This window comes from Spea bombifrons, chromosome 2 (genome assembly GCF_027358695.1).
Source record: "Spea bombifrons isolate aSpeBom1 chromosome 2, aSpeBom1.2.pri, whole genome shotgun sequence".
NCBI lineage: Eukaryota > Metazoa > Chordata > Amphibia > Anura > Pelobatidae > Spea > Spea bombifrons.
Genome location: NC_071088.1, coordinates 67,208,090 through 67,280,178, shown reverse-complemented (window position 1 = coordinate 67,280,178; position 72,089 = coordinate 67,208,090). Strand labels below are relative to the sequence as shown.

The 72,089-nt window shown below is 39.1% G+C and overlaps 1 protein-coding gene across 7 annotated transcripts; it reads left to right on the top strand.

The window, feature by feature from the left end:
- Positions 1 to 17,552: 17,552 nt before the first annotated feature.
- Positions 17,553 to 69,519, top strand: PTPRU (protein tyrosine phosphatase receptor type U). 7 transcript variants are annotated; one of them, XM_053454598.1, is made up of 32 exons: positions 17,553 to 17,737; positions 35,934 to 36,053; positions 36,330 to 36,601; positions 37,311 to 37,392; positions 38,850 to 38,965; positions 41,184 to 41,358; positions 41,747 to 42,040; positions 42,268 to 42,561; positions 42,677 to 42,786; positions 43,230 to 43,431; positions 44,314 to 44,416; positions 44,534 to 44,828; positions 45,226 to 45,262; positions 45,530 to 45,668; positions 45,982 to 46,011; positions 46,230 to 46,381; positions 47,040 to 47,230; positions 48,375 to 48,444; positions 48,558 to 48,634; positions 53,266 to 53,283; positions 54,314 to 54,350; positions 54,712 to 54,809; positions 63,938 to 64,054; positions 65,290 to 65,444; positions 65,543 to 65,678; positions 65,763 to 65,912; positions 66,326 to 66,502; positions 66,787 to 66,927; positions 67,285 to 67,410; positions 67,626 to 67,777; positions 68,270 to 68,405; positions 68,566 to 69,519. In XM_053454598.1, exons 1-32 carry the CDS (start codon positions 17,665 to 17,667, stop codon positions 68,626 to 68,628), a joined length of 4,338 nt encoding a protein of 1,445 aa, XP_053310573.1. In that variant the 5' UTR covers positions 17,553 to 17,664; the 3' UTR covers positions 68,629 to 69,519. The 7 variants fall into 7 exon arrangements, with proteins under 7 accessions (XP_053310573.1, XP_053310575.1, XP_053310574.1 ...); XM_053454600.1 differs by having other exon boundaries at positions 17,554 to 17,737; positions 44,534 to 44,807; XM_053454599.1 differs by lacking the exon at positions 53,266 to 53,283 and having other exon boundaries at positions 17,554 to 17,737.
- The last annotated feature ends 2,570 nt before the right edge of the window (positions 69,520 to 72,089 follow it).

Here is a 72,089-nt window from a genome sequence, read left to right as displayed (position 1 = left end):
TATAGGCCTGTTAGTTTAACTTCTGTTGTATGTAAACTGTTCGAGGGTTTCCTAAGAGATGCTATTTTGGAGAATCTCAATGAAAATAAATGTATGACTCCATATCAGCATGGGTTTACAAGGGATCGGTCCTGTCAAACTAACCTGATCAGCTTTTATGAGGAGGTGAGCTCAAGACTGGATCGGGGAGAATCGCTGGATGTCGTATATCTTGATTTTTCCAAAGCAGTTGATACGGTGCCACATAAAAGGCTGGTACATAAAATGAGAATGCTTGGGCTGGGGGAGAATGTGTGTATGTGGGTAAGTAATTGGCTCAGTGATAGGAAACAGAGGGTGGTTATTAATGGTACATACTCTGAGTGGGTGACTGTTACTAGTGGGGTACCACAGGGGTCAGTTTTGGGTCCTATTCTTTTTAATATATTTATTAATGACCTTGTAGAGGGATTGTATAGTAAAGTATCAATCTTTGCAGACGATACTAAGCTCTGTAACGTGGTTAACACAATAGAGGACAGTGCACGATTACAAATGGATCTGCATAGGTTGGAGGCTTGGGCTGGGATGTGACAGATGAGGTTCAACACAGATAAATGTAAGGTTATGCACATGGGGAAGAAAAATCCAGGCTGGGAATATGTATTAAATGGGAAAACACTGGGGACGACTGACATGGAAAAGGTTAACAGTAAATTTACCTGTAGCGACCAGTGTCGGGCAGCTGCTGCTAAGGCAAATAAAATCATGGGGTGCATCAAAAGGGGCATGGATGCCCACGGCAAGGAAATAATTCTACCATTGTACAAGTCACTAGTCAGACCACACATGGAATACTGTGTACAGTACTGGGCACCAGTGTACAAGAAAGATATAGTGGAGCTGGAGAGGGTTCAAAGACGGGCAACCAGAGTAATAAAGGGAATGGAAGGACTACAGTACCCAGAAAGATTATCAGAATTAGGGTTATTTAGTTTGGAAAAAAGACGGTTTAGGGGGGACTTAATAACTATGTATAAATATATAAGGGGGCAGTACAGAGATCACTCCCAGGACCTATTTATACCCAGGACTGTCTCTATAACAAGGGGACATCCTCTACGGCTGGAGGAAAGAAGGTTTCTACACCAGCACAGACGGGGGTTCTTTACAGTAAGAGCGGTGAGACTATGGAACTCTCTGCCAGAGGAAGTGGTAATGGTAAACTCAATAAAAGAGTTTAAAAGGAGCCTGGACGTGTTTCTTGAAAGCAATAATATCACAAGTTATGGATATTAGATTAATAGGGACAGAATGTTGATCCAGGGATTTATTCTGATTGCCATATTTGGAGTCGGGAAGGAATTTTCCCCCTGGTATGGGGCAACTGGCATCTGCTTCATAAGGGTTTTTTGCCTTCCTCTGGATCAACACAGTAGGGACACAATATGTATATAGGTTGAACTTGATGGACTTTGGTCTTTTTTCAACCTTATGAACTATGTTACTATGTTACTATGTTACTATGTTACAAGTTTATTTGCAATGTTAATTACCTACATTGAAAGCAACTTCTCTGTTTTAAATAACTCTGTTTTCAGTAATTTATTTATATTTGACAACGATCAAATATTAAGATGGTTTTTTTTTCCGCATTATATGAACTGTACCAGTGCTCTCTCGTCTGGTCCCAGCCCATTGGATGATGTCCTATTATGAAGTAGGAACAATGTATTTTCATGTGTATCTTTGTCCCTATTCTATACAAAAAATATCGGGGCCAGAACTCAACATGTGTGGTGTAACCAAAGATGGCAATATGAAATATGGGGATAGTATTCCATTATTTCCTTGGCTGATATTCAATTATTTCCATGCCTGGTTTTAACTCCCTGTCCGACCCTGCTGCTTTCTGACTATTTTATGTTTCTACCTCCCCAACAAAGAGATATGAAGACTGTTATGGTCCCATGTAAGTAATGAATTAAGCACTCCTCCTTCACAAAGTGATCATAATAATTTTCTAATTGTAACTACGTGTGAGATGGTACAGAACGGATGATATCATCATCATCAATACCGTTTTTCCAGTTTCCGTTTAAACTAATAACAGATTATTTTTCACTTTTTTAACTAGATTAGCCTTCAGATATTACAAACGAAATCCAGAATCACTAGAAGATTTTTTTCAGCCATGCTTGCCAAATATAAACAATTTTTTTAAATTTTGATTTTCCCCAGGACTGGCTTTTAGTTTGATGGAAATTGATTGGGGACACACGTGGACTGTCAGCATTGGTACATAAAGCAGACTAAGGCTGGTCTCTGGCAGTTATTTTCTCCCATGAGGGCTGGAGGAGAAGCTGCTGGATTGCATTGCAAAGTGTTAGCTAGTGCTCAGACGCCCAATTATTTTGATTGCTTATATTGTGTTTCTTTGCTGTACCTGTTACACTACTCTTGGACTGCAATAAACAGACCCAAGCCTTTTAGGCTAACAACATGACTGAGAGTTTTTTCCTAACCATAGAAAGTGTGTGGATGAAGTAACGTACACTCTCTTTGAATTCTATGGTTTTACATGTCAGGACATAATAACAATTATCTGTTCCTTAACAGGTAAAAAAATTAGGTAAATACAACCTCATATGAACAACAACACTTGTCATATTACAAGGTGTCATGATTTATTCAACAAAAATAAAGCCAAAATTGAGAAGCCATGTGTGAAAAACAAAGTAAACCTTATGATTCAATAGCTTGCAGAACCACCGTTAGCAGCAATAACTTGAAGTAATAATTTTCTGTATGACTTTATCAGTCTCTCATATGGTTGTGGAGAAATATTGACCCACTCTTCTTTACGTTGCTTCAGTTCAATCAGGCTTTGCGGGCATTTGTTTATACACTACTCTCTTAAGGTCCTGCCACAGCATTTCAATCAGGTTGAGGTCTGGACCGGGTCAATTGCAACACCTTGATTCTTTTCTTTTTCAGATATTCTATTGTAGATTTGCTGATGTGCTTGGGATCATTGCCCTGTTCAATGATGTTTCGGCCAAGCTTTAGCTGTCGGACAGATGGCCTCACATTTGACTCTAGAATAGCTTGGTGCGTAGAGAAGTTCATGGCCGACTCAATGACTGCAAGGTTCCCAGGTCCTGTGGCTGAAAAACAAGCCCAAATCATCACCCCTTCACCACTGTGCTTGACAGTTGGTATGAGGTGTTTGTGCTGAAATGCTGTGTTTGTCTTTTTGCCAAATGTGACACTGTGCATTATTGCCAAACATATCTACTTTGGTCTCCTCTGTCCAAAGGACATTGTCCCAGAAGTATTGCGGTTTGTTCAGGGGCAACTTTGCAAACCTAAGCCATGCTGCCATGTTCTTTTAAGAGAGACGATGCTTTCACCTGGCAATACCTCCAAACAAACCATACCTTTTCAGTCTTTTTCTGAATGTACTGTCATGAACATTAACACTGTTCAGGCTGAGATGTTGGGTTTTTTGCAATTTCTCTGAGCATTGCATGGTCTGACCTTGGGGTGAATTTGCTCGGATGTGGAAACTGTTGCGAATGTTTTACACTTTTGAATAATCTTCCTCACTGTAGAATGATGGACTTTAAATTGTTTGAAAATGACCTTATACGCCTTCCCAGATTGATGTGCAGCAACAATTGCTTCTCTAAGATCATTGCTGATGTATTTCCTTGGCATTGTGTTAACACCTGAATGCTCCAGACCAGCAAACTACTAAAACATTGGTTTTATAAAGCTTGTCACACTTGCTGATGATCAATGAATCAAGGGTTAAGATGTGCTAAGGAACAGATGAATGCTATAATGTCCTGATATGAAAAATCATAGAATTCCATTATCATTGTAATATACCACCCTGGTCTAAAAGGAAAGGCATTGAAGGATGAAAAGTGTAGAGTTTATTACTCCTACCACGTTTAGGTTTTATTTGGTCAAGCAGGAAACATTGCACAAAAGTTTCAACTCATAGACTTATAAATGCCCATTCTGTTATTGAATGCTGGGTGCAAACAGTGCCGTCTTAGTGCATTGGCACACTGGGCATGCAGGGGATGGCTAACTGCTTTGAATCTTGCAGGCAATGATATGATGTCACACAGTGGATGCCCATACACACACATATAGACACTGTCTTTTCAAACGCCTGCCCACACAAATACATATACACATACACTGCCCTGACACACACATATACACATACACTATCCTTACAAACACCTGGCCACACACACACACACACACATGTGCACAGCCCATATACACTGCCCTTACATACACATATACACATACACTGCCCTGACACACACATATACACATACACTATCCTTACAAACACCTGGCCACACACACACACACATGTGCACAGCCCATATACACTGCCCTTACATACACATATACACTGCCCTTACACATGCCTGCCCCCACACACATATACACATAAAAGCTTAGAAAGTGACGGCAGATAAGAACCATTCGGCGCATCTGGTCTGCCCAGCCTCTGAATACTTATCACAGCCTTATGCCTATCCTATGCTTCTTTAAACTCCTTAACTGCATTAATTGTTTTGAGGCTATGTCCTCTTGTTGTGGTAGTATTTTAAATAAACTCTTTATCATGTTGATTCCCTTTAAGTGATTAAATGTTTCTATCATATCTCCCATATAACATCTTTCTTCCAGGCTAAATATGCTGGTAAGTTTTATCCTGTAATTCATAAACCATTTTAATAGCCCTTCTCTGAACTCTCTCCAAAGTATCTATATCATTCTGGAGATACAGTCTCTAGTACTGTATACAGTACTCATCTGAGTTCTCACTGGTGGTCTGAAGAACGGCATGATCACTTCCCTCTTTCTACTGCTAATATCTCTCCCTATCTGTTCCCTCTTTCTACTTCTAATCCCTATGTAATCCATTCAACAATATTGGGATCTAAACTCAGAGATTGCAGTGGAATCTATGGAAATTACGGACATAAAGACACAAATTTAGGACTCAGGCTTCACTTCTTTATTCCAGGACTCTCACAATTCATGGAGAAAGCAATTGCCTCTTTCCCTTCATAGGATCTGTCCATGGTCCTGGCAACAAGCTTAAATGGTACCTGGGGCTTTTAAAGAGGTGCGCTATGCAGTGGAACATGGGGGCATTATATGGAGTTGCCATTCCATTTTATTTTTTTATTAACATTGCTTTGTATCGGAGTGCAGGGCACATTGTATAGATATTCCCTTTGGAGTTTTCTATGACCCCTGGGATTTTTATTGGCACAGGGGAACGCCTGTGATGCCACTAATGACATCATCAGTAAGGTTCACCTGTACAGCAATCAGAGGTTTCCTCTGGACACTAGGGGGCTCACATGTGCAGCAATCAGGGGATCCTATAGTGAATCATGTGATTGCTGTTTGCAGCCCCATGCCAGCTCTGTCATTGGGGCTGCAGCATATACACATACACACACTGCATATAGTGGCAGGAGACTGGATCAGGGGCTCCACAGAACCTGCAAGTTCCCCAGTGACATCAACGTTGACATCACTAGCGGGGAATGTCCAAATTTCTTCTTAGAACCGTCTAACAGTGCTCAGTTTTTTTTTATCCCTGCTGCCAGAGGGGAGACCAGGTTGCCATTTGAGAGCCTGATCTTCTGTTCACTGGCAGGGATTTAGCCCTGCTGGTGCAAAAAAGCCATGATATATATGCACATAATTGGCCTTGCAGCTTGTCTTCTGTGGTTTGCGTATCGTACTGCAGTACTATCAGGGATTTAAAATGTTCAGTATGATGGTAAATGTTAAATAGAGAGACATTTAAGTACTTACAGTGGTAAAAAAAGCATTACATCAATCATTAGTTGTCATTTCTCTAAGATTTAGATCTTAAATGCTCTTGGTGACTTTGCGTGTAGGTAGGACTATGACTAATATGCCATTTATTTTGTAATTGAGGTTTAAAATAAAAGACATAAGTCATCAAGTTTAGCTTTTAAAACAGTTTACTGCATCCAGGACAAGAGGGAAAAACAAAATAATGACAGCAATTAGATTTTTAAAAGGAATTCTCGTAAACTCTGCATATACAGTTTTACACAAAACCAAACAAATAAGAAAAATATTTCCAGTCTGTTTTTCACTCAGGAAATACCATGAAACATTTTTATCTTGTTAAACAATAATTAGAGTACAGTATGCAGTAGTATAGTGTGGTATGATGGAAAATGTGTTGTTTTGTTACACTAAGAAAGATTTATTTTTTCACAACACAATTTTTGTGTTTCGAGTTTACTTTTCCTTTTCCCAATTTCTCCAACTTTTTAAAGGAGCAGCTTCCTGCTATCACTCATCCCGCTGGATTTGGCTAAGCCATCTGTGTCAAGACTGCGCCGGTTTATCCAGATACAACCAATCTAATATATGTAATAGCTTTATCACATTGAGAATTGTCTGAATTGCTCTGAATTGCCCCCTCAAAACATGCCACTGCTCTGACAAGCCATCCCTAGCTGTTCTCTGATCCTCATAGCCCCTGCCTTGTCTAGGACCCAAGCAGAACATTGCTCAAAGCATCACACTGCCTCCGCTGGCTTGCCTTCTTCCTATAGTGCATCCTGGTGCCATGTGTTCTCTAGGTAAGCGATGCACATGCACCAGGCCATCCACGTGATGTAAAACATGATTCTTCAGACAAAGCCACCTTCTTCCACTGCTCCTTGGTCCAGTTCTTATGCTCACGTGCCCATAGTAGGTGCTTTCGGCAGTGGACAGAAAAAAGCACTCACTTTTGTTGCCAAGGTTTAGACATTAATGGCTGTGTGTTTAGTTATTTTGAGGGGACAGTGTTGTCATATGGAAAGATATAATAACATATTTACAAAAATGTGAGGGGTGTACTCACTTTTGTCAGATACTGTATGTGTGTATATATTTACACACACACATGCACACACACATACTGACACTCTCTGTCAACTCATCAACCTGTTTATTCCCCTTTCTCTTAGCTTAAGCAGAACTAGCTTGAGCCGTTATTATGCACATGGCACATATGTAGGATCACAGGCAAAATATTTTTTTTTGGTTCAGAATAGGGACAAATCATCCATTTTTAACACTTTCACTCAAACGTTGCTTCAATGCCTCAACATTGAGACACTCAGCATCACAAAAAATGTAGGGAACCCATTTGATTACTCCCTGAAGGTAGAATTAGTGCATGGAAATTACCACCATTTTTCTAGTTTCTAGTTTTCAAAAATATATGGTTTGATGTGGGTAAATTAAGACATGGTCCCAAATGTGGTCTTTTGGCTCCCAAACAACCCGACAAACCTATGCAAGAGTGGTATCCCTGTACTCAGGAGATGTTGCTGAACACTTATTTGTTACATTATGGTTGTTGTTTGTGGTGGAGCTCAAATACTCCCCCTACTGTCCCCTTCACCAAGACATTTTTGACAATGCCATGCTTCCAACTTTGTGGGAACAGTTTGAGGAAGGCCCTTTTCTATCCCAGCATGCCTGTGCTCCAGTGCAAAAAGCAAGGTCTATAAAGACATGGTTGAATGAGTTTGGTGAGGAAGAACTTGACTGGCCCACACAGAGCCCTGACCTCAACCCCATCGAACACTTTTGGGATGAACTAGAACGGAGATTGCGAGCTAGGCCTCCTTGTCCAACATCAGTGCTTGACCTCACACATGCTACTGGATAAAAGGGTAAAAATTTAAACGGAAACACTCCAGAATCTTGTGGAAATCCTTCACAGGAGAATGGAAGCTGTTTTAGTTGCAAAAACGGGACCAATTACATATTGATGTCTATGTATTTAGAATGCAATGTCATAAAAATTCATGTTGGTATTATGGTCAGGTGTCCCAATACGTTTGTCTATATAGCAGTGGCGTCGGCAGGGCTGGGCCAGAGGGGGCCATGGCCCCCCTACATCATGCTGTGCCCCGCCAATTGAACATTCAGCAACCGTTCGGCGCCTCTCACTCCCCTCTGCGAGGCTTCTGGCGTGGTCGCGTTGCGGGTGACATATGACGTCATTTTCCGGCGCTCAGCAGTGATACAGCGCGCAACGCTGCAGATCAGGGAGACAGAGGCCTCTCGATCCCACCGCACGACTTCTACAAGGTAAGTGAACTTCAAAGGTGGGGGTAGATAGGCAGAAGGGAGTAGATAGGGAGAAGGGAGTGAGATAGGGTAGATAGGGAGAAGGGGTAGATGGGGCAGAAGGGAGTGAGAAGGGGTAGATACTGCCGAAGGGAGTGAGAAGGGGTAGATAGGGCAGAATGGAGGGAGAAGGGGGTAGACAGGGAGAAGGGAGGGAGAAGGGGTAGATAGGGAGAAGGGAGGGAGAGAGAGTAGGTAGGGAGAAAGGAGGGTAGGAAGAATATTGAAGTCAGAATGAGAGAGAGTGAATGGATTAATGTGTGGATGAATTGTGTGAATGAGTGAGAGAAGTAATGAATTTGTGAGAATGCATTAATGAATTAATGAATATGTGTAAATAATTTGTGAAAGAGTGAAAGAATAAGTGATTGTGTGAATGAAAGTGAATTAGTGAGTGACTGTAAAAGTGTTTGTGTGAATCATAGGTGTATAATTGATTTGTCAAAAAGGCAAATATGGTATAAGCAGGGTGTTTATGGGAAAAGATGGCGTACGCTCGGCTGTTTAGGGACAATGTTGACTCATTCTGGGCTGTTTGGGGACAAAGATGGAACATCCTATGTGTGTGTAATTTGGGTGCTGGTCAGGTTCTATGTGGGCAGCGTGGATGCCAGGGCTGGCTTTGGGGTGTGCAACCTGTGATCTATGTCTGTAATTTAGGGGGTTTATATCTATACCTTTAATGCTGAGTTTTTATGTGAATTCCAATTGATCTATACCTGCAAAGCTGGGTTTTTGTGTTATTCCGTAGATCCATATCTGCTATGCTATGTTTCCATACATTATTTATGTTTACCTGCAAATACAGGATTTGTATGTCTTATTCAGTTGATCAATACCTGGAGTGCTTTTCTTCCATGTGTTGTTTAGTTGATCTATACCGCCAGTGCTAAGTTTACATGTGATTTGCAGTTGATCTATACCTGCAATGCTGGATTTGAGCATTCTGTTGATTTATACCTGCAATACTACGTTTCCATACATTATTTACGTATACCTGCAAATACAGGGTTTCTTGTCTTATTCAGTTGCATGTGCTGTTTCAATGTGTTGTTTATTTGATCTATACCTGAACTACAGGGAGTAAGTAAAAGATAGGTGTGGTTTAGTGAATGAGGGGACAAAGGGACTCTGGGGATGATTACTGGGGGAGAGGACCTCTCAATGTCACGGTGCGTCAGAAGGAGGGAAGACTGCACTGACTCTCACAGTCTTCCCCTGATCTGCAGTCAGTGTGGCAAATATTTATCTAATATTTATATATATTGGCAGCAGGGTATAATATTAATATATATTGGCAGCAGGGTCTAATATTAAAGAATGAAAAATAACTGCCAGTTCAGCCAGGGGCGTAACTAGACGCCTCAGGGCCCGGGTGCGAGAATCTGTTAAGGGACCCCCCCACCCCCTTCATCCCCCCAAAAAAAAATGATTTTTACCCAACAATTTTTTTTCAACAAATTCAACAAATTCAATTTACATATTGAATCATATCTGTAAAAAAATCAAAGAAAAAGGGGCGCATATACAAAGGGCATAATCCAGGGGTGCCCAAGTTTTTTCTGCAGTGGGCCACTTCATCAGAATTGTATACGTGCGCGGGCCGCACTCATTTTTCACTGTGACAAAAAATATGGCCTTTAATAAAATATGCAGATTAAAATAAAGTAAAATGACACAAAACCTTTACTCTTCCTCTCACTGATTTCTGGGCCTAGAAAGTTTTGCGACTACAAATTCAGGATTCCCTAGATTTATTCTAGGGATGAACTAAAATGAAAATTCTGGACCAAAACATTCAGGGTTCACTTAGCCAAAACCGAAAATGACCCCCACCTTTAAAAATAATAATAAAAACTCACATTTTTAATAAAAGTAGGTAACACACAATTGGACAAAATTAGCAATATGACTTGGCATGATAGGAGTGTGATTTCTAACTGCAATCACACTCCTATCATACCCAGGCAACCAGTAAATGCTGGTACCTAGGCATGATGGGACTGTGCTCGCTGTGATTGCTGTTAGCAATCACACTCCTATCATGCCAAGTCAGCCAATACACGCTGGTACAGGGTGGCTGTAAGTGATGTGCAGACCCCATACTGCTGGCAGCCTCAATACACAAGGGGGGCAGCTAGCCAGGTTTCAGCATGTACTGGCTGACTTGGCATGATAGGAGTGTGATTGCTAACAGAAATCACAGTCCCATCATGCCTAGGTTCCAGCACTTACACATCCATCCAGTAAATGCTGGAACCTAGGCATTATAGGACTGTGATTGCTGTTAGCAATCACACTCCTATCATGCCAAGTCAGCCAGTACATGCTGGTACAGGGTGGCTGTAAGTGCAGACCCCATACTGCTGGCAGCATCACTACACAAGGGGGGCAGCTGGCCGGTTTCAGCATGTACTGGCTGACTTGGCATGATAGGAGTGTGATTGCTAACAGCAATCACAGTCCCATCATGCCTAGGTTCCAGCACTTACACATCCATGCTATCACACACACACACACACACTCATTTATTCATATAATCATTCATTCACAGATTCATTCCCTCAATCACACACACTCATTCAAACACCCTCCCCACCCCCTTACCTGCACTGCAGCTCCTCGATGCCGCTCACAGACTTCAGCAGGGGGCGCGGCCTCCCTCTGCCTTCTCTGCTAAAGCACAGAGGAAGTAGGATGTCACGTGAACTCCGCTTCCTCTGTAAAGTCCAGAAGACCCTCCCACAAGTAAGTAGCAGGGCTTGAAGTGCGGCTCGCATAAGATCGGTTGCCCTGGCTGCCGATCTTACGCGGGCCGCACCTCGAGGTCTCGGCCCGCGGGCCGCATGTTGGACGCCCCTGCCCGATTTCGGGCGGCCCCTTGGCTTGGGCCCCCCTGCCGCCGGGGCCCGGTCGCAGTCGCGACCCCTGCGACCCCGGTAGTTCCGCCACTGAGTTCAGCTGTTATTTTGAAATTATATTTCAATCACAGTCTTTCCTTCAAAGAGATAAGTACATACTATGAATATCTAATGCATATATATATATATATATATATATATATATATACAGGCCCGGACTGGGACAAAAAATAGGCCCGGGCATTTAAGACTGAGCAGCCCATTTTTATTTATTTATTTATTTATTTTTAAAACCCACCCTTCATGTACCATCTTTGCATTTCCCCAAATCACTTAAACATTCATGATAGACACAAACACTCATTCACACAAATCAATAACACATATTCATTAATGCAGTCTCACAAATCATTCAAGCAATTTATCCACACATGAATTCATTAATTCTCATACGCATTCACACAATTCATCCACACATTTATTCATTCATTCTTGTACGCATTCACACTACCCCCTCTCCCCATCCCCTTTTTATCTGCCCCTTCTATGTTCCCCCTTATCACTATGTACCCCCTTCCCCATTTCTCAATATGTACCCCCTCTCACTATCTATCCCCTCTATCTACCCCTTTCTATCTAACCCCTCTCCCTGCACCCCCCTCCCTTACCCTACTTACCTTGTTGCCGGAGTAAGCAGCAACTGCGACCGGGTCCGCCACTCTAGGAGGCCAGGCAGCCCCCACCAGGCTTAAATTAAAACATCGGGTTTTTTTTTTTTTAACTTTATTTAACATCTTCCATGTTAAATAAAGTTAAAAAAAAAACCCCGATGTTTTAATTTATGTCCTGTGCGGCCGTGCACCCCTAAGGCCGGCCCTGGTGGGGGCTGCCCGGCCTCCTAGAGAGGCGGACACGGTTGCAGTATGCCCTGCGTTAATGCGGCCGCCTCGGCCCAGTCAGTCCGGTCCTGACTGAGCCTATTTTAAGGTAGGTGCCTGGAGCTACAGCTCCATCAGCCCCTACGTCAATCCGGCCCTGGGCCGCCCGGCCCACCGGGAAAATGCCCGGTGTGCCCGATGGCCTGTCTGGGCCTGTATATATATATATATAGTGTATATGTAGCGTTTTATAATCCCCCCCCTACTTTGGTCCCTGTCCCCCCATGTGCCCCCCTAAATATGAAAGCTGGAGACGCCACTGCTATATAGTGTATAAAGTTTGAAACTTGATGAAGGATAAAAACAAGACTCAAGTTTACTATACAGGACACTCTTATTTATGCACACTGAACTAGGTGAAATACAATATCATCTATTCCCCCGTCACACCCAGGGTAAATATTCTGGCCGTCTGCCTGGCGCAGAAAAAAATTACATGTTTGCAAAGATTGGTGGAAAACATAAAACGTTTCAAAATACCCCTAGTTCAATACATTCTACATTTGAAAAATATGTGCATGTGGGGGGTGAATCAAGGATTCATGACAGATATCAGTGTTACAATGTCATCACTAATTTTGAAAAAAAATTGAAATAGCAAGATGCTCCTTGTACTTACTGTACAATAGCTTGCAAAAGCAAAAACCATTGGATATTTCTAAACTAAGGAGAAATATTAGAAGCTCATTAGTAATTTTTTCATTAGCTTTCTTAAATGAGTAAAAGATTTTTCAAATACAAATCAGAACATTTTTTAAAATTCTTTTTTTGGTATTTAATTAGATGATATGATCAAAATAATGGTATCTAAAGAAAGCTCTTCTTGTCCTGAAAAAATATATATAATATGCGTGGGTACACTAAATTACAGCTAAACACAAACATTGCAGAAAGATTTGTTCACCATATTTTTAAAATATATTTAATTAGATGGTATGTCAAAATAGTGGTATCTAATGAACTACATGGATAATGAGAGAGAGTGAATATGTGTATGTATGTATATACAGTGGATAGAAAAAGTATATTAACCCTTTGGAATCATCTGGAATTTTACATATTTTGGTCATCATGTTTGATCTGATCTTCAACAAAGCCACAGCAGCAGTCAAACACACTCTGTGTCAACTAATAGCACGCAATTATACATTTCCATGTCATTATTGAACACACTGTGAAAACATGCACAGTGTAGGTTGGGAAAAGTATGTGAACCCTTTTATTTAAAAACTGGTTGACCCTCCTTTGGCAGCAACAACCTCAACCAAACGTTTCTTGTAGTTGTGAATCAGACATGCGCAATGGTCAAGAGTAATTTACAAAACTGTTTTAGTTCACCAATATTCTTGGAAAGTCTCTCTCTTGAGGTTTTGCCACATAATATCAATCAGTTAAAAGGCATGACTTTGACTAGGTCACCCGAGAAGGTATATATATATATATATATATATATATATATATATATATATATATCCCCCACTTTAGGTCTTTAAAGTGGGGGTGAGGCCTATATTTCGGGTTTAGCGCAGGTATACGGAGTTCGTATCGCCTGACGCCCGAGCGTTTTTTCTTTTACATTTAGCCTTGCTGCAGGTGAGAAGCAGGGTTAGGATCCAGATCCCCCGCAGCCCTGGACGTCTGCGCATGGACAACCTCCGCTGCCGGCACTTCCGCCGGGGCTTCTATGGTGGAGCACCGGCGTGACATAACCTCCGGTGCTCCACCATAGAAGCCCTGGAAGAAGTGCCGGCAGCAGAGATTGTCTGGGCGCATCGCACAGACGTCCACCGGCCGGCCCCACTAGACACTAGGGAATCTGAGGGTGTATTGGTAAGTCGGAGGTGGGTGTCACCTCTGCTATGCTGCAGATAAGCTTCAGGACATGTAACAGTGAAGCTTTTTCCAACAACAATAAATTATGCAAACTTATGTGAAATGTGCGACTGTATGCTTTTGTGCTAATGACTAGCTCACTTTTACACAGTTGAAGTCGATGAGGAATGGAAGATGGAATACCTGCAAAATAAGAGTACTTTCATATACATTGTGCAAATTGAAAAAAGGAAGAAAAAAACCCACGTACCTTAGGTAGAATCTGCAGCCCTGCAGCTGCCCTCCTCTTCTTTTTTGAACTGGCTATTGCCAGTGACTGCTTGGAGTACACTTCATTTGGCAGTTGGGATGGATTGCCAGCAGCAAACCCACACAAGTTGGACAAGTGCACTTTTGTGTCTGAAAGATGCAGTTTATCCTTCAGCCACAAGATGCTGCTGGTTACAGCAACCATTTTTTTTATATAATTCATCTGTTTTTCTTTTATTATTCTTGGATGACCTCTTTCAATAGAACAAAGATTACTGTAAGAATTGATGTCCTTAGATAACAGTGCTGGATAAAAGGCCACTTGGTCTACACGGGCTACAACGGTTGGTTGAAATATTTTGAGTTTATTTATATATCGTAGTTCTTTCTGAGGAATAGTAATGCTGGAATAGTGCCCCCTCTTCAGATATGGGGTGTGCTGGTAGCTCAAGAGCTGCTTAGCAGTAACCAGAAAACAGACAGAAAATCTCGATGGAGAATCAAGATTTAATATTTTACCCATTAATCTTAATCTGTTATTTAGACCAGTTAATTAGATCTAGTCTTGTGAAAGCAGCTTTTTTTTTAATAGATCTTCTTTGTTAGCAAGGGATTTTTAAATTTAAATCATTTTAAAGGGCTATGATTATTATATGAGTGAAAAGCATCACATATGGTAACCAAGTTGTTTACTTAATTGAATATATTTTTTTACACATTCTGTCATTTATCTGTTCTTTGCATGCATAATATTCCAAAAATAGCACATGTTTTGTTATATCCATGATGTCCTATCAAATATACTCATATTTCCATACTTTTGTTTCAATTTGATGACCAACTTACTGTGTTTGGGTGCCACATGAACATTTTGTCATTTGCTATTTTCACATTCCTTTCTAAATAGAATCATGTTCGTTTACCATTTTTATTTATGTATTTTTTTTCGTTTGCTAGGCTACAATGACCTTGTATAAGATATTACCAACACAACAAATTAGAGCCCTTCACAATTGCTTTTTTAATGGATTTCACCGTTGAATCATCATGAATCACTGTGCTGTAATGTGTGCTTTAGCCCCTAGGCAGGAGCCTAGGTTGCCTGGTGGATAAACCCATGGTAATCATCATAACATATAATGGCTATGAAATATGCTGTATGGTCATCTCAAAAGTAGTTCACATAATTGTCAAAAGGACAAAGAGAACAGAGATGAACCAACTAGGTTTTACACAAAGGTTATAGAAAAAATAAAATAGCAGCAGTATTGACTAAAGCTCGGGATTCACAAGGCGTGTTGACTGAGATAAAAATAGCTAGGTCAATCCCTCATGTATTAGGGTAACTTAAAAAAAAACCTATAAAATCCTCAACAAACACCAAGCTGTTTTATTGTTAGAACTGTAGCTAACATATATACTGGAGAGTAAACGATTGTTTCAAGGCAGAGAATAGTAGAAATTGTATTGCACTATGTAAGGGGGAAAAAAAATAAATGTACTCTCAAAGGAAAATACAAATGTATAACTCTACGTTTGGTTGTCAAATATTATCTCATTGATATACTTTATAATCATGGCTACTAGTATGGACTAATGGAGAAAAGATGGTCAGTGTTTCATATATGGTTTAAATAACTAGTGCTGCCATTATGTAACCACTTCCAATACAGTAAATCTATTGGGTGGTATGTCTGTTTCACGTGTACCCTTCAACCCTTGAAATAAAGCCTGAACTGAGCATGCATCAGGTTAACTTAAATGATTTGGATTCCCCCAATCGTGGCTCAGGGGAATTGGTTTCTTGATACATACAATTGTGTCTATAAACCAAAGCATGAGTGTATGCAAACATGCATGAGTTGGAATAAATGTCAACATTTATACTCGAATATTTTAAGTTAATAATACACAATTCATTGCTTTAGGACCTCGCTCTGGCTTGTATATTCAGAAGAGCCTGGGGGTTAATTTTGAACATATAAGCCAGAGTTAGGTTTAGCAATATTTCTTATTTTTTTATGTGTACAAGCAACAAAAAGAGCTACATCAACAAATATAAGTGTTTCTCTGTTTAGTTACTTATATTTTTCTACTTCTACTTATCCGCATTCACTTTTTATTATTTCTACATGCATTTTCATCTCTCACAGTCAAGAGCCTATGTGACTTTATGAGCGAGGAACAAAGGTTGGAGATTTCCCTTTCTTGTGATACAAGACTGTAACTAATAAGAACAGAGAATGCCATTCATATGGTACATGATCAATAGCAGAATTAATAAAAACTCAGAAAAAAATAACAAAAGCAGATGTAAGAGCTGCTTAGTTACCAGTTTTTCGCTTACAGAATTCTAGCTGTAGATACTAACCTAAGAGAAGTACCTTCATAAAAACAGATAATAATTGGGGAGCACGTATGTGCAGACGGTAGCACGTATATTATTGAGCAGAATAAACAACACATTGTGAAAATGCCATCCAGTGGCTGATATACCAGGATGACAGCAGGTGCACTGTCCGCAGAGGTACATACTGCAGAGAAAATTGCAGTGTTGTTAGTTCCAGAATAGAGCCCCATAATATACCTTTTTTTTCCTTTACTCTGGGTTTATTGCCAGTAATATACAAACTACTTTTGATCACGTAGAAAGAAGGTTATGTTAAAATAAAGTCTGGAGGGTATTGGGAAAATATAGTCAGATTAACATTTAGGTACTGAAAAAAAAAATTAACAAAAGGCAATTTTGCAAATATCTTTTGTTCATTCCCATAATAATTACAGTACTTTGGTCCAGTAATATTATTGTTATTCTGGAGTTGTGTATCTTTAACGTTCTATGAAGACATAGACTCATACTGTGTTAGCCGTGGAAAGAAATAAAGATCAAATTTGGTAAAGATGATACCTTTATTGGTTAACTGAATTGTGTTAGACTGCAAGCTTTCAAGGTTACTTAGGGCTTTTCTTCTAATATATTCGAAGGTGGAATTGCTCATGCTCATATGCTACTGTATACATGTATGAGCAATGCTAGCTTCAAATGTATAATATGCATGAAAATAAGACCTAAGTAGCACTGCAATCGAATGCAATTCAGTTAGCCAAGAAAGGTATAATCTTCATCAAATTTGCTGAACTTCATTAAAGATCACTATGGAAGTTGGTGTTTGCAAGCTAGGAACATTATTTACATGTAATTGCTGTGTTGAAAAAATACAGAAAACTGAAGATGCAGAGAAGCAAGGACGATCGAAAATGCAGGATACTTTTTAAGGTGCTTGGCATTGATTGCCCAGTAGATGTCGCTGTTGCTGCGTGCCCGTCCTGTGCCCAGCAGTTGTCCGTGCCGATCTCCCCGCTAGAGGGCAGCACTATTTAGTTCGCACTCTATCCAATGACGTCAGCCCTGATACACAGAGCCAGTCTGACACACTGCTCCACTCTGCAACTTTCCTGTGTTGGAGCAGGCTGGATTACAAAAGAGGTAGAAGAGTAGTCTGTGAAAGAAGGGGGGGAGCTGAGCAGGCAGGGTCACAGGGGAAAGAGGAGCAGTCTGACACAGAGAGGGGGAGAGGGGCAGAATGCACCTCCAGCTGCTACAGTTGCTCCTGCTTGCCCCCCTGTGCTTCCCCCTGGAGACCGAGACTCCCACAGGTCAGTTACTGGTTGCTATTGTTCCTCCCCCTGCTCCTCTCACACCCCCTCCTTCCCCATATCGCTTTTTGTTCCTGCCACCTTCTCGCACCCCCTTCTTTTAGATCACTTGTTTTTTTGTTACTTAAATCTCTCCCAATTTCTTTACTTTCACTTTGTAAATATCCGTTTTGTTCTCTTTTCTTTGGGATCCACTTTCACATATCCTCTTCCCTGTTGCTAACGTCTGTTCTCCACTCTCTGGTCTCTTTACCACCCATCTTTTTACCTTATCGCACTTCCTAACTTCTAACCCACCTTTTGTCTAAGAAATTCATTTCTGTTTATTACATGCTTGTTTCCAAAGCCTGCTGCTCTGTATAGCTTTCTTTCCCATTTCCACCCCTGTTTGTCCATATAACAATTTCTATTGTCACTTTTTCAGATATTTTATTCTCCTGTTCTATGGCTTCTTTGCTATGCATCCCTTTCTATAATGTACTGTCTACTTCAACCTTATATATTACTTATTACCACCAGTCTATTTTATATATCACAGCTATACCTCTATTACAGTATATTTTACCAATGGTCTTCCCCTCATTATGGTTTACCTTGAATGCTACATTTAGATTTTCCTCTCCTCCTCATTATATCTTTCACTTTATCCAACCCCTTTATTTTTCTTCCCCCCTTAGCTCCTCCCTCTAAATCTTTTCCCACAACAGTCTATTTTCCTCCCTTACAATTTCACATCTTTCCCCTTCTATGTTTCCACCCTACACTCTCCTTTACCCCTTTTGCCACAAATGTACCTTTTGCCATACCAGCCAATAGCTTGTTTTATGTTTCTGCCATTGTTGGTTTTTCCTTTTTCCGAAAGGATATTCTGTCTCCCTGGTTTTCTCTAAACCTAGGTTTACATCCTACATCCACCAAAATGTATTTGCTTCTTTTCTTTATACTTAATATTGGTTTTACAATGACTGAATTAACAGCTTTTAGTTTAATCACACTCTCTTTAGCTTATGATTGGGTCCCACTTGAAGTAGCTTATTTTCTTCTTCTGGTTCTCTTGTTTACAATCTTTCCTAACTGAATCGTACAGTCTGCTGCAGTTCCCACTCCTGACCTCCTCAAGCTTCCTCTCCATAAACCTAGTTTTTTTTTTCCCTTTCATCTTCACCTGTTGTGGATTGTTGACCAGTCAGTCCCACCTACCCTCCATCAATTTCATGTATCATCCTTTAGGCCTCACACCCCAACATTTAATACATTGCAACAATGTAAAAAAGTGTTTACTATCTTGCTGTAAAGGGGTTCGCAAGTGTAAGTAAAGGGAGTGTCACTAATTTGCAATTGTTGTAGACCCCCCACCAGCTAAGGACAGCACTGGTCATCTTCATTATCTTTGTTCTCTGAACTGTTCATTCCCCCTCCCCTGCAGACTCCTTGCATCAACCCCATCTCTAGTTCATCTTCCACCCTTCAACCCCCTCAAACATTTTATTTCACATCATCTCCACTTGCTTCTTCAGTCTCCAAATGCTACCTCCCCTCTTTATCATTTTCTTCTGACCTCAAATTGCTTGTATCTTCCTCCTCCTAACCACCGAAGCTTCTTTTCCTTAAATCTTCATAAACATCCCGCTACATATTACATTTTATCATTCTCCCCTAAACATCCATATCTGCCTTCCAACTGTATAAATACTAAAAAGACTATACCGGTATTTAAATACAATATGGGGTTACCAATTAACCAGGATCTATGAATTAGGCGTAGTTTTGTTAATTATTCATCTTGTTCACATTCAATCCTGTTATGCTGACTTGGCGATACATTGAAAAGCAAGCGATTGTACAGAGTAGAATACGGTCATTATAGCAATGTCAATGGAGAGCCCATGTATAGAAACACAGAAAGTGACAGCAGATAAGAACCATTCAGCCCATCTAGTCTTCTCAATGTATAGGGAACAGTAATTACAGAAAGCTTGAAAGGTTTACTGAGATATATGAAGAGGTAGGATGAGTATTAGGGAAACATTATATAGAGGGATGTTCTTGTGGAGAGGAAGATTTGCTGTAAAATGGGGGGAAGTCGGTCATACAGGGTAATATATATTATCCGAAGCCATCGTAGGAAGGTTTAAAGATTTTAAACTATCTATATGAAACTATCCTTAGGGACATATCGTATGGAGGAGTGTTTCTATATGGAGCAATTTTGTGCAGGGATTGAAAAATGAATTTTATTTACCGTTTCTTACCTGTTCTTTCTTTAACGTATTTCAGTCAAGGAAAATCTAATGGATTGTGTTCTTATGTGTATGGATATATATAAATTTATTTATATTGATGGAATCATTTCTGATAAGTGCAGCAATCTGTTTTTTTAAAATTAAGAATTATATAGAAAAGTCTCTAAAAACAGACGTGGGGAAATAAAACACATGTATACATTTTATACCTGCAGGCACGGAAGATGTTAACCTTGTTTCCAAACCGTAACACCCCAAACCTGTCATTATCTCTGCTGACTAACCACCCCGAAAGAGATCAAAGTTCCTTCCATGTCTAGTGTCACTTAGCTTCTGTGTGTCTGGTCACCTCTCATCAACGTCATCATTACAAATGGGCAGGGAGGTGTGCGAACTAATGACAACCATATGTATGATGGCTTTGGGAACAGCCAACCCTACAGCAGTGATATGTGTGATGGGTTAATGAGGTGGAATGGACAAAAATGTTTGGCTTTGTTCAGTGGGCCTCGATTCCACACGATTTAGGACCATTCCTGACATTTGAAAAACTTTGAAAATATCTGCCTTAGTTTTGTCCGTTTTTTTTTTTTTTTTTTTTTTTTACACTGAGCCAAAAATATTTAAAAGCCTGATGTGCCGGCGTCTGTCTTGGTCATAAGATTATTGTGAGAGATTAGAAGGCATTCCTTTCGTCCCACACACACACACAACCGTTGTTAGAGTCCCCTCTTAATAACAAGTCTCTGCATCATTCAACTGGTTTAGACATGCAGAGTATAATGTTAGAGGACAGGGTACAGAATTCAGGTTACAATGTAAGGGAAACTGGATCTTGAGAGGCTACTCTATGGAAGCTGGTGGTATTGTTACTACATGGAGTAGGTGTGCATGTTAATAAAAGAAAAGAACAAAAAACAAACTTCTAGGGGAGGGCAGGAGGCAGCAGTAGCAAAGTAAAATAGGATGACCATTCACTGATAGCATACAGGAAAGGGGGATACGGAGAAGACAGGGAGGGAGTAGCATGATATTTTGCGAATGGTTAGTATAGAAAACATTTAAAAAATACTCACACAAACACACACACACACACACACACACACACACACACACACACACACATATATATATATATATATATATATATATATATGTATTCAGCACCATGCCTACCCTCGTGGAAATAAATCAAATGTGAGGCAGAACTCAAAATCATTTCTATGTAATTAGTAATCCTGAGCCATTAATCCTACCGGGAATGCTAGCTCGTTAGCGACCCTTGTTGGAGAAGAAACTCTTGAAACTAATCACATGGTGCCTCATTATGGAAAACCTTACACCCTATAAAAGAACAAATGTCATAGCCTGGCTCTGGCAAGGGAGGATTACTGGATCTGAAGTGGTTAATACTATGTGTTTTCAGTGATCTTGCTGACTGTTCAGCTCCATGGACCAGACGCTTCCAAAAACAATAGGGATGCTTTTAATCACACAGGCGACGGCCCTAGAAAATCCCCCCTATTGTGGGAACTGGGGCAATGTCTGTGCTGTAGATAGAAGGGGAGGGGATTGCACCACCAGAACATGCTTTTTTTTTTTTTTTTTCTTCTATTCACCCTTTTGGAAAACTGTTTTTTTCACTGAATGCACTAGACTTGTAGGTGCACCAGAGCATTGTGAAAAATGTACATCGGAAAGACAAGCATGGGAGTCAAGTTTCATTGCTTTATTAAATGTGTTTCACTGTATTAGGAGAATAAATGGCATTAAGGAGCAGTGTTGCAGCAGAGTGCATGCAGGTGGTATACCAACCTAAGCCGTGTGAGAGGTGTTTTGATACCTCCTATGCATAGATTGATGCACTCTAGTGAAGGGTAAAACAGGCTTCTTTATTATGCATAGCTTCATAACATACAACTGCCATGCTGAGCTGGTTAGCTCCAAACTCCAGTTACTACAACTCACACTGAACTCTCTAGCACCCTCTGCAGGTTGCTTGTATAACATTGCTACATCTTTTCTCTTAAAGAAACAAAAACAACATTAGTAAATATAAACATGTATAATACAGAAAAGATATATGATTTCAAATGGTGTCCTAAATTAGCTAAAATCAGACATAATCTTTCAGATGAACTGGCTTTTTGCATATTCTGCCAGATCTGGTTGTATATTGGTCTTCTGCATTGCTCCCTGGACTATTTGCATTGTCTGTCCCTTGTACTCCAGTGTTCCATGCTTCTGGTGTTCTTGGTTCCTGCACCTTTCGCATGGGGCTTTCGCCTGGTCGAGTGTTGATAGGTGACACTTCTGGTAGAGTAACTTCAAGATCCCCACCTGGTTCCCTATTGGGCAGTTCTCTTGTTCTCCTTAGGTGCCGACGATTTCTTCTAAACAATCGACCGTCTTCTGTTTGTACTACATATGAGCGGGGTCCCACTTGCCGACAGACAGTTGCCTTTTGCCAATATTTGTTGTAGTTATCCACCGGCTGTATTCGCACAGAATCATTTCTTTGGAGCACTGGCAGATCTCTTGCACCTTTGTTATAATAATGTTCCTGTCGTTTTTGGTTTTTGTGTAACCTGACTCGAGTCTGCTCCAGAAGTTTGGGTTTTAGTAGCTGTTCACTCATTGGCAGAAGAGTCTTCGTTCGCCTGCTCATAAGCCTTTGTACTGGACTACTGGACAAACCCTGGCTTGGTGTATTGCGTTGATCCAATAAAGACAGATATATATCTGTCCCTGCTTGCTTTGCCTTCCGCATCAGCCCTTTTACAGTTTTCACTGCAGACTCTGCTTTCCCATTACTTTGCGGGTATCCTGGGGATGAAGTCTGATGGTCAAACTCCCACTTTGTACTGAAATCTTTAAATTCCGCTGATGAAAATTGTGCAGCATTGTCTGAAAACACAATATCTGGAATGCCATATCGTGCAAAATGGGCTTTTAATTTTCTAATAACTGTGTTAGATCTGGTGTCCTTTAAATGGTCCACTTCCCAAAAATTAGAAAAATAGTCCACAGTTATTAAAAAGTCCTTGTTATCCCAAGTAAACAAATCTGTACCGATTTTTTCCCAGGGTCTTTTCGGAATTTCATGTGAGTGCAGTGTTTCCTTACTTTGTTTGTCTTCCCAACATCGGCATATACTGCACTTCTCGATAAAGGTTCTTAACTGTTCATTCATACCAGGCCAATAAACACACTCTCTTGCTCTCCGTAAACAACCCTCTATGCCAATATGTGAGGCATGTATTCTGTGCTCTGTTGTACTGGTGCTATTATACCTCTTTTCTGAAGGTCTTGGAGTTCTGCTTTCAGGGGGTTTACCATGGACACAGGCACCCTCCTTTTGGGTAGTTTTGTTGGCTCAATTCTATCATTCACTTCTAATTTATATCTACCTTCCAGACATCCATCTCCCTCAAACACATCTGAGAATCGTGCTTGTAAGGTATGCAAATCAATAGGTGCCTGGCTGTCAGTTTGCTGTGGCCCTGTGTGACAATCCATTGCCATAATGTTGTGAAACTGCACTTGTATTAAATTCATTGCCTGAACAGCTTTTATTCCCAGCAGAGGAACATGGTCACCCTCCTTTACCACTGTAAATTCCAGTCTATAACGTTTGTTGTTACGTGGGTTTTTCAGTTTAAGTCTGCACTTACCCACAGGTTTAAGAATGCTTTTATTGTACATCATTAGGACTTGATCTGTAGGTTCTATGTCTACGGTCTGATTCAGCAGATGATATGGAATAACATTGCAGCTTGCCCCACAATCTAACTGAAATCGGATGGGCTTTTTATCCAGCATCATAGTGGCAAAGAGCTGGGTTGCTCTGTTTGTAGTTGGTTGTTGTATTACATTTACACTGTCTACTTCAGGCTGTAACTGAATCCACATCACATCCTCATAACTATCTGATTCTGCGTCCTCTGTGACCGCATGTACTTTCATGTGCTTAATGTTTTCTTTCAGCTTACACTGTGTAGAAAAATGGTTGCTTTTGCCACAACTCCTGCATGTCTGTCCATAAGCTGGGCATTTCTCTTTGTTTCTCTCATGTCTTTTGCCACAGTATTTACACAGCAGTAGATATCCAGTACTCTTACTTGCATTAACATGTGCCTTTCTTACTTTTGGTGTTACAGCATGCACCATGGAATGAGAAGGACTCTCTATCATTTTCACACTTTCTCTTGTCAGTTGTGAGGCTCCACATATTTGGAGACATTTTTCAAGATTCAGCTCATCTTCTCTTAAAAGTCTCTCTCTTAATTGGGAATCCCTTATACCACAGACTATTCTGTCCCTGATTAAAGAGTCTCTTATATCCCCAAATTCACAGGTTGTTGCTAACCTTTTCAAATGTGTGACATATGAGTCCATTTTCTCCTCTGGCTCCTGATTCCTTGAAAAAAACTTATATCTTTCCACAGTTTCATTCTTTCTTAGGTCACAGTATTTATCAAATGCTTGTATAATGTCTCTCAGTGCATGGGTCTCTGTATCACCTGGGATGCTTAGTGTCTTGGCTATTTCTCTACCTTCCACACCAATCAAATAATAAAATAGTTTTACCTTCTTGTTCTCATCTCTTGCTGTCAGTGTCAGATCCACATACAGTGTAAACTCCTCTTTCCAGCTTCTCCAAGCTTGTGACAAGTTAGCAGCACTGAGATTCAAGCTTTCTGGTGGTTTTAGAACAGCTTCCATGATATACTCAGTAAGCTTACTTACAGTGTTCTCAGCTGTATATAAGTCTGCTACTCAAACAGGCTTCTCAGTGCTCTGAAGGCCTCTCTGTGCCCCTGCTGTTTTTTGCTCAAAAGCTCCAGGTTTTCTTTTACAGTTTAGAAATTCAGTATTATCCACATACCGCTGCCACCATGTTTTGATACCTCCTATGCATAGATTGATGCACTCTAGTGAAGGGTAAAACAGGCTTCTTTATTATGCATAGCTTCATAACATACAACTGCCATGCTGAGCTGGTTAGCTCCAAACTCCAGTTACTACAACTCACACTGAACTCTCTAGCACCCTCTGCAGGTTGCTTGTATAACATTGCTACAAGAGGGTTGATATAACAGAGTGGGTGTATATGGCACAGGTGTTATGTGCGATGAAGTATGAAACGTGGTGCGACCTGACCATCGTTATATAAAGGGTTGCAGGGTGCTGTAGAAAGTGCTGGTAGAATCCTTATGTGAATGAAGGGTGACATAAAGAGACATGTTAGGGTTCATAATGTAGTGCATTTTTACCTACATCAGTGAGGGGGGATGTTGCAGAATCTGTGCATTAAATGAGTAATATAGCTGAGACGATCTCTTTATGAGGGGGTAATATAGGAGAAACGGTGTCTGTTGAGAGGGTAATAAAGCAGAGACAGTATGTTTGTGAAGGTTAATAAAATTACATAGGGGTGTATTCACTAATACAGATGTTTGCAAGAGGGCTTAATATGTCAGCTAATTGACTACACTTTGGACTATGAAGGGCCAGCTCCATTAAGCTTACCTACCTAGAGTTGCTGCCTTATTATTATTATTATCTTTTATTTATATAGCGCCAACAGTTTACGCAGCGCTTAATATAATACATATATTCAAGGGGAATGACAAGACGAGAATTGACAGACTAAGCCAAACCAATACATTAGGCGGAGAGAGCCCTGCTCACAAGCTTACAATCTTGAGGGAATGGGGTGACAGACATAAGGAACAGAGAAAGGGTGAGAGGTAGAATAGTGTTATCATGGAGGTGATATGTTCAGTTCTACTGCAATCTCATACTTCCTCTGTTTATTTAGAGTTATGTATCTGAGACTTTGTGGATATGAGGGAGGCGATGTCTCAGAAAGCTATTGCAGCCATGAGACAGAACAAACCAAAGAGGGATGTGGTCATTTAATGTATTAAATGCCTACCGTGCTTGTGGTTAAAAGTCTGTTGGAACAACACATTTCATGTACACGTATAAATAATAGCTGCCAACTGTCAGATAGAAAATTCTATGCTGTTTAAATGTTCATGCTGCATTTGTTTTGTTTGTTCAAGAGACTGAGCGTGTGTAGAGTAATGTGTCCGATTCAATGTATGAAGGCTGATGGCTCATAGGCTCTGTACATGTAGGGGCTGATGGATCAGAGGGTATCGCTGTGAGGACTGTTGAATCAGATTCTATATCTATAGGGGCTGCGTTTGTATGGGCCATGGATCATGGGCTGTACATGTAAATAGAGGTGTGTCAGACACTGCTTCTGAGGATCATGTATGAAAGACATTGTGCATTAGGTTAGGATGCATCAGTGGCTGTGTAGATTACAGGTCACGTTTCAGAAATGTTGTGTGCAAGGGCTTCTGTACCTGAGGCTAGATGTTTTCCCTGTCTGTGTGAAAGAAAAATGAATATGCTTAATCCCATTTAATGCTACAGCTTTGTCTGTAGGGTGTTTGTCTACTATAACACATTCTTTCATTGAACTATGCAGCCAACCAAGCTAAGCATCTGTGATTTCAGTCTGGACTAAATTTGTTGTAGGAGCTAAGCTGTTTCTTAGAACTCTGACTTAAAAAAAAGATACAGAATTCGAATTAATTGAAAGGGAGCTGCCGTCCATGTAAGTGTGTTTGTGGCCTGCGTACCCACAATACTATAAGCAAGCGAGATATTGCACACACCCAGGGCGTTCTATGGCAATGCACAGTGGATTTTTGATGTGCGAGTTTGAAGTTTATATCTTCATGGAAGCAATAGAGATAATAACAAAATTGTAGGCTATGCTTTAACTGGTTCAAATCAAAACAGACAACACTTTATACTTTCCAGACTTGTGCAATTACAACCGTTTGTTATAAGAGAAAAATATCCATCAGCATACTTGACTGATCTCACCATTACTGGCAATCCAAACTGTGAGACCCACTTTCCTTTGTATGAGACAATAACGTCTCATCAGGGAGTCTCTAGGAGCAGTAAACAACGGGCTTGACTTCTGGACTAAAGTTTTTTTCTTTTTATTCATGAGAATTTTGCATAAATGAATAGGTGAATACAACAGTAAGCAACATCCCAAGCATGGACATCAACAGCAACGAAGAACAGTGCTTTGCATAGGAATCACAATAGCCTTACAAGCATAGGCGGAGGATTGCACATACACATAGATCAGGTCTGGTTGCAAAACAACATACACAGTGCTGATAATAATAAAAATAAACATAATAAAACAAAATAAAATCAGGTCGCTTGTCAAGTGATCAGTTGTTACCGTCAGTTGTTACCGTGTAACTCAGCAGGCAAGTGTGTATTGGTGATCATCCCCAACAGTTGTTGCCCACAATACCAGGAGGTGTATTGGAAAGTCTGTTTGAATTTGTTTTTTTTATGTCATCTAAACAGTTTATGTACGGTTCCCAGGATGTAAAAAAAATCTGTCATGTTTCTTGTAAATTGTGGTATCAATTCAGTATATATGGAGCAGGTAGGATAGTTTGGTTTGAAAAATAGAGAATATGGGTGGTGTTGATCCGCCGCTAAAATAATATGTAAAAGTTTGTATCCCCCACTGGGCGTATACTAGAAAGAGTGCTAAAATACTGGGCTATCTCTGTCGAAAAGGATTGGTGGACAACTTTTTATTCAGAGTGAGAGCATGAAATACAGGAAATACATATTGCACATATAATAGCCAAGGTTTTTAATACAATGTTATTAAGTATGGGTAATATAATTTCTAACCCAATCAAACCCAGTTTGGTCTGTTGGCGGAAAGGCCGTAAGAGGGGGCCGCCCATTACCAATCACATTTTTGTGAAAGCATTGGTGTATACCAGTCAGTCAACTTTAAGGGCCCACCAATAAATATACTGGTAACCTTTGGAAAAGAGAAGGGAAAAAAAAGAGGGTGTGGACCCTTCAGACAGTGGGTAGGTCCCTTGTGAAAGCCCACCCACGCTCAGAAGATCAGAGACCACAGTACCAAAGCGACAGCTGAGCTACAATAAAACAATGGCCAGAGGAATCCCTTAAGTTTTAATACAATGGACAGTAGCTAGAGACATAAGAGAAGCTTGTCCTAATTTTGTGTGCAGTGTGCAGACTAGAAATGCAAGGCAAGTTTCTTACAGGACATGCTGTTCTCCGATTAATTAGTCTTTTTGAATACTCAATGGATGGGGTCAGCCTTATATGTTGATAGTATTATCCTGATATTTTGGTAAATAGGTAAGCTAGCTTCAGTCTCATTTGCATTATGTGGAAGAGCCTAGGGCTCTGCCTGAGAGTAAAATAATAGTTCTCACTCACTGTTCCTTAGTTAGGTGCCAGCTTTCCCTTCTGTAGATGAGGTCCACAATGATAATAGCAGAGATTCAAAAATTGTGAGTTGATTTTGTTCTGCTGAAGAAATTATTCATGCATTTTGGATTTTAACTGTTACTACCGTGTTTCCCCGATAGTAAGACACCCCCGATAGTAAGACGTATCGGGGGTTTCAGAGGGGTCGGCTAATATAAGCCGTACCCCGAAAGTAAGACATATGTCTTACTTTCGGGGAAACACGGGGGATTTGCCGGGTCCGCCACTCTAAGGGGCCGGGAAGTCCCCACCAAGGCCGGCCTTACGTGTCTGCGGCCGCACAGGATTTAAATTAAAACATCGGGGTTTTTTTTTAACTTTATTTAACATCCTCCATGTTAAATAAAGTTTTTTTAACTTTATTTAACATGGAGGATGTTAAATAAAGTTGAAAAAAACCCCCGATGTTTTTATTTAAACCCTGTGCGGCCGCAGACCCCTAAGGCCGGCCCCTTAGAGCAGGGCCGACCTTTGGGGTGTGCGACCGCACAGGGCGCCACACTCCAGGGGGTGCCAACCTGCGGCACCCGGCACCCCTCCAGAGACGGACAGTAATGTCCGCCGCTGGAGGAGCAGGCTCGCAAGGGAGCGGTATCGGAGGTCTTTAACAGACCTCCGGCTCCCTTGAGTGATTTTAAGCCGGGTTCAACCCGGCTTAAGATCACTCAAGGGAGCCGGAGGTCTGTTAATGACCTCCGATACCGCTCCCTTGTGATCCCCGCGGCAACAGCTGTTGTGCGCCGGGGTTTCTTGTCAGATCCCGGCGCACAACACTGAAGCCGCGCCCACCGCTGTCCGTGCCCTCTGACCCGGAAGAAGACAGAACTGAAGAAGAGGAGCGAAGAGGAGGAAAAGAAGCTGAAAGAAGAAAGGAAAGGTAGGAAAGCATTAAGTGAGAGTGGATTGGTGTATATGTGTGTGGATTGGTGTATGTGTGTGTGGATTAGTGTATATGTGTGTGGATTGGTGTATATGTGTGTGGATTGGTATATGTGTGTGGATTAGTGTATATGTGTGTGGATTGGTGTATATGTGTGTGGATTGGTATATGTGTGTGGATTAGTGTATATGTGTGTGGATTTGTGTATACGTGTGTGGATTTGTGTATATGTGTGTGGATTGGTATACGTGTGGATTGGTAGGTGTGTTGATTGGTAAGTGTGTGAGAGTGATGGGTGTTATGCTGTACCATTTCCAATGTCTTTTTCATGATCTAATTATGCTCTAAAAGTACATCATAACTCCCATCACTCTCAATTTTTTCCCAATATAAGACATACCCCGAAAGTAAGACATAGTGGGGCTTTTAGGGATAAAAAGAAAGTAAGACACTGTCTTACTTTCGGGGAAACACGGTACCAGTGGGTCAGTCTGGTATGCCATCAGCCTATGTAACTAAATATGCCATGAATAAGAAGAATAAATGTATTCTATTCACATAACTACATTTTCAAAAACATGATTGTATTCTATCTATACACATCATTGTGACTTTTAGAGCTACGTAACCTTATGATACCGTCACGCCTAGCAAACATTTAGAGTGCCTAGGATATATGAACACAAGGGGAGGGAAAAAAGAGGGACAGCAGAACTGGTATCCAAACAAAAGAAACTGCTCCGATAAAAGGGGGACAATTAGGAGGTAGGTGTCACTGTTGTGAATGCCATAATGTTTACCAGCTACCCGGTGAGCCTAATGCTTTCTAAAGGGTGCCATTGCTTGTTGGTAGATTCTAAACAGCCTACAGAGCAGAGTAAGAGGATGAGAATGAAGTTTGCCATCTGCACCTCTCATTTGTGGGCCCCATTGAAGGGATTAATTATGTAATCCCCTTATTCCAATTTTATGCACCAGTCTCATCATCATTTCTGGATAGGGATTATTGCTATAGGAGATAGTCCTTCCTAAACAAAGCCCTGGTGAAACAATTTTCAAATCCAGTCTCTGTTAAAGGTATATGGGGCCCTGGGTCAGTCACCAGAGGACATCTACAACATCATCATATATATTGAAACAGCTAGTTATGTGTGTTCATAGAAGTTGTAATCGTTTCCACATCTGCCTAGATGGCTACTTCCTAGCATAAGCACCACAGCTGATATCCCTTACCTGTCCCATACCCAGAGGCCCATGGGTAATATCCTCTTTTGTCACTCGTTTTATCTCTGCCTGTCTGCACCAGTATGTGGCCTTTCATGCAGTGTTTATGTTTTTCTTTCCAAATTCCTTACTTCCCCACTCCCTCTACTCATATTAATCTCCTGGTATGCTGATTACTGTTCATAATGGGACGTTAGCTAAGCTACAATTGTAAGAGTGGGGCAGTGATCAGATCCTAATTTACAAGTCAATAGCTACCTCCTTGAGGCAAGGCAGAAATATCAATGAAAGGCACAAACTGTCAATCATGTATATACAGTTAGAGGAAACCGTGCCCTTATTCAGATCTGAAAAAAAAGCTCCCAAATAAGTTTCCTTTTTTCTTTATGGCCCATTCTCTGAGGCCTAATCTTATAATAATGTTGTTATGCCCCTATAACGCACTGAAATTAGACATGTGCATTTTGTTACAAATAATTAGAAATATTAAGAAATACATGTACGTAACATTATTGTAATTTATAAACCACATGTTATGAATAAATTGTTAATATAAATATTTATTTGTTTTAATAATAATTGCAAAGTACACATATACAGTACATACAAAATATTTTAAAAGGCTATTTAGGGATAGTAGAGGTCTTGTAAGGAATCAACATTTGTTGGTTAATTCACAGTAGAATACTCCCTTTGTTTAAATTGTTAGAAATGGTAACTAAATTGGGAAGAAGTTGACTCATAGTGAGTTGTAGTAAAACGCCGACATTAGTGGACATGCAGGTTTCACATCCTCATTGTACAGTGCTGTACAATGTGCAAACCATAATGCCAGTATATAAGTAAATTAATAATAATATTGGCTCTTCTGCCTACTTGATGTCATTCACTCTTTTTGTGAATAAACCACATAATGTTTAAATCAAAAACATTAGCTTCATTTTTCCATTACATCAAATGTTCCCACTTTGACATTCATCTACAGTCAAAACATCAAATTGCATTCTAAATGGCAATTATATTAAATATAAAATGAACACCTTCCCTGCTGGGCATTTCTCTTATGTCTGTAATGATTCCTCCTGTGACTCTTGTTAGCTTTTAATAGCTGTTAGTTGCATTGATGTCGTTTGGTTATTCTGACAAGTCATATGTTTCCTTTTTCTCTAGAAGATTTTTTCTTGTGAAAGACACTGTGGGTCGGTCCATACTCTCTCATGCAGCATAGAAAACCTAATCAGAACATAAAAATAGTTCCTTAAGGATTTTGTCCATATTTTTTTTCCACAAATAAACCAAAACCATTTTCCCATTTACTTTTGTATCCTTTTTACCATATTTCATGCACATTACATTTTGTATATTTCATGTACAAGTTTATAGTACATTTTTAGTATTTCAAGCCATGTTTCACACAGCTCATCCATCCAAAAAAAACCCCTGATCAATATTGCAGAAAACATCCGAAAAAGAAAAAAGAAATATGAATACCAATGAAATGACTATATTGGTCTTCCATAAAATGGCAATCTTTTTTGATTCCACCATCCATTTAGTTATCGACATAAACCACTTGTGTATTACTTCATCAGAGAAACCAATAATCTTCAGATTCTCATAAACAATCTGGCAACAAATAAAATTCTCTCTTGAAACCAACCTGCAAATATGTACCAATTCATCATAACAAGAAAGACAATTTTGATGGGAGCTACATTTTTAACCGAGGGGTTAATATCGGTATTCCAAGCATTTGTAAATCATATTAGCTGACACTTCAATGGGTTTGTAGTATCAATCATCAGAGAAGCTGTCTGTAATACCTCCCAAGTGTCCCTGTTTTGGAGGACAGTGCCCACTTGTCTGATGCCCCCCTTTTTATCCCCCTATTTATGTTTAATGGTATGATTGCATTAGAGTGCAGCGGAAAAAGTGAAATTATATAAATAGAATAATTTGTTCTTATTCTAAATGTCTTACTTAAGTTAATAAATATTTATTTATCAATAGGCTCATGAAAAGCCTTGGGAATACCCTACCTTTAGCCATGTCTCTGAGCACACCCCTAAAACAAATGTAGCCCCTTTTAGCCATTTCACAAGTAGGGTATAATATATGTATTTAGACATTCAGAAAATCTTTGGATTACATCCAGACTTTGGACTGTAAATTGTGTTACTGTTATTAAATGAGTTCAGACATTGTTAAAATATTATCAGTAAACATAGTTACTCAGTCTGGTTCCTAAAAGATATCGTATGTTTGTGCCGAAAAGATATCTTATGTCAGTGCCTTCTGCAAAATCCGGGTAAAGGGGCGATACATGGCCTAGGTCTGAGGTCCAGGGGTGGGGGCACCCCCTCTACTACCAAACCAGAGGCCAGATTGTCTCTTGGGCAATCGGCCACTTGGTGTCCTGCTGCTCAATGGGCTGATTCTGCAATATGTCCACTATAGCCAACACCATTATAAATATGCTCAAATAATGCATATATCATATATAAATAACAAACAATTTAATTAAAAATATCTATTTAAGCATAGTTGCCAACTCTTTCAACTAGGTAAAGTAATGTGGGCGTACGTTGACTCCAAAATTCTCCACATTAACACATCTACATTCTGTCCTCGTGTCACTTTCTATAACTGCATAAAAAATGTCCCCAGTTTTTGCTTAAAAATCTGTTCATCTTACTCTACAATAAGTAGATTTTGTGAATTTAAGAATTCTTGTGAAAGTTACATTTTGGGTTTCACCCTGCACTCCAGTCTCTCATGGCGGGGTTGAGAATGTGTTCAGGTAGTTTTAGAAGCAATTGTGGCTGATAACCTTTGGATAGATACTGCTTAGCAATCATGGTTGAGTAGGAGCGGAATCTAATTTGTCCTTAACAATGAAGAGTTTGAAGTATGTATTATTTTTAAAGCAGTTTCAGATGTGGAAAAGGATCATGCAAAATGTTAATGATAGGTTTTATTTAATATAGACTCACCAACCTATTTCTGCTGACAGCCGTTAGAAGGTCAGGCTTTTTGGAACCAAAGTGCACTAATGGCACTGACATATTTACAGTAAAACCTGTCACAAATAAATTATTAGAATTTTTAATGGGACTCTTTTTTTTTTTACATTAATTCTGGGAAGACTTGAAAAACATCAGCGATATCGCTGGATGTACTAGATATGAATGAAAATTAGCTGTTTTAACAAGCTAGGTTACATTTTGTCTGACACTTTCACTTTAGGGTGTCAGCCTTTCCGAGAACACCTTTTTCCTCTCTCACTTTTAGCACAGTTTGATTTGTTTATGAAAGTCGCTGTGTCCTTGAAAGATAGCGAGAAGTTCCAGCTATCGGAAACTGTAAACTCCCATCCTTCCTCTATCTCTCCTTCCAATGTCATGTGTGTTTGTACCTCTAGCACTCCCACCTTGTTCTTCAGCACCCCCTGGTGTTGTATTTTGCCCTTTACATGGATCATTCTAGGATGGAAGACTATGCTAAATTTCTATATGATCTAAATGGATCAACTGCCTATATCAATTTTTGGAACCCCTAATCTTTAGCTCTTCAAGGACAATTCTGAGGTCCCACTAAGAGGGGAGAGATTCTGAATCTCCAGCAGATATCCAGCTATTACAGAGTAGGTCACTATTGTGTATGAAAGGTTGAGCGTTTAGCGCGTATTACTATGTGTCCTGGGAGTTAAATCGCTTATTAGTGAGTGGTTTTAGTAATCATTCTTTTTTTTTTTTTTTTGGATTAGTCTGGATTTTAGACTCCTTATTAAATTAAGCCCAGCAGGTCTACAATTGCGTTATATACAATTTAGTTTTCTTTTAGCTGATGTGAGTTTAGTGTGGAAAGCAACATAACTGATTACTTGCCATTGAACTATGCTCCTATCTCCTGTTTGTCAGAATTACTAAATAGCTTAATGGTAAGACATAATTATACAAAACTATATATAATTACTTGTTGGTAAAAAGATGCACTTGAGTTCTAATACAGACTTTAATCTGTAAACACCATTATTATTATTACGTACATGTCACACAAGGTTTGGGAGAACAGTTTGCCTTTTATATTTGTGTGAATTGTTTTGAATCTGCCAAGGTGACAAGTAACTTTTTGCTATTTATTTGGTTTTATGTTTTTGAATATTTGGTGGTTTGTGGGTGTGAGAAGACGAGTCACAAGAAATGCATAATAATAAAAGATTTTATATATATATATATATATATATATATATACACAGCGCTAGGAAATATGATGGTGCTATATAAAACAATAAATAATAATAATAATATACATGCCTGCCGCAGTCCAGTTATCCTGAAAAAAATCTCCTCAAAAAAGCCTATTTTCATATTATGTAGTTTTTGATTGCCCTGCGAAATCTCAACCTTGAATCAAGCCTAAAATCAAATCAAATCAAAACATTTTCTATATAAATTGATGTTTTAAATTACAACTTTAAAACATAACAAATGATAGATCAATCAGATATAGAGACTTGCTGGCCTGTCAACCATCCTAACATTCATACCCCTAAAACACACACTTTACTTTGAAACCTCCTCACCCCGCAAACATCTTCTCCACAACATCTTCTCAATACCTCCTCCTTACCATCTCCACTTCTTTGTTTAAACTATGGCGACATCAAGAAGCATGGAGGCTCTACATGCCCCTGCGTTACTGTGTTCAGCTAACTTGTGTCACTAGCGCAGCCTGCTGTTCTCTTCTGGCCATTTCAAAACCTCTAAATCCGCCACTTTAAAGTGAATCGAATACAGTATAGACAAATAGAGGTTCTGGTAATTACCTGCCTGTCTATGCAGTGCTATATTATTATGTTTCAAAATTTGATTGTAATGTTACAGGTGGACACATATTTAATGTATATAAACATTTTATTCAGGATGTTAACGTTAACAAATGTTAAAGTGCACAATCATAATTATTTGAGCATGTGGTCATTAAAAATAAAAAAAGTCTACATTTCTGGCATTGCTGGTCCCTTGAGGAACACTCTTGCTCTTTGCTCTCTTGTTCAGGGTATTGTACATTATTAATGGCTAATATATGCAAGTTTCCCCAGCAAGAATTGCTGACCCGGCATAATACATAGTTAAATTAGTGAGATTTATCAATAATCATCTCACAGACATCGCTCTAAGTTATGCAGAGGTCCCCATCAGGGCTTTCCTTTTTTTTAGGCATTCTGAAGTTGAGATTTGAAAATGCAAACACACTTGCGAACTTTAATTTCAGAGAACCTTGCTTCTGTACATAGTTGCCCTGCCATACTATGTGGCCTATTGGGATATTAAGGAACAAGGAGAGATCGTACCTTTAGTGATTAAATATGGTTCATGCATTAGCCAATTCTTATCGGCCTGGACAAGCATGGGCTGTGCTGAGTTAATATGTGGTTTACATTTTTTTTTATGTACTATTTGTTCCTTCACAGCTGGATGTACATTTGAAACCCATAGTGACATTGGACCTTGTGAGGTGACCCAGGGTACACAGGATGACTTTGACTGGAGCCTGGTTCAGGATCCCCGCAGAGACACTGACTTACCTCAAGGTAAGTAGTGATGCAGAAGGGAATGGAATCATACTGAAGAATGAATGAAGATCCAAGCTTATCTGTTTCTAATTTCCTTGCAATGGCTTCTGTCTTCATATTCTTATGCACTCAACTAGTCACTAATTTTATTTTAATTGCCACCTCTGCCAAATATGTGGCCCTTAATTAATGGAGACCCCTTGTACATTATTTCTTTGTTTTTCCTTAAAAAGAATGTGTTATTCTTCTCCTCACAATCCCTGACGCATACAATCTTGTCTCAAACCAATACAGGCTCGTACCTTGTGGTAAACTCCTCACAACATTCCCCAGGAAAACGAGCTCAACTACTGTTCCAACCTCTGAGTGAGAATGACACTCATTGCCTGCAATTCAGTTACCTCCTTCATAGCAGAGATGCGAGGGGTCCAGGCACATTGCGAGCCTACGTGCGGGTGAATGGTGGCCCACTGGGTACAGCCGTGTGGGAGGTGTCTGGTCCGCGTGGGAGGCAGTGGCATCAGGCAGAGCTGGCTGTGAGCACCTTCTGGCCAAGCGAGTACCAGGTGGGCGTCTATGAATATGGAGTGATAGGCTCTGAGTCACTCAAGTTTTCGATTTAAATACGTTATGTTCTAACTAATTGAAACATTATTAAAAAATATGTTGTAACTAATGAAAAGCAGGTTTAATTCTTCTATTTTAAGCACTACATCTTAAGAACAACTCATTATTTGCCTCTCTGCTACGCATATCCCGTAATCAAATTTATTATTGAACTATTTCACTTCTGCATAATATTGCACCCATTGGTAAGGTTTAATCTGTGTTGTAATACTTTTCTGCTACACAAAATCTATACTCTCTGGTATGAGATGTGTCCTTGGAGGAAACAGAGGAAACCGAATTACAAGCCCTTCTGTTAGAATATTTCTGGATTTTATTGCATTATGTTCAGAATTTATCCCACCTAGCATGTTGCTACTATCTTAGGTTCATTCGTCTGTGATATTCTGCACCTGCTACACTAACAATATTCGTGTCCGTGTTGCATACCTTTTACTATATACAATGCCATGTTGTTGTACTACGTTCAATCAATACTGCATTGTCTTTCTTTTGTCTTTCTGCTCTACCGTAAATGTATATTTATTTAGTTATATCCTTGATATCCTGGATGTATATTCTAGTATATATATATATATATATATATATATATATATATATATATATATATATATATATATATATATATAATACATGTGGCTGTTACAGGTGCTGTTTGAAGCTGAAGTGTCTGGGACTCCTCAGGGATTTATTGGGCTGGATGACATTCTACTTTTCAGTTACCCCTGCTGTGAGTACACCTGAATGTTCTAGGAATCAGTGCAGGTATTTTGCAAGTATATATATAAGTATACATATACAGTATATTTTAGTTAACAAAGAAAAACCCCCAAATTTGCTTTCAATCTACTCAGTAATTGTAAGTGATTGTAAGATCAGTAGATTAGGGAGCTGTCCTATTTACCTACTGGACCCCCTCCCACCTCTGTAATGTAAACTGTAAACTACACCTGTTGGCTCTATGTAATTGCATATACATAAACATATATGCATACATACACTGCGTAAGTCATTCTCACTTATAATACCGTATTTGCTCGATTATAAGACGACCCTGATTATAAAACCCCCCAAAATCAAAATATTAATTTAGGAAAAAAACAAAAAGCCTGAATATAAGACTACCCTATAGGAAAAAAGTTTTACTAGTAAATATTAATTCATGTAAACTATTTTTTTCATATTTAATAAAAGCTATGGTTGAGAAAAATATATATTTTTTTATTTCCTTTTATTTGCCAACCTGCCCCCCCCAGTTATGCACATCTGCCCCCAGGCTTGCCACTCTGCCCCAGAAATGCCTTATACCCCCCTTTTTGCCATTCTGCCCCATGATGTGCCTTTGAACCCTCTATATGCCACTCTACCTCCAGAAATGTCTTATACCCTCCTATATGCCACTGTGCCCCATGATATGCCTTATACCCCTATATGCCACTCTGGCATATAGGGGGTTAAAAGGCATATCATGGGGCTGAGTGGCATATAGGGGGTTAAAATTCATTTCTGGATATATATATATATATATATATATATATATAACTGCTAACAGCAATCACACTCCTATCAAGCCAAGGCAGCCAGTACATGCTGGAACCTGGGGATGATAGTAGTGTGATTACAGCCTCCCTATGCCATGCTACCACCCCCACCCCCCTTACACATCAATGCTATCACACACACATTCATTCACAAACATTTAAATACTCATTCATTCCATTAATCACACATACTTGCTCAAAAACCCTCCCCCATCCCCTTACCTGAACTGCAGATCTCTCACTCGCAGACTTCTGCAGGGGCCCGGCTGTGCGAGCAAATTCTCTGGCCCCACCCCCAGAGGAAGGAGGGGGGAGGTAGAGTTATGTGACTCTACTAGTTTGCTGTTATCCTGCTGCTTGTAGCAGAGACGCTGCTCGCGACCAAAACCCGGTAAGCAGCATGGCCCCAGCAGACATTTTTTTTAGGTCTGATTAGAAGACGACCTTGATTATAAGACAAGGGGTATTTTTCAGAGCATTTGCTCTGGAAAAAACCTCATCTTATAATCGAGCAAATACGGTATATATTCTGAATTACACTGGTTACTTTTCAGCTGGATGTCTCCCCATTATACATTGTGAAAAGAGTTAACGGGGTGCCCTAAGGTTGAGAATTATAATGATTCTTATTTGTCCTCACTCACAGCTCAGGCACCACACTTCTCCCGCTTGGGTGAGGTTGAAGTGAACGCTGGGCAGAATGCCACTTTCCAATGTCCCGCAGCAGGCAGAACCATTGAAGGGGAGAACTTCCTACTCCAGGTAACATCCACCACTTTCTGGCATGCCTTTTGCTCCCCCACGTACATTTGGGGTTTAAATGAAACATTCTGCAGAAAGATTAATAGAAACTAAATTGTCCAATCAGCAGGACTATTCTTTTAGCTGCTATAGTGATAAGACTACCCTTTTACAAAATTTCCAGCAGAATTGTTTATGGACATAATCCCCAATACTAAACGTAAAAGAAGAAAATATATATACTCTTTTGCCGGTGACTTTAAATCATTGTGGGCAGTTAAACCCTTCCCTAGAGGAGTTTGGCCCCCCTTCCTGCTCTCTTTTTTTTATTTGCTGTGGTGATGATAAGAGCGGCAGGGTTATTATATCAATGTCAACAGACCTCAGCAGAATTACCTCGAGTGTTCCATTGCAGGCAACACGTTTTTTTTTTTTTTTTGTAGGAGGCATGAAAATATTAGTGGAAGGCAAAGTAAGGTTTCCACAACAGCAACCTGAGTCAAAGATTATATTGACAGAGTCTTTTACTGCATAATATGAAATAGGCTTTTTTGAGGAGATATTTTTCAGGATAACTGGACTGTGGCAGGCATTTGACCAAATTCCTTCAGTGTTTCCAAAGACTTGTCACTGACTTTGTTTCTCACCACATTTTTTTTCACACATATTTTTTCATTATATATGACTGTGCAAAGGTTTTAGGCAGGCATTTGAAAACATGCTATAAAATGAGAATTCTTTCAAAAATAGACCTGTTAACAGTTTATTTTTTTTATACAAAAAATACAAAGTTAGTGAACAGAAGTAATGTAATCAAATCAATAGTTGATGTGACCACGCTCCCTTCCAAACAGCGTCAATTCTTCTAGGTACACTTGTACAAAGTCAGAGATTTTGTAGGCATATAGTTAGGAGTATGACTAAACAATTATACCAAGCGGGTGCTAATTATCATCAATTTAGTATGTAGGTTGAAACACAATCATTAACTGAAACAGAAACAGCTGTGTAGGAGGAATAAATCTGGGTGAGGAACAGCCAAACTCACTAACGAGGCAAGGTTGCTTTAATGTCAAAAGTCATACACCATGAAACTGAGCACAGCAACAAGACACAGGATAGTTATACTGCATAAGCAAGGTCTCTCCCGTGCAGGAATTTTAAGGCAGAAGGGGATTTCCAAAGGTTGTGTCCAAGCTCTTTTGAAGAAGCACCAAGAAATGGGCAATGTTGAGGACCGTAGACGCAGTGGTGGGCCAAGGAAACTTGCAGCAGATGAGAGACACATCATGCTTACTTCCCTTCACAATGTCCAGCAGTGCCATCAGCTCAGCACTGGCAGAAATAAGTGTGAACCTACACCCATCTACTGTCTGGAGAAGCCTGGACAGAAGTGGTCTTTATGGAAGGTGCTCTGGACTGCAGGTGCTCTGCTGTAGCAGAAAGCAGTTTGTTCACTGAAGTAGAGTGGTACAAGAATGAGAGCATATATATATATATATATATATATATATATATATAAACAATGTATGTTATTTTTATGAGAAAGTCCTAAAACTAGCACTATATCTTCACAAAAATCCTGGCATGGAAAGAGTTAAAATATTAGCATTTGACATACCTATGGCATGTCTAGTTTTCAAAAATGTATGATTTGATGGGGTAAATTGAATTGGCAGGGTTCAAAGATGTCCCAAATAAACCATGGGCACAGACTGACCATATGTAAAAATTCCCCCCAGAAATTTGCGGCTCCAAAATGTGCCCTTTTTTCTATTAGCTTTTGTAGATGAGTAATTGTTCAAATAAAAGTAAGAAAAATATTTTTTTCCAATTTGTCACCATATTTTCTATTTTTCATAGTAAATTAGATGATACGATCAAAATAATGGTATCTGAAAAAATATTCTTGTCTTGAAAACAATATATAACTTGTGTGGGTACACTAAATAGAGGGAATAAAAGTACAGCTAAACATGAGCACCGCAGAAATGTTAAAACATCCATTGTCATGAAAGGTACAAAAAACAGCTCTGTCCTTAAGGGGTCAAATAAAAAAAATAAACTATTAATAACTATTTCTATTTTTGAAAGCATTCTTACTTTACAGCGTGTTTTCACACCTGCCTAAAACCTTTGCACAGTACTGTCTGTATATTCTCTATATACTGTACAATATACATATTATATATACATACATACATACACACACATACGGATGTGATTTTTTGGTTTTCAGAGGCAGACCGGAGGCATCACCTCAACTGGGATTATTCAGCATACCAGTCACTGGCGACTTATGGCCACCTTTCAGCTATTAGAGGCTGGACAAGAGGATCAAGACCTGTACCGCTGCGTGAGCTACTCTATTCATGGGGCAGGGGTGTCAAATTTTGCAGAGCTTGTAGTAAAAGGTGAGAAGGTGTATAGAGCATTTGGTAGACACTGCACTACCATTTTGAGCTGTCTGGAATTCACTCTCATTTCATGTCCAAGTGTCTCTATACATGATAATATAACACATTATTTGTTACTGGACACTTTATTCACTGATAAGAGAAAAATATGGATTGGTTCTCATGGCTTCAGTAAAGTAGATTTATAGATATTTTGATATTTTGTTTAAGAAATACTGTGTATATTTGTAGATTTATAACAGTAATTTTCTCTTTTTTAGAAAGCTTTAAGTAGAACTCTATTCCATTCAATTCTGTGTGCTGTAACTATATTTCACAAACACTGTGCATACACGGATTATAGTGCATCTTGCACCATATTGAACTATTATTCCTCTCTTCACAGAGCCACCAACCCCAATAGCTCCACCTCAGCTCCTGCGGGCTGGACCTACCTATCTAATTGTGCAGCTGAACACACGCTCTATTACTGGAGATGGACCAATTGTGCGCAGAGAGATCGAATACCGTGTGACCGGGGGCTCCTGGCGGGAGCGGCATGCAGTCACTGCACACACATACAAGCTATGGCATTTAGATCCAGACTCACAGTATCATATATCTGTATTGCTCACACGTCCTGGAGTTGGTGGCACAGGAAAACCTGGTCCAGCTCTGGTCAGCAGAACCAAATGTGCAGGTAGGAGGACAAAAGACAACAGGCAGAGTACAGAAGCTCTAGGACATAATACACAATGAAGAAGGCAGTAGAACATAAATTTAAGGACTGAGATGGTTTTGTAGGACACTGAAAACATTTAGAATGATTATGGATGCAATATTACATCCCATAACTGTCAATCAGAATTGAGTGTGGTATATTATGACTTTATAGCTGTTCTTTAGGTCCTCTTTTTTTCTTTGCAGAGCCCATGCGTGCACCTAAGGGGCTATCCTGCACAGCAGAACAACCACGTCAGATGACTCTTCACTGGGAACCAGTGGGCTTCAACATCAGTCGCTGTCACACCTTCTCAGTGACACTGTGCTACTACTATGACTCAAGTTCTTTGCAGGACTGCGTGACAGCAGAAGGAGTAACCAGTCACTACACACTCCGGGGCCTTCCCCCTCATCGTGCTATCCACTGTCACCTAGTGATCACCAATCCTGAAGGCAGAAAAGAGGGCAAGGAGGTAATCTGCCAAACTCAGGAGGATGGTGAGTACACCCAGTTTCTTTGTTGGCAAACGCATGCAGCTCGGGTTCTAGAATCACACACACATGAGCTTTTTTCATGAGAGAGTGAACTGCCTCTTACCTCTTGTTATTTCAGTCCCAGGGGGAATTGCTTCTGAATCCTTGGCTCTCACTCCCCTGGATGATACTATCTTGTTAGCATGGGATGAACCTCCTGAGCCTAATGGAATACTAACACAATATGAGGTAAAGAATGTATACATTATCCACTAAACAACTATATATATATATATATATATATATATATATATATATATATATATATATATATATGTGTATATAAACAACCATGCCATGTTCAAAGTCACTAAAATCCCCTTTTCTCCCCATTCTGATGCTCGGTTTGAACTTCAGCAAGTTGTCTTTACCACGTCTACGTGTCTAAATGCATTGAGTTGCTGCCATGTGATTGGCTGATTAGCTATTTGTGTTAAAAGCAATTGAACAGGTGTACCTAGTAAAGTGGCCAGCCTATACAGAAGACTGGGACACTTACAAAAAATGTATCATACAGGGCTGAGCTGATTATAATGGAGCACTCCAGTATCCATCTTCTGAGATTTTAATTTCATGACTACTAATATGAATGCATAAAGAAAACACTTTTAGTCTATTTCCCTTTTCCACAGATCAACTATCAGATTATTGAATCCTCCGACCCTGGGGTGAGTGTCCCTGGTCCACGTGGTACCATCTGCAAGCTTCCCAATGAAACATCCCACCTGTTCACAAACCTGCATCCAGGCACCACTTACTTGTTGAGTGTGAGAGCGAAGAACAGCAAGGGCTATGGGCAAAGCGCTGTTACTGAGCTTACCACAAATATCTCAGGTAACTATCACTCATCACATCCTGCCCGCAACCCAATGAGAATCCCCACCTGCTTATAAGAAGTGGTTAACACACATGGCACATTGCTCAACCACCAGCCTACAACAATACATTTTATTAGTTACTTAGCTGAAGCGGAATGAGCTTGGGTAGGGCACCAAATCAGCTACCCCAATCTAAAGATCTAGGACAGGTTCCCTCTTATACTATTAGTGCACCTTCTTCTTTCCTCTCCTACTGTTTAGGAATGCACTTATTTGAAACTCAGTAAGCCAGCATGCATTTGAATGCTTTAACTAGTTTTATTGTTACTGGGAGTGTGTTGGAAGTGGAATGTTGTTGCTGAGGGCTGGTAATTTTCCTTGAGGGGTTTTTATTCAGGCAGGGGTTCTCTGTTTAACTCTTTTAATTTTTCCCTTCAAGTGCTTTTTAAGCTATTAGGATGTGCATAAATGCTGCCACATTAGCTTAATCAGCACCTAAGGGGACATTTGGCTTTCAAGATAATGTGAATTGACTATCCTTGGGGAAGCTAGATTTTGGATGACCGTTGCTTAGTGTCTTACTGACAGTTTTAGCAGACTGGTGATAGGTGACTGTCATTAAAAAAAACTGCTTGTGTGAATTTAAGGATTCTTTGTGATGTATGTGTATAAACTGTGTGAACCTGCTAACTTGCTTTTGCAGTCTGCCTCCTGTGAAATACTAAGCAAAATAGCATGCCCCTCAACCCACTGTTTTTTTACATCTTAATCCTCATACAGATGCATTAAAACCTGATTTGCCTTGAAAAAGTATATAAAAAAACATGAAACCTGTTTTGATCCTATTTTGTAAAATTAAGGAGGCTTACTCAGTGAGATCTGTCTATTTCTGTTTTAGCTCCTGCATTCGATTATAGTGACTTACCTCCCCCAATTGCTGAGACTGATCATACCATCACGGTACTTTTGAGACCTGCACAGGGCAGGGGATCCCCTGTCAGGTTAGTATCCTGCTATGATGATCAGCTTGGTGATCTTATGTTCCTCTGTCTTACCCAACTTAAACATTCTTTTATCATTCTTGTTTAAATTTGTAATACATATATATCGTATCTTAGCTTTTATCAGGTTTTGGTGGAGGGGGAGACTGCCCGTCGGACCCGCCGTGAGTTGGGAGCCCCTGGCTGTTTCCCTGGTGCTGTTGGCTTTGAAGAGGCTGAGACAGAGGGCGCCACTCACTATGTGGGGGGTGAACTGCCACCAAGTGATCTGTCTCATGACACACCTTTTATTGTTGGGGACAACCGCAGCTATGGAGGCTACTGGAATCGGCCACTGGATCCTCGCCGTGGCTACCTCATCTACCTGCAGGCTGCCAGCCACCACCGGGGGGTGAGCAGGACGAGCTGTAAAGTGAGAGATGGGCAGATAGAATGCAGATACAACAGTTTATGTATTTGAGAAATAATACTTAGCAACACTTAAAGGAGTAGTTAAGTATACACTCAAACACCAACGTTATGACAGTCCTGTAAATGTTATTAATATACTAATTATGTTTTCCTAGATTTATTATGAGTTGTATGAGTATACAACACATACATGTAGTGGTTGCATTTTAATTTCAGAGCAATGATTCACTTACATTTGTTTGGGTTTTAGCATATTCCATATATGAATCAAGCCACATGGCCAGTAGTGACACAGTAGTGACACACTCAGTTCAGATTATGGTGTTCTTGCATTAAAGAACAACAATTTACAGTCTTGTGGGAGCCCATAGTTTCTCATATGTTTGTCTTTTTTATAGGAAACCCGTCTTAATTGTGTTAGAATTGCAAGAAAAGGTAAATATGCAAACTATAATTGGTTGTGTTATTTTCTCACTGTACTTATTCTCTCCTTCATATCTTCCAGTTATGCCTGCTTAAACCATCTCTCTATGATGTCCTTCGTCATTTTGAGGTTTCATTTTGCCTTGTATTGTCCTCTATCCATTTAGTATCCATTTTTCTTCACTGCCGAACTCTCTAACATATCTGTCCTCTTCACAGTATCCTGTAAGGAGAACTAGCTCTCTGCTGTAGGCTCTAATGCATCTTTCCTCCACATAGCACCCTGTAAGGACAGCATCCGATCTTCTGTGGCTCCACAGCGCTCTGAAGAAATGGGTCTGATGCTGGGAATTTGTGCTGGTGGCCTGGTGGTGTTCATCATTTTGCTTGGGGCAGTCATTCTCATTGTCCGTAAAGGGTAGGTGGAAAACCTGAACAACGACACTGATTGGCTATCTAACAGGAATCAGTCTGTACTACTTGAGGCAGAGTGCAGTACAATATCTCTGGCTGTTGGATTGTTATGCTTAATAGATCCTGAGTGATATGGTAAATTTCTCTTTATACATCTGCATGCCATGTTATGGTGCAGTGCTGGTGTGGCTGTTTGTGCTTGTCAGGGTGCAATCCTGTTTGAACCTCTTATACGGGAGTGATGTTCTGCACGTCTCTTGTCAGAATGTGATGTTCTGCAGTTCTTATGCTTTCCTACTCTTCTCTCTTGCTTTCAGAAGAACACAGTTCTCTTATGCTTACTATCCGTAAGTACACAAGCTTCACACATCCACATATTCTCAGGGGTAGAACTTATGGCTTGTCCCACCTCTCCAAGGTGTTTGAGACATAAAAGGCAGATGGACCCGAAATGTCTGAAGGCAAAGTTAAATAATAGCATAAGAAGGAAAGAGCCATGACACACTAATTTTAGAGTAAAACAAGTTCCACCCTCCCTGTAAATTCCCCCCTATCTCTTTCACAGGAAACCAGTGAGTCTGACTAAGTCAGCACTGCCAGCTCGTCACGAGAAGTCCAGTGTTGTAGGACCTCGGGAACATGCAAAGACTTCAGATCAACCCACCCTGCTTCAGGAGGAGGCAGCCCTGGCCTTCCTGCACAATTATAGTAGTCGAGGTGAGATTAGTTCTTCTTATTCAAAATGACATCAGATAATATCCAGGATCTTAGAGTTTTAGTCTCCAAAAGTGAATAACCGGAAAAGGGGAGTAATGTGCCAACTATTAGAGTTTCATTCACCAAAACTGGAAAATGAGCTGGTCAAAGTTTGTAGAATAGGCTTTGAGCACATATGAATACATTTGTTTTTTATTGCTTCACTCACAACACTTACAAAAGAAGGCTGCATTCTTATCATTATGCAGATTTGAGCACACAGAAACTCAAACTAATACACCCAGCTAGAGACTTGCACTAACATACCCACTCAGACACTCACACTAACACAGCCTAACTCACACACTAACATACCCAGACACACACTAGCATACCCACATATACACTCACACACATAAGCATACATACACTAACATACCCAGACACACAGACACAACCAGGGACATTAGCACATAGTAGCTAACTCAACTGGACACACACCAAGACACTAAGATACACTCACTACAGTAACATACCCCTACACACTGAAACATACCCCTACACACTATAACATATACACACACATAAACATAACTACACACAGACACAAACAGACATACACTAACATATCCTGGCAAACTCATACACACTAATATACTCTACTTTTTTGTCTATTCAGGTGAGACCCGATGTGGATCTGTAACAGAGGCCAGTAGTCTCCTGGGAGGATCTCCGCGGCATGGAGGGGGGAGAAAGGGGTCTCCTTACCACACTGGTCAGTTACACCCAGCAGTACGAGTGGCGGATCTTCTTCAACATATAAATCAGATGAAGGTGGCTGAAGGCTATGGCTTCAGGCAGGAGTATGAGGTAGGCTGTACACTCCATACTTTTCTTTTTTCTATTATGCCGCATAGTCAGCATAGATTATATATAAAAAGAAATTTGGAAAACCAATAGCCATTTTAAGGTCCCCCTTAATTCAAAATGCACCTTACTTATAGATATTCCCCTCTGCCCCCCAGATATGCCACTCTGTCCCCCCAGATATGCTTTATGCCCCTAGAAATGCCAGTCTGCCCCCCAGCTATGCCACTCTGCCCCATATATGCTTTATGCCTCCTAGAAATGCCACTCTGCCCCCCTGAAATGCCACTCTGCTAGATATGCCACCCCCTAGACTTACCAATGCACCCCCAGACTCCCTGGTGTCTAGCGGGGGCCTGCCAGTGGACGTTTGCGCGAAGTGCGCAGACAAGAGAAGCACAAGCGGAAGTATCAATTTCATTGCTTTCAATACAACATCTTCTTCATTTCCATTTTTGCATTTTTCTCATAACCTAGAACAGGCATGGGAAACACAGATGGTTTTGATGTATGAAATAAGCTGTTGTTTTATATTTAGGATGTTCCTTGAACATAAGTAGCCACTTATGCATTACTTTGCTTCCAAGTAATTATATATATGGGGAGAATTTGTCCTAAATTAAAGTACAATGCCTGGAGTATCACAGATTTGTAATCCTACAAAGATATGTATATCACAATACCCATATGATTATGAAGTACATACGATGCATACGTTCAAGGCATAGGCAGATTAAATTTGAGGACATTTGTCATTTTCATACTTTTCTACATCTGTTAGCCAGCAGGGGCAGCCTCAGGTTCTGGGGAGTCCTGCACAAATATTACACAACAAATTTAAATGCATAAACTTGAAGTGTGAATCTGTGTGGATAGGTTCCCCCCATTATGCTCTAAGGGCCCGTTAAGGCCATTGTGGGCCCTAAGCAGTTGTATCGTTATATATATATATATATATATATATATATATATATATATATATATATATATATATATATATATATATAAAGCAGAAACCCCATGATTACTGGTATTAAGCAAATAGTTATTTTAAGAAGAATTACAAGAAAGTGTTTTTTTTTACCCTACAATGAAACCACACTATTAATATTGTGTCTTTCTTTTCCTTCAAATGCGTTCCTTTCAGAGTTTCTTTGACTGGGATGTGTCCAAGAAGAAGGATAAAGGGAAGGGAAGACAGGAAGCGCCACCAAACTGTAAGTGACCAGGGGTGGGGCCAAATATTTTAGTGCAAATACCTTGAACATGTATAAATGCTCCAGATCTGAGTGCTGCTAAGCATTACTTTCTCAAGTTTTCTTCATTTCAGATGAACGGCACCGTGTCAGGCTTCATCCTCTACAGGCAGAGTGCAGCTCAGAAGAGATCAATGCCAATTACATAGATGTGAGTATTTAGGTGTTTACAGATTATCTACATTGTGAATTAATGTACCTGAATACAGTTGAGGAGCTATAGTGGGAGCAGGAGTCCCCAAGTTTCAGTTGACATCTTTCTTCCATCTCTGCAGTAGCCTTCTATGTGGTTGGCAGAGGGAGCAGATATTTCTGTCTTCATCTTCTATCCTCTCGTCGCCGTTGCCCTCTGTTACTAAATGCACCAGGATAAGACATCATATCTCGGTGCTGTCAGTAACAGAATGTGGGGGATTGAAGTATGGAGGAGCAATCACACAAAGCTCCAGCTCACCCTGGTAGACACCGGTGTAGGGATGCCAGAAACTTGATAAATATTTGTACATTAATAAAATAACATGATATGTTATAATACTGTAAAGGACGTATTGTACATCACCATCTTAGCACCGACATTCTACATTGTATAATGATCATGAGTACACTGATAATTAACATGCTCTACCGTATGCTGGACCCTTGTTCAGTTAATAAGCATATTGCATTGGTTTGTGTGTCCTAATGATTATCAGTGTTCATAATGAACATAGCAACTAGCTACTGGTTAATAGAATCTATATAATAATCACACATTTATGATTTATCTGCAATGCATTATAAAGTATATAACTTGGGATATTCTTGCACAATTATTTAAAATATATTTGATCCCTAGGGCTGCTTAATGCGCGCTGGCACTTGGCAAGCATGTCCATGTACATGCAACATCTCATCAGATAACAGATAACAAAGATAAATGCAGAATTTCCCCACTAAACACCAACAATTAGCAGATAAAATGTAGAAATGGTTTGGACTAAGCATGAAAAGCAATTGTGATGTTTAAGTGGTAAAAGTGGACTATTGCTCTTTTATGACTTTGCACCTTAAATTGTTCCAGTTTTTGACAGCATTCTACATTTCATTTAAGAAGCTAGAAAGTTTTTTTATTTGGGGGGTATAGGAAGGATATTTATGTTTGATGATGGTTTAATATAAAAGGGCATTTTGTGCAAACTGTGTTTATTGATGATGGGAATTAGCTGTTAAACAATAAGGTGGAGATTAGGTATGTTGGTTTAATTATGTTCGTCACCTACATCACCAATGTGTGAAAACACTGGTGATAAAAGGCAATGAAATTAAACCTGCAGATATATTACGTTATTTGAATAATATAGAGGAGCTGAAATAGGCAACCCATAAAAAGAGTCAATGATACACATGAGTGGGCAATTCATTTACAGTGCTATAACCTTTTAAGCAGAGATGAAGGAATATGCCTAAATGGGTATCAAGTGGATTTTTGAAGGAAGATTGTTGTAAAAGGATCACCAGCCCTGTTCACTTTGTTATATGACACTCATGATGATGATGATAAGAAATGTGAATAGGAATATTACAAACCACCAAATACTGAGGTTTGAAAAGACCAACCTTGGAACGTTGAAAAACGGCACAAGTGGTCACGGTTTTAATTATTTCATTGATTTTAACTACTAGAGAATTGGTGAAATGAGACCTGTTTTCTTGTTCGTTCAACCACTTCATTAGCCGTTACTCAGTGTGTTTACAATTTTCTTTCTGTTGGCTGTAGGACAAGGCTTTGCTGGAAAAGGTTATGTCAAATCATAAGTCATATTCAACTAAGATGCTTATGGGAAATAGTAATGAATTCTATGCCTTATCAGAGATTGCCTACCTCATCATTAAATCAGTTCATTAATCACATCCATGTATCCGATAAATACATTTAATTGAAGACATTTAGGAAGACGGTACCTTTTTGGAATATCGTGGAAAAATCTTCTTCTGACTGAAAACACGGTGTATATTTTTAATAAACATATTCTAAAGCTGATCCAAGGGTTATAAGAAAGTAAAGAGCGGGATCCTCATAGGTTGCATTAACTGACAAAGGGAGAATTAAATAGACGGTAACTTACATTATAGCTACACCACTATAAACCAGAATAAAAAGCTAAACAAAAAAAAGAATAAAACAGCTAAAGAAATAAGAACAAAATGCTTTGTACATTTTGTCTGGTATTGAGCCTTTATTTATCAGACAGTGGTGCCATTATGAGACCTCATAATGTGGTCTCTTGAGAATTATAAATCCATATCTGTTATATCCAGAACCCTTAACAGGGCATTATTTTAAAAAGCATTAGCCTTTCTTTGACAACTTTCTTCTGACAGTATTCCCCTACCATCTCCCTTTGCAACTTGTATTCCCTGCTTCAAAGGATGCAGCTGTTTTCATCCTAATGCTTCCAATATAAAAGAGACTACCAAACATCTAGAACAAAGTGCTTCTCCCTGACCTTATGGCTAAGGGCACAATTAAGTAGACATGGACAAGTTGTGTTTATATAGTTTCCCTAGAAATTGTTTCAAATATTTTCACTTTCGTCTTATACCAGTCCAAATGGAAATAGAAAGTATCTGGCGGCAGATGCATATTTTTGGGGCCCAAAAGTATTATTAGCATTAGTTTGGAAGCTAGGCTCTGTGCTGAATCTGTTCAGACTTAACACCTTAGCCCCAGGCTATGTCAATTCAATAGCCTGAAAGATCTGTCTAATTTAATGCAAAAAAAAAAAAAAGCCTTATATAATAAAACCTGGGCAGGTTGTTTATCCAGTTAAAATGGCTATATACACAATGAGGTCATGGTGTAGTATGTCAGCTATGACCGGAAGTGCATTGTGGGAGAACCATGTTTTATGTTTAATGGATTAATCTCGATTTATAATATCTTTCCATGTCTGATCCCCTCTAGTATTTCTCTTGAAAACCTAAGACATTGCATTCACACCACAAAAGTCTATTCCCTGTCTCACATACATTTTCCAATTGACTGACATTTTTATCTATTAACTTTTGGTACTCAATTAATTCTAGTCCAACACAGCATTGCTCCTTCTCGATATCATTAACCTCCCTATACCCCTAATATTGATCATTCTTTGTACCACCCTGCATTATTATCATGCAGTTGCTAACATATTAATTTAGCCACCATCCCGTATAAATATTATCTTATTTTCATTATTATTTCAACTCCCATATCACTTTTTTCTAATTTTCACCCCCCACCATATTGATTTTCTTCAATACTGGCAACAGCAATACTATTATTATCTTGCCCATAGTAACATTTTCTGCTAGTGCTATTATTCTGCCTCCAAGTTCATTGACCTTGAAGTGACATTATCTTTGCCCTTCCCTTGCAAACACCACTAGCCTATACATTGTACATTTGATTAAGCCCTACAGATTTTTTTTTATAAAATCATAATTTCCAAAACGCTGTAACATTAAATATACATGGTGTTGTTTAACTATTTGCTGTATCACTGATGAGAACTTTTTACATCAGACCACAGTGACTTTCTACCATTCCTCTTTTTGTTTTGCTTTATAGCCATTGTTTTGTCAATTAAAATAAAGCACAACAGACTTTATTACCACATATGCTAGAATATGTAATTGAAAGTCATTTGTATTTGATACTTTGGAATTTTATGATTGGTGCACAGATGTTATGCGTACAGGCCTTAAAATGTAAGCTACTGTAAGCCAGAGGTACTTAAATACAATTGGAATTTCACATAATGGCTGGCTTGAAATGCTTGGAGACCTATCATTTACCCATTAACAAAGGTTTGTTTTTTTTTCATGCCAACATATGTTGGCAAATGTAAATTGTGGATACCTTAGGAACTGCAGATAGTTTTTTGAAAGTTTTCCTGCACAAGGTGTAGGAACACGTTTGTGTCAATGTATCCAATTCTGGATCCAATTCTGGAAGAAAGGGTTATGTTTTTTTTTTTTTTTTTTTACATGAGCAGTGCTGTATTTATTTTTGGTGCTGCCCTGGGCCTAACCTGGGGCAACGCCACCAGCCACACCCTCTGGGCCGCCATCCTTCTTCTGAGTGCTGGGATATGATGTCATATCCCAGAGCACCCACCTTTTAAGGACACATAGCGCAAGAAATGAACTATGGTGGGACTGTGTAACTGGCTCCCTTTGAGAGGTCAGTGACCTCCCTTTTAACTGGCCCATTGATCCGCAGGGCGTCTGATTGCTAAATAGGCCTGGATATGCCACTGCACGTCATCCTGTCTAGCAGGTTAGAGACAATTCAGATTCTTAAGGAGAGAAATCATTATGAGTTTGGTGGCTTAGCATAGAGGCAGCTTCTCTCACGTTACAGGCTTTGAGAGGTATATTATGGTCACACTTGGTGATGTGACAAAATGTGTACCATGTGTTAATTGCTTTCTAGATTGCTAATGTTTTGTAGGGGCTGACAATTTCTTTATACTTCTGCTGTTATTCTGCTCCTTTTATTTCTGCTAATGCATCTTTTCTTTTCTCTGCTTCTTCCCTGTTTTTCTCTCATTGCCTTTTTTGCACCCCACCCTTATACTTGTTTTCTGTTTTTCCCAATTCCATTCTCCTTTCCTACTTTTTTCTCATATTCTTCCTACATGTTCACTCTTTCCTTCCTGCCCCTTATGTCTCACTCTGACCCCCTTGGTCCTTGTCTCTATCCACGTTCCTGTCTTTTCCCTCTCACTTTTGTTTTACTGTCTGTGGGATCACCTGTAGATCCGGATAAACAGAGAAGTGAGTATCAAGCTTGTGATCCTCTACCCTACCTTTCCCACATCCAGGTGCCTTGTTGCCCTGGGAGTAAACCTAGAATATCAGATCTATGGCATAAGCCAATCAGCATCCTCTATCCACAGGAACTTTCAGCAGTACAGCAGTGTAAAAGGCCGAAGCTATTGTCATTGGTAATCCCACTACTTCATTAGCATTGCAACATTCAGTCCATTCATATGTTCCTTTAACTATTTCTCTTTTTCCACTTAATTATATTGCCTATTCATTATTAGTATTACTTGTACTTGCTCTTCATTTTCGTATAACCATTCCCCAGGTTTTATTTCCCCATCTACCGCTCTCAATATAATATCAGCCCTACATTAAATCTCCGTCTTTATTCCCTCTTATCTCACTTTGTCCATACAATCTACACTTCTCCCTGACAATATATTTCAAAGATTACTCCTCTAAAATCCTCCCTCATACATATCATGTTCCCTAGTAGCCATTTTTCTTCTTCTTTTATCTCTCTTCAGTACTCACTACATTTGTTCTTCTCCCTTTTTCTTCATTCTTGTTTTACCCCTAATCCTTTTTACCTTTCCCCTAAATCCTTTAATAGAGCAAACCAAAACAAATAATAATGTTTTGGCTCATAAAGCTATTTTTACCTGCAATCTCAGAAATGAGGCCTGCTTGGATAGTCAGAGTTAAGTGCATTATTTCATGTAAGGTTTATACTTAAAGTAATGTAGTGGCTTATACTATATACACCAAACCATCCCACACATTTAACACCCCAGATAAAATCTTAATAAAATAATTTTTGAAGTTTGTCTTGCTTTAATATTACTTTTAACATCCTTCTTATCACCTACCCCTCCTATCAGATATTGAACTGAAAAGTATGTGCCCTCTTCTCCTTTCCTCTTAATTCCTCTCCTCTCTTGCTCTGTGGGATCATCATATTTCATAGCATGCTTTGAGTTATATGGCACTCAGACAGATAGGACACTTTTATATGTTTTTTCTTGTTCTCTTTTCTCAGGGCTACCACAGGTCCAACCATTTTATCGCTACTCAAGGTGAGTAGAAAAACCAAAAACATAAGTTAATAGATCAGATGTGGGATGCTGTAATAGTGCAGTTCAAGTCAACAGTAATTTATTTGTAGTAAGCTGTTAATATTTAAAATTGTTAATCTGAGGATAATGTATGGGTAACTAAATGATCTGTACATAATGTGCTAGCTTCATTGGACATATACTGCAAATATCTTGTAAGGGAGTGGAACATCACATACACGAAAATTGGTGCAATACATATCATAGCTTTATTAATTCATCACAACTAATCTCCAAAGAAATAATGTTTTGCAGCTCTGCTTTTATACATTGGCTGTGGGTCTTGTGTGATTAATTGACATGCCATTTCCCCCCACTTCAGGTCCAAAACAAGACATGATCTATGATTTCTGGAGGATGGTTTGGCAGGAACATTGCTCCAGTATAGTAATGATCACCAAGCTGGTGGAGGTTGGAAGGGTAAGTTGTAAAATGTAAGAAGTACCTTTGATAGAGATAGAATGTGTAAAGGGGAGATGTTTTATGGAGAATTGGATGGCGTTATAGGAAGAGGTAATATTAATAGATGGTGAACAATTGAAAAGTGTGATATGGCTTACCTCCCATGTGTTTCTCTTTAAGAGGAACAGTCACATTTGGGCCTCAAATGCCATACCTTTTTTCTTCTCAATGTCAATCTTTTCTAGGAGGTCGCTATGTTTAGTGGGTATAAATGTATGCCAGTGTTCTAATTCTCAGAATTTTACAGTAATGTGCATAGAAACAGTAAATATAATGTTTATAAATGAACAAATAAAATGTTTTTTCTTCTAAATGTCTTATTCATTCACATAAATAGATATCAGTAGGTTACAATTTCACAAAAAAACCCTAATTAAAGCCCTGCTCTTAGCCATGCTTCCAACTTCACCACTTACAAGGAAAGTGGCGTTTAAAATGTTGGTATGATGTAGTGAAATTGTTGGAATTATAGTTTTGTATAGATTATATGAGAGGTTATAGGGAAAGTTTCAGTGAAATTAATATAGCTGTATTGGTCCAAGATAAGCCTTTAGTCAAAGGTAACACTTCGAATTGAGCAAACATAGAATAGGTGTTGTCACACCTCAAACGTCCCTCGAGGAATCAGACTTCTGAAGTCCAGAAAGCTTATATGATTGTACAAATTTTCGGCGTTGGCCCAATTAAATCTGTCACCATCAACTCGTACATTTTATAAATCTGATCTGAACCCCAGAAAGGGTTCTTTAGTAGGATGGTTTAGTACTGCTGTCATAGTGACCTCTATTTACCTTGCCAACAGAATTATTTTTAATGTCTCCAAATGCAACCACCTTCCAATCTTGGAGAGATTGCTGACAAAAGATCAAACTACAAATGACAAGAATGCCTTTGACCCTGGGAAATCAATTCAGCTTAGAAAAGAATCATTAGCTGAGCAGCCAATAAAATCCCTGGGAAGAAACTTCCAATAAATGTCCTGCCACATTCAGATGTATAAGGGTTCATTTACATCAGCGAAGTAGCATTTCTTCTCAGAGTGATTGCTTCTTCCTTTTACCATAGCAGAAAGATTGACAGCTTGGTTTTAAAAGGTCTTTTTTTCGAATCTGTACTTTTGCTTGTTTTTCACCTACTGAATTCTTCTGTAACATCACATCTGTTCATGCTTTATGATTTCACAGGACTTGCTGTTACCATATGTTGCTTGGATTCAAGTCTTACTGCTGTTAGCTTGGCTATTAGTCAGTGCAGGTGATTCTGTGAGATTGTGCACAGTCTTTGGCCTGAAACAGAGCAACTGATATTATAAGATGCAGAGAGGATTCATACGTTTTTATATTCACTGTATATTTCAATTGAGCAACGAGCAGTATTTCTTTTGAATGAAATATGTTTTATTCTGCATAATCTACTTTAGCCAAGAATCAATATGGTATCAAAGGTATCCCAGCATCATGTGTTTGGGTTTTGTGCTCCATGGGGCTTCCAACGAATAGCCATGGCAGAGCAAATAGGAACTGCTGTGGTATAATATAACTGCCCCATACATACACCACATTAAGAGCACTGTATGTATAAATACCACTGGAAAATAATAAGGTTACCCAACAGGTAGTTTTAGCAGCAGTTACTTAAACAGTCTGATCTGCTTGAAGTCTGCTTTCTGTGTATTTACTAAAAAAAGTGGTGTTCTAGTTAATACTGATAGTTAACAAGTCACTGTCACATACCTCATTATTATTCCTAATTACATATGGTAAATTAGTGATTTTTATCTCTTTTTTTAAAAAAAAAACCTGTTACTTTCTGATGCATGTGAGCATTTGTAAATGTGTGAGGTGATACTTGCACACATTGTAGTTGAATAATGAATTCCAAAATGATACCAGCGTTGTCCAAAGTAAGATTCAAACTTTATTCTAATATCGTAAAAAAAAATATTACTCATGCATTTTTCCTTCAGAGTCTTACTCATAGACAAACGAAATAAGAAAGCACACCCCTATTTAATATTGACCGATTCACCTGAGAAGGGGCAGACATCCAGCTCTTTCGCATATGTGCTATTAACACACTAATGAACATATCATTAACCCTTGATAATCCTAACATAATTAATATCAATATAAAGAGGCAACAACTGAAATCCAATACATAATCATAATAAAAATACACTCCAATTCATAAATATCAAAATTCATAATCGTAATTTAGTTACTATAAAACAAGATTATTTTTATGTAAACTATGCTAAACCCAATTAAATACAATAAAAATTCTAAATCACTGAATTCATAATGATCAAGATATACTCAGATAACCCTAATAGAATTATTCAATATATAGTGATGATGCAGATTCTTTAATTTATTCAACATAACCGTTTAATTCTCACTCTCCATTGATGCCTGTTGGAGCCCTTAACCCTAATTTAATCCCTTAGGGACCAAGCTGTTTTTTTTTCTTTTTATGCCCTTCGTGACATTTTTGCAGCGCTCGTTTAGCTGTAATTTTCTCCTCTCTCATTAAGTGTACCCACACAAGTTATATAATGTTATTTTTATCATATCATATAACTATAAAAAAAAACAAATAATAATATTTTTCTGACTTTTATTTGAAAAATATTTTACTCATAAACAAAAGCTAATGGAAAAACTGCTAAATAGATTCTATTTGTCCTGAGTTTAGAAATATCCACTGTTTTTATGTTTCTTTGCTTTTTTGCAAGTTATAGGTCAATAAGTACAAGTAGCATTTTTCTATTTCAAAATATTTTTTTTCAAACCTTGTAATCCTGCCACCATGTCTTTGAAGATGGCCAATTCAACTTACCCCCATCAAATCGTATGTTTTGAAAACCCCAGGGTATTTCAAATGCTGGTATTGTAACACTTTCCATGCACTAATTTTACCACTAGCCTTTGTCAAAGTTTGTGGTAGCAATGTTTTTTGTTGTTTTACACAAATTGTGCTTCAGGTATAGATGCCACATGGCTTCTAGTATATGTCACTTCCAAATAATACACCATTATGTGTTCAGCAACATATCCTGAGTACAGTGATACCACCCATGAATGGGTTTGTAGGGTTTTGGGGGCAAAAGGCCAAACTTGGGACAAGTTCAATTCAGTTTTTTAACTATAAATTTTGACATCTCTTCAGCCTACCCCCATGTCCAATTTGGGACATCTTTTGAAGCCGGCCAATTCTGTTTACCCTCATCAAACTATATACTTTTGAAAACTAGACACGCTACGGTATTTTTAATGCTTGTATTTTATATATTTCCATGCACTAATTATACCACCGGCCTTTGACAAAATTTGTGATGGTCATTTTTGGTGTGTGAAGTACACATTGTACTTCAGGTATGAATTTATTGCTCTGGGTATACATCACCATTTTTATTGTTTTACCACTATTATCTGAAAAAGTATCGCCTCTATATTTGGCCCTACAATGGGCTCTATTAATCACTTTTAGTGGATACCCCCCCTGTGGAAAATTGACTGTGCTTGCTGTTCAAAATCCAACATAGAGAAGTAATTTCTCTTAAGCTATATAAATTTTCTAATGGTATATTATTTAATACATGTCTCGGGGGCAACTGGAATAATGTGTTTCCTGCAAAGGGTTTCCAGTAACCTGCTGTACATACTCTATTACACACAGTGCTAGATACATCAAATCTAAGAATGAGATACACTAATGGTCATAATTCATGGTGAACTCTAAATTAAGATCAGTATTGTTCAAAATATTTTTTATATATTTATATACAGTGCCCTCCACTAGTTTAGGGTCTTTTGTAAATATGACCAAAGAAGGCTGTGAAAATTTGTTTCCTATAAAATTATACCATCCATTGTTGCATGTAACATCCTTACAGTTAATTAAAAAAGATGTAATTAACAAATTGAGTACAGTTTAATAAATATACTTTGTAATGGGGAACTCACTGGGTTTATCAAGGAGTTTGTGGGTAAAGCCATGGTTTCCAGAGTCTCTGGGCCAGTTTTTTGTTTGTCTGGGCAGGAGAGTGTTTTTTGGCAATGACTACTGCTGTCTACATTCCTTATCCCCTGCACACCAAAGGCTGTCCAGGCTAACCTTGCCTCTATGTTTGACTAGTCCCCATATGTGAATAAGCACCAGCACAGGCGAAAAGCATTAGGCTTCTGCCAGCTTTATTTTTTCTTTGCCACTGATGTTCTTGTTACTGCACTTTATTCGCAAGTGAAGAGTTTTCAACTTTTTTCTGACCTTGGCGTTGATGCTATCTTGGAAGCACTATATCACTGTATATTACAAAGGGCAAACACATTAGATATTCTTCTGAAAGGAGGGCTGTGTGGGCCCTTCATGGTGCATAAGAAATCTCAAGTAATATTAAGGGCAAATGCAGACCTTTTCACAGGAGAAACCGACCGGGGTTTGCCCTTGATATCGCTTAGTTATATTAAGGAGATGTTCAACTCTCTTGAAAAACATTTTTAGTAAATAACTTGAGAGCCGAGATAACGATGTAAATAAGCAATCATTTCAAAGACAAAGGAGGCAATTCATCTACACAATAATTCAAGTTTAAACACATTTTTTTCTGTTTAAATACACAATACTGTGACTTTGAGGGCTGCAAAACATAACGATAACCTACTAAACATTCTGAGCTTTTGAGGAAGGGAAGGAAAGTGTCAGGGGGATTTGTTTTCCAAACAATGGACACTTGGTAGGCATGTGGTTTTCTGTTTATGAGAAGTAATTTTCATAAATAAATAGAACAATATAATAAAGGTATTCTCATGAACCAGACTGACCAACCTAAATGCCAACTAATTAAATCTTCCTGCCAGACCCAGCTAAGCCAGACAACACACACACAAGTCCAAGCAGGTAATGCTACACTTGGAATATAGGATACAGGCGGTGTTGAAGCTGCCCTGAATATGCAATCAGCTTGGCATACATCCACTGAGTGCAGCGTAAGACAGTGTGGCTTCACTAATTATAATGAAATTATTAAATCGAAAGAGCTTGTTAATGTGCACCTCGGTAGAAAGTCAACTTCAGCAGTAACACCAGTATTGTCCAAAATAGAATTCGGCATGAGGAGAACACAGTCTCACGTGTTTTCTCCCACCAGGCTTAATCATTGGCTCAGGGAACTTCTCAACCTCTCCTTTAACCCCTTAACGACACTTGTGCCAGGCACATCATGAGTTTCAAGGTGTGTAGAAAGCGATCTAAGACCGCTTTCTTCTAGCGGACGGTGTTGTTATAAGGCATCAATCTCTGCTCAGCCAGTGTTACTGCAATGCCTCAATATCGAGACATACAGCAACACCAAAAAAATATGCAGGGGCACTGTGTGATCACTTTACAGAGCGATCATGTTCGCCATAACATGCCTTTCAAATATGGTACTGTCCTGCGGGCAAGAGCTTCATAAAAAAATCATAAACACAGCACACATATTAGTTTTTTTTATCAGTTTTTTTGATTAGCTTTTGTAGATGAGTAATATATAGTATGATCAAAATAATGGTATCTAATGAAAGCCCCTTTAATATATAATTCTTGTGTTTACAGTAAGTGAGAATGAAGAAAGGGTACAAAAAACCTGTTTTATTATGAAGGAGTTTATTTCGTTGTCCTAAAGTTTGTCCTAAAGTTGCCTTTTAAGGTATTTTTTAATGGATTTGTTGCAGTGTTTGGTCATTGTAACAAAATGTTGTCAAAATCTCAAAAATGTTTATGTGCAAAGTCATAGGCATTGCTTACCAAATATTACCCTCAATGTAGCATTGCACTTTTTTGTTTAATGTGTGCTTGATTTGGAAATGGTTTAAAGTGCTTCTTTCCAATTAGTCTGCTGTTACATTAGCTTGATGTGATTATATTTGTGACCAGATGGGGATTGACAAGGGGAGCAATTATCTTCTGGGCTTCTCTGATTGAAAGATTTAGGGTAACAGCCATAGAATATGTTTCTAACATAAAAAAAAATGGTGAATTGTGAAAAAAAAAAAAAAAGAGAAAAAATAATAAAAAGGGAACATTTTCTTTTTTAAAGTGAAAAAGGAGGGTACATTTGAATCATGTTGTTTGTGCATATCGCAAAAAAGTCCAATCAAGGGCACCATTAAGTTCATTTTTGATCCTCCCGGGACTTTTTTACTATATGTACAAACAACAGAATATTGGATATTTACCCCCTTTTTTTAAAAAAAGTTTCACTGTCACTTTTTGTGGTCAGTTTGTGAAAATTTTGAACTGTGTAAATACTTCCCAGGTGGGCTTCATGATGAACTTAGCTTAATGGTTTTCTAAATTGTTCTAGATGGTGTCCTAGAAATTTATCCCTTTTTTCATTTTCCCTTTGTATTATTTTTTCTGTTTTTTGTTTTTGTTTTTTTTTACACATGATTTTTTGATGATGGAAACATATTCCATACTGTATGCATAGTATATCTCATTGCAATATTTTTCAGTGTTGGGCTACTTTTCATTGGTCCACTTGGGTGCACATTCCATCACAGGCTGCAAGTTGCCAGCCATCCTCTGGAGGCATAAAATCCATGTTGCTTTATTTAGCTTCTGTTACTTGGATATACTCGTGTACACTGATAATTTGTGATTAATACATATTCCTCATATCACCATCTGCTCATGTATTTAACTTGGAGGATGAAGTTTATGGATGCCTATATTTTGCCTTTTCACATCTGAGCCTCTGTTGAGCTGATTGGCAAGAATATACATTACACATAACATCATTTTTAGCGCAATAGTTCCACTAGTTAATTAAAAAAAAGTTAGATGCACATGTTCCAAATAATATATATGCGTCCCTGCAACATAAATGTTATTTCATGTACTTTCATATAAAGCGATTTTATTTCACAGGTATTTTATGCTAAATAATGTTACTTTGTATGAAATATATACAATAAAGCATTCACTATAACATGAACATGTAAATCTGGTTTTAGGCTTGTATGGAACAATATGTACCTTGTATTTTTGTGCATGATTCACAACCTGCTCAAGTTCCACAGTGTGTGATTTTGTTACAAATTTAGATTCTTCTATTTTTTGATGTGAAACGAATGAGGCAGCTACCCAGGGCCTGAAAATCTAGGAGTACCACAGAGGTGTCTCTTGTCTGCTTACTAACACAAGCAGCGAGAAATAATAAACAAATGCAGGTTTTAATTATCTCATTCTGTTTGTAATCAGTTATAAAGCAGGGCTGAATATACAACATATGTAATTGCTTGAAATAAACCAATGCTAGTTTAGGAGGGAACTAAAACAAAAGAAATATATGCACTGTCACTTAAAGAAATATTTTGCTTCCTCCCATTCATTTTTTATGTTTTTTTATTTAAATTTAGATAAATATAAAACATTAAAAATCTGTAACAATAATGTATTTAACAGTTTGTACCGCCCGACAGACAACACAATGTGTTACCTCATGTGTTTCCTATGCATATCTGGAGTGGGTTATTGAAGCTTTTTTTTTCCACATGAGTAAGGGACTCAATCCCACTTCTGAAGTTTTTATTAGTTTCACTGCAGAAGGTGTATGGTCAGTCATATTACCAGTACGTGGCTGTGACATGTTTGACTTCTTCTCCAAGTTTTGTTCCCAAGTAACACCCTTGTGCTTCCATTTCTTACGTTTATCATTCCAGACACTTTGACATTTTCTATAAGTAGAGTATGTTTACATGGTGTCTAGCTGAGAATACCTCAGTGGCAACAGTTGCCGTCGTTTCTCGACTTATCTAGAACTGAACCATAGTTACATTATGATCAGCTTCATTTTCTTCTAAGTGTATGCACATCGCTACCTAGTTTACGGTTTAATGATTCTCATAGAAATGTTATTTAAGCTAATAAGAAATATATGAAAGAATTGGGTCTATCGGTCACAAACAGAGAAAGTATGGTCCTGTATAGAGATGGAAAGAGCTACATAGAGTGAAAAAAAAAATATAGAAAAGCATCCTCCAGAAATCCATGATAGTTAGAGGGAGATGTTATAAAATATACCCAAAGGGATAGGGGGAGCTGTAGCAAAAACGTTGTGAAAAAACTAGGATACATCACAGGAATCTAGAAGTTACAAAGACGTATAGAAGGTATATGGTAAGTACTGCAAGTTGTCTTGCATGGTTAATATCATTAGTATTGTTGCTGTGTTGCACTGACAGCTAATTAAGAACAATGTTCCTTTCATCACATCATTTTTTAAATAGTGTATTCTCGTAAATCTACATTAACTATAATGATTTTGTTTGGTCTCTGCTGGTCTCATTTTCCTTGCTCATTAACTGTCTTCCTTCAGAACCCTTCGAAATACTGCTGACGTGAACTCAATGTAATTAGCGTAATCCCTCTTTATAATTGTGTGCATTGTATTATATCCATCACAGTGGCATGCGATTAATCAACCTTGGGAACTATAAATCTCTTTGCTTTGTGTTATCCTTAGGTGGGATGGACAGACTTCATTTCCCAAATATGTACTTTTTGGGGATATTTATATAGTTCTTACAAAAGGAGCGTAAGCAGGTCCCTTGTCCATAGTTCATGGGTGCATCACTATATGATTCAATATTATTTACCTGCCCACACAGCTTATTGTTCTGTTCACATTTAACTTTAGTCATGGCATGGTTGTTGAATGTTTCTTTTCAAACTGATTTTGTGTATAGATCTTCCATGTGTCATTCCTGCAATTTTATATTGTATATAAGTTACTTGCCCATTTATTACTTTTGTAATGATCTACACATGTTAAGTTAGATCTGGGTTGTAGGGTTCTGCAGACACTCAAAGTCAACATTTATGTTTTCCTTTTTTTTAAATTCAAATAACTTTCAAAAAAATGAGAAAACATAAAGTGGGGATGTGTATGAAGAATCCAGCCGTACACTTATATCCCACTGACATCCTATGTAGCAAGCACCGGAGGTGAAGGCTGCAAATGAATAGTTGGAAAATAGCTTTAAAAAGTTAGCATGCATTTTTTTCTCATGATATTGTCCTTGTCAACTTACTTTACACAGGTGAAATGCAGTAAGTATTGGCCTGAGTCCACTGAAACATATGGAGATATTCGGGTAACCTTACTTAACACTGAGACACTCGCGGAATATGCAGTGAGGACACTCGCCTTAGAGAGGGTGAGAAATATTGGTGCTTCAGGTCATAAAATATTTCTTAGATACAAATTCTGTGACATATAGTTAACACTGTAATGCATCACCATATTGAAGATACGAATGGGTTGAACTTGGAATAAAACAACATGTAAGAGACATCGAGCTTGTTGAGGTTATTTCAAAATGCTTTTAACATTTACTCGGGACAAACATCTGTAAGTGAGATGGGAGACAAAGTGAGAATTTAGCAGTGGGTAAATATTGTGGTCTCTTCAATTTTATTCAATTGGATCCCTATTGACTTATGTGGCAACATTTAACATGCACTCTGTGTATTCAGCACAACCTAGTAAAGGTAGTGCTGCACGAAGACAGAAAATAAAATAGTGTATTTACTAATCTGGTTATGAATCATGCTGCCTGCAGCAGATGTGCTTTCTTCATCGATGTCACTTAAGCATCAGGAAGGCAAAATGAACAGTCACGGTTTAATGTGTATTTGCTGTTGTAAGTAAGTTTTGAAAACTAGAAAAGGGCAATGTGGAGGTATATAGAAATTGTAGCAGTCGTGACTTTTTTATACACTGACAAAATAGCTGACTTGAGCTGTGACAATGCAAAGAACATGTGAACTGGGAATCTTTTCATTGACCACGTTATATTTCTTTTCACTCCTTTGCTTTGTAACCAAGGAGTTTGCCAGCACTATAGTTACACAAGCTGAATGGTATTTATTCCATTAGCCCACTATTATAAGAAGCCAATTATGCACTAATTTATCCAGACACTCAGGCAGTCACTGTAATTGTAAATCTCTTTTTTATTATTATTTTAACCAGGAGATGCTCATTGTGTAGTTCACATTCTTCATTGGTTTCTTCTCTGAAAGCACATTCATTATGAAATGTTACCTTTCTAGCTCGCATCAGATCAGCCATAAAACTGTGCTTATTTTGCCCTTTGTCCAGGGATAGTAACATTTTGTGGAAAATGTTAGAACATAACTAGCATACAAGAAGTTCAGTGGGAGGGGAAGAGCTGGTTTTGCAGGGTACCTGTGAGGTCTATACATGTTTACCTTTGTCGCAAACAAACAGTATTCCAATCTTCGGTGGTTTGGATCACTGGCATCCCAAACGTTTAGCTATGTATTATTATTAATTAATTAAATCACGAAGGAACCAATGTCACTTTGTTCTGTCATGGCTTGTTCTGTCTGTCATGCTGCCTTCTCAAAGACCTTGCTTTTATTTCAGCGAGGTTACACAGTCAGACATGAGGTAAAGCAGTTCCACTTCCTCTCATGGCCAGAGCATGGGGTGCCATACCATGCAACTGGTCTTCTTGCCTTCATACGCAGAGTCAAGTCCTCTACTCCACCTGATGCTGGACCTGTTGTAGTGCATTGCAGGTGAATGACTCTGACAAGTTCATTGTTGTCTTGTCTCTGTTTGTCACTGTACAACATTTGAAGGTGGCGATTCATAACCATTTTGCTATGTCTCTCAGTGCTGGAGCAGGAAGGACAGGTTGCTACATCGTCCTGGATGTGATGCTGGACATGGCTGAGTGTGAGGGGGTTGTGGATATATATAATTGTGTGAAAACTCTTTGTTCTAGACGAATCAACATGGTGCAGACACAGGTGAGCTGAACAGTTAACCAGTGACTATATTGTAGCGTTAGAGAGAGGTTCCGCGAATAGTTATGGACCCCATTATATCTCTAGGAGCAGTACGTATTCATCCATGATGCAATCCTTGAGGCCTGTCTGTGCGGAGATACTGCTATTCCTGCTTGTGACTTCAAGCAAACTTACAAGGAGATGTTACAGATAGACACACAAAGCAACTCTACGCACCTAAGGGATGAATTCCAGGTAACATAGATACAATAAAGTTCTAATACTTTGGTTCTCACACAGCATTCTGCTATTCTTCCAAAAATATATTCAAGTACTGTTCCCTAACATACAAATGGCTAGCTTTGTAAGGTGCTCCTTTCAAATGTTGATCCACTGGATTATACCTGTCATGTTCTCATGTGTTTGTACACTTTTATGACATATGCTTGCATATTAATACACGCATCTTTGCATATACAATATCACTCACTTGTGTGTTATTTCTTATCCATATTTTTGTAATACACATATTTTGCCTGAAATTACCTTGATTTACAAAACTTAAGTATTCAAACAGTTCTTTCCAGATATGCTTCATACACTATTAAGGTATTTCATTAATACTCCATACTCACCAAAGACATTTTGCTCTTTCCACTCCTGTATAGACTCTGAATTCAGTGACTGCACAGCTCGGTGTAGAGGAGTGCAGTGTTGCCCTTTTACCCCACAACCGGGACAAAAACCGCAGCATGGATGTACTACCTCCAGACCGTTCCCTCCCCTTACTGTTATCTGCCCATGGTGAGGACACAAGCAATTACATTAATGCTGCCTTGGCTGACGTAAGTATTTCTTGTATTGTCCTTGTATTATTCCTAGCATAGTCAGTAATGAAACCTTAGCGGTTCTTGGCTATTCTGCTTGTGATGTTCCTGTCTCGAGGCAAGTGTTCTACACTTCTGTTTCTGTTAAGTCATAAGATCCTAATTTAGTTGTATAAATATCTCAGTACATTCAGAGCAAGACATGAAGGTTCCATTTTTAGGTAATTCCAGATATAGGCCTCCTTGAGTTTCAGAGCTATGATGTAGGTACCATATCTAAAATGTGCATGTTCTTCCCACAGAGCTACACAAGAAGCTCTCAGGTGATTGTAACTTTGCATCCTCTGCAAAACACAATTACAGATTTCTGGAGGCTTGTTTATGACTACGGTTGTACCAGCATTGTTATGTTAAATCAACTCAACCAATCCAATTCTGCATGGGTAAGTGCCAGCCACTACTGATGAGACTACAGAAATCTTATACACTTTTTAAAGTGCTGTCTTCTAATTTTCCTCAGCCTTTAGTCCCTCCACCCCCCATATTCCTAGCATTGTATAGTTCACATAGTGCATACTTGCATGTGCCACATTTCTTCTATTAGCATTTAGAAATGCTTCTTGCAGTGTATTTCTTAAAATGCTTCCTATTTCATCTTAAACATCTGTCACTGACCACATCTCTGACATGTCCTCTCAGTCTCAGTTTTGCCTACAACCCACCTGGAACATTTGTTCTTCGTCATTATTTCTGCAGCCTATGGCTTAGTTGTATTTCTTCTCCCATATGTTGCACATTAGCCTTGTCTACAGTACTGGCCGGACAGTGGTATCTCTCGTTATGGGCCTATGGAGGTGCAGTTTGTTTCTGGGTCAGTAGATGAAGATGTGGTGACTCGTCTGTTTCGTGTGCAAAACATCACAAGGGTGAGTGGCTGTTTTAGGGGAATGTATAAAACACCATCAACTTCTTTATCTGTAAGATTTGTATATATTCTTATTCTTACAACTCTGTTTTATTATGTTGCCCCCCCCCCTATTTTCACCTTATGTTCTCAATTTAAGCACTCATCGGCTCTTTCCATCCTCTTTTTTTTTGCTGTATCATTCAACTTCTAATATTTCTGTTATGATCAATGTAGGATGAGCATCTCCTGGTGAAACATTTCCAGTACATGCGCTGGTCTCCATACAGAGATACCCCAGACACTAAGAGATCCTTCCTACAACTTCTGTCTATGGTGGAGCAGTGGCAGGAACAAAACAGGGAACACAGGACCCTTGTACACTGTCTGTATGTATCGGTATAGTCTCACATTGAAGTCACTCTATGTCAGTATGCAGGAATAGGTTAAGCCACCACATTTAGCAGGCCTTTGGTAGAAAAAAAATTTAATACATCTTCCAGTTTATGCGGTGATATTGTTTCACTTTTTATGGCTTTAGCTGAATAAAAAGGTTACATTGCCACATTCCAAAGGACACCACCACAAAGTAGGCTGCACCACTAAACTTTATAATGCTCCATTAGTTAAGGGGATTAGATCACCAGATTTCCAAGGCAGCATTACACAATGAGTTACACATTCCTACTTTACATTGCTCAAAAAAGGGTTACTATACTACACGTAGAACAAACAGGTTACAATGCTGGATTTCATAGGACTTCAGTTGGACATAGGTTATACCACCACTGTTCATATGGCTGTGGCAGAAAGGTTACACACCCATACTTTGGGTGAATTTGTTAGTGAAGTGGTTTTGATATAAAGCTTTGACTCTGCAGGAACGGTGGAGGCCGCAGTGGAACATTTTGTGCCTGTGGAATGCTATGTGAGATGATCCAGTGTCACAGAATAGTCGATGTGTTCTATGCAGTCAAAAGTCTGAGGAATGTCAAACCAAATATGGTGGAGACGCTGGTAAGAGATGCAGTAGGGCAATACAGTGTCTTTCACACAGAATGTCTAGAAGAGGGACAATTTAAAGGTTTTGGACATCAGGTTTTGCATTTTTTCTTCAATGGGGCAGCTAACTTGGATGGAATTTGGAGTGTCGCTAACATCTTTCTTTCCTCAACAGGATCAATATCGTTTCTGTTATGAAATTGCCCTGGAATACCTGGAATCTATTGATGCAAGATAGTACTCAACAAAGCTTTAGGTGACAGTCCTGTATCATGTGCCAAGCAGATATAGCTAGATGTCAACTGCCAAAACAAAAGGGATTTTAATCACCATTTTCTTGCTAATTTAAAAGGGCTTCTGGTAACTAACCCTTTATGTATAAAAGGTCCCCTAACTTCTCTGTTTTGGGATTAAAGCAGAAGTCCTACCAATACATGTGTGTACATATTTATATCTGTAAATATACGCAAAAGGTTGCAAAAACTCCGGCCCGCAGTATCTTATGCTAGAAAACTTAACCAATTTAACTTGGTGATGTATACTAAAATCAATAGTATGGATGCACACAGATACTGAAATTGATATCAGTTCTCTTGGGTTAGCAAGGTCTGTGGGATGTAAGCAACAACTAATTCATGTTATTCTATGGGATCTGCTATAATATAGGCATCTCTCCATGTTTAATACTGTATATGACAAAAAAGGACCACAGGTTGTAATGCACTACCCTGATCAGAAAGGCAATGGTCTGCCTGTATGTGTAATTAATGTCCCTGTTTGATCCTCTACACTACACTGTACAATACGTTTGCAATTCTTATCTGTATATAAGGGTAAATGATGTATTAACCTCATAAGTGACGATGGGGTTTTTTTTTTTACATGCTTTATTCTACTCAAATAAACTGCTTGTTTTTCTTACATTTGTGTCACTGTGTCACTGTATTAGTAACTCTATACTATAGGTCCCGTGGCTGTCATCCATGTTAAAGGTGCAGGCTTGAGATTTTATATTGTAGTGGTATTATAAGAAAAGCTGTTTGTGTGTCTGGTGTCTGTATTCTGAAATGGTAACATACCACTATTCTGTTTTCAATAAAATGTTCAGAAATTCGTGTGTTACCCTTGACATGTGTCTAGCAACAAGCTCTTTATTCATGGTTCTTCAGCCAGCTGTCCAGCCATTTATAGTCCCCATGGTGACCTAGAGTAATATTGAAGAACCTTCATAAAAGAAGGTCACCCAGTTCAGTGCTTTATTATGGTATTCTATGAAGCAAAAGATATATATATATATATATATATATAAGGAGAGAGAATATACCGTATTTGCTCGATTATAAGACGAGGTTTTTTTCAGAGCAAATGCTCTGAAAAATACCCCTCGTCTTATAATCGGGGTCGTCTTCTAATCAGACCTCAAATAGAGGTCTGATTAGTAGACTAAGATCCAGATCCCCCGCACCGCTGCAGGGGACCTGGATCCTCCTGTCGTCGCCCCCCCCCTCCCCACACACTTACCGGTGCTTCCGGAGGTGAAGTTGGCAGCGGGGGTTTGTATGCGTCCGTCGCAAATACCTTCCCCGACTGTCAGAGACTAGAGTTCCAGAGTTCCTGATCTCTGACAGCCGGGGAAGGTATTTGCGACGGACGCATACAAACCCCCGCTGCCAACTCCACCTCCTTCCGGCTGCCGCGGAATGAGACGTCAACCCGCTGCCCCGGCAATACACCAGGAAATTGGAAGCACCGGTAAGTGTGTGTGTGTGTGTGTGTGTGTGTGTGTGTGTGTGTGTGTGTGTGTGTGTGTGTGTGTAATGCCTTACACCCCTATATGCCACTCTGGCACTTAGGGGGTTAAAAGGCATATTATGGGGCAGAGTGGCATATAGGGAGGTATAAGGCATTTCAGGAGGCAGAGTGGCGTTAAGGGGGCATTTAATAGAGCACTCTGCCTCCTGAAATGCCTTATACCTCCCTATATGCCACTCTGCCCCATAATATGCCTTTTAACCCCCTAAATGCCAGAGTGGCATATAGGGGTATAAGGCATTTCTGGAGGCAGAGTGCTCTATATAATGCCTTTTAACTCCCTTAATGCCACTCTGCCTCCTGGAATGCCTTATACCTCCCTATATGCCACTCTGCCCCATAATATGCATTTTAACCCCCTAAATGCCAGAATGGGATATAGGGGTATAAGGCATTTCTGGAGGCAGAGTGGCACATAGGGGGTCAAAAGGCATACCATGGGGCACAGTGGCATATAGAGGGTTAAAAGGCATATCATGGGCCACAGTGCCATATTGGTGCGGCAAGCCTGGGGGCAGATGTGCGTAACTGGGGGACAGGTTGGAAAATACAAGAAATAAAAACAAAAAAAAAATATTTTTCTCAATCATAGCTTTTATTAAAAAAAATAGTTTACATGAATTAACATTTACTGGTAAAACTTTTTTCCTTTAGGGTCGTCTTATATTCAGGCTTTTTCTTTTTTTCCTAAGTTAATATTCAGATTTTGGGGGGTCGTCTTATAATCAGGGTCGTCTTATAATCGAGCAAATACGGTAAGATACATAATCATTCAGCCATTCATTTGTGTTTGCCTTGGAGTGGTTTATGGTTGAAGAATATGATGGAAAGCAGTTATGATGGGTCGTAGGCAGTTACATACTTTATGCTGGCCAAGGCAGACTTGGTCTTTGTTAGCAGGTACAGGGGGCAGCAATCAAGCCCCAGATATCCTGCTGCACAATGGCCGGGTAAAAAGGGAGATCTTCGATCTCCAAAACTGGCATATTTACAGTATGGAGGCTATGCTGCCTAATCACACCCTCCATAGACTTGGCTGTGCAGTTTTATTTTAAATCTACAACCTTACTACATCATAATGTTCAGATAGCTATACCTACTCCCAGGAGTGCATGAATATATATAAAATAGATTACTTTCTGAAACAATATGAGAGCATCCTTATCAAATCATCTGTAAATAATTATAATTAGTGAGGAGATTAATTTGTGCACTATACACATTGCAAAGGTGGCACCTTCAGCACTGGCCTTGCTACATGCAGTTTCCTAGCATAGTTAATACCTCCCTTTCTTACATTGGTGCTTAATGGTCTGGTGACTCAATTTGTTTCCCCAGCTACACAGCCGTCTTAGGAATGTTATAATGCGAAGCTCACAATTTGCTTTTCATTAGGCAAGAGTAGAGATATTGAAGTCTCCTACTGTTTATGATGAGAAATATCTGTTTCTGGGAGCTTTATGCAACACACTTCCATTAGTGATGCCATTTGTATCCCCGTGTTCATTAAACCTGTAAAAGAATACCTTGGAAGTTATTTTTCCTCGATGGAGTGGAATAGGAAAACTAATGAAAAGTTAGGCAGGGGTGAACTGACCATAGAGACAATTAAATTTAGTTTTTAGTGTAGCAAGCAGAAACAATAGAATTAAGTTTGGCAGCTATTTTATTATCATTTAGTATTGATCTTAGCAGCAGCAGTAGTACCGTGCCAGTAGTGTCGTATTTACAAAGAAATAAATAACTAGTATAAAATAAGAAACATGGAGCAGGCAAGATAAAACCTTCCCGTCTATTCCCGGCTTACACCGGACATCCTTCCACCTCCGCTTACCTAAGAAACCTGCTAATTTTAAAGAGGAACATTTCAGATCTTCAGCAATCCTA

Bases quoted from the DNA above. Each gene is read 5' to 3' on its own strand.
- PTPRU (XM_053454598.1), top strand. From the start codon at position 17,665: ATGCACCTCCAGCTGCTACAGTTGCTCCTGCTTGCCCCCCTGTGCTTC. The intron at 17,738-35,933 runs GTCAGTTACTGG...GTTCCTTCACAG, and splicing joins GGAGACCGAGACTCCCACAG to CTGGATGTACATTTGAAACC. The intron at 36,602-37,310 runs GTGGGCGTCTAT...TGGCTGTTACAG, and splicing joins TCTGGCCAAGCGAGTACCAG to GTGCTGTTTGAAGCTGAAGT.